General features: G+C 39.3%; 2 protein-coding genes and 1 non-coding gene across 9 annotated transcripts in view; all 3 read right to left on the reverse strand.

Annotated features, from left to right (window-relative positions):
* Window positions 1–12537: 12537 nt before the first annotated feature.
* On the reverse strand, window positions 12538–12644 carry LOC118008320. Its single transcript, XR_004678641.1, has one exon. It is a non-coding gene; the product is annotated as a U6 spliceosomal RNA (small nuclear RNA).
* A 2918-nt stretch (window positions 12645–15562) lies between these two features.
* CUNH2orf73 (chromosome unknown C2orf73 homolog) lies at window positions 15563–47439 on the reverse strand. Of its 2 annotated transcripts, XM_035001556.1 has the most exons (7): window positions 46928–47439; window positions 43917–43985; window positions 43722–43801; window positions 39535–39745; window positions 33072–33225; window positions 20421–20533; window positions 15563–19608 (listed from the first exon to the last, which is right to left on the reverse strand). In XM_035001556.1, exons 3-7 carry the CDS (start codon window positions 43724–43726, stop codon window positions 19240–19242), a joined length of 852 nt encoding a protein of 283 aa, XP_034857447.1. In that variant the 5' UTR covers window positions 43727–43801; window positions 43917–43985; window positions 46928–47439; the 3' UTR covers window positions 15563–19239. The 2 variants fall into 2 exon arrangements, with proteins under 2 accessions (XP_034857447.1, XP_034857446.1); XM_035001555.1 differs by lacking the exons at window positions 43722–43801; window positions 43917–43985; window positions 46928–47439 and adding an exon at window positions 42834–43564.
* Window positions 47440–58219: 10780 nt separating this feature from the next.
* Window positions 58220–72089, reverse strand: part of ACYP2 (acylphosphatase 2) — a 168390-nt gene continuing 154520 nt past the window's right edge. For 2 of the 6 annotated variants that reach the window (XM_035001560.1, XM_035001561.1), the window contains one exon: window positions 58220–58595. In XM_035001560.1, coding sequence (XP_034857451.1) covers window positions 58464–58595 — 132 coding nt within the window. In that variant the 3' untranslated portion in view covers window positions 58220–58463. The other 4 variants (XM_035001562.1, XM_035001563.1, XM_035001557.1 and 1 more) reach the window with 3 other exon arrangements.

Consider the following 72089-nt stretch of genomic DNA (forward strand, 5'->3'; position numbering starts at 1 on the left):
TAGTCCACCTGATCCTCCTCCCCGCCCCCATCCTGCTCAGGTCAGATCACTGCTGGATTCAAATTTGGGTCAGGGTTCTATTGGAGAGATCCCTCCCCAAATGTGGGTCTCCTTTTTATGGGTGAAGCATGACAGCATGAGGGCATGGTGCCTGACACCATATAGTCTGGATTAGGGATTTCAGCTGTTTTCAGGAGTTGTTTGGGAAGCACAACTGCCTAGAACTTGGAGATATCAGGAACTATGGAAAGTTGTAGTCTCTGCTATCAGAGAAAAGGAAGCTCCTAGTCCTGTAAGGAGCAAGGTGTAGGCTCAGTCCTCTCACTGGTAGAAGACAGAGAGCCCCTGATTGTCCATACAATCCAGGTCACTTTCAAATAATCCTGCTCCTTGCATCACACCTTTGTATGTATGTATTCACATCTCTACAATATATGCATTGTGACCACAATACATAGATTATCTTGAATTTAATACAATATTTATAAATGAATAAAAAAAATAACTGTAGAGCAAAGAGTGCTCAGCTAAAACTGTACCACCAGTTACTTTGGAGAGTCTGGAGTAGAAGAGAGAAAGCACTATTGCAGGAGGATGTCGCACAGTAAATGCTGGTGACTGTGATTGGAAAGGAGGCGAGACACTGTGTCTCTGATCTTCCATGTCTACCTTCCATTGCTTTGGCAATGGGCAAGAAAGAAAGCGAACTTGCTATCTAACACCCAGAAATGAATATGACCTCCTGCCTCCTGGTCATTCCTGAGACCTAATGTGGAGACTCAAAAGCAAAATCGAAGAATAAACTGTCCAAGAGAAAGAGACTATTAGGAAGATAAATATGAGTAGAAATTCAAAAACTGAAGACCGTGCCATGCTGGAGAGAGATGAAGAGACAGCACAGAGGTGGGCAATACGTTAATCCATCCAACTTACTGGTTGAACCTTACTCCAGGTCTCCTTCAGTCCAAAGGTATGGATCACAGATGTCGTGCAAAGTTCTGTCTTCATTCAGTGGGCAGACACCTACGTTTTTGAGGGGGGCGGGGGATGACCTGTGGGCGGCTATACTTTAAGAAGACAAATTATATTTGGGTGAAGATTATTCTCTGAATTAGGGTGGCAGTAGTGGAAATCCCAAAAGCATTGATAGAGTACATCTTGTCTGCCAGGCAGGCTACACAGTAGACACTAGAGATGCAGAGTGTAAAGACAGACAAGTAAGTGCTACAAAAGTGACATGCATCCTGGGGAACAACGGGATAATCAGCTAGGAACAGTTTGTTCTGCTTGGGGTTGGTGGAGGTAGAACTTCAGAGAGTGTGAAATGGGAGAGGTGTGAAGATGTGGGCAGTCCAGACAGAGGGAACAGCATGGATAAAGACACAGGAGCACGAATGTATCTGGAATGTTCTGGAAAGAATGAGTAGCTCCATGTGTGAGTACAGGGCGTCAGACTGGAGGCATGGCTGTCTGGAGGGAGGCTGTCATACCGAGGAGGCCTCGTAAGTCCTTCTGACGGCAAGGAGGAATCTTTGGAGAGTTTTCCATGAGGCCGAGACTGATGAGACTGAGGGGAACCTGCAGAGAGCAGTGAACGAACAGGGTATGAGAAGCTGAGGCTGACAGGCCAGTTAGGAGACTGTTGCCTGGAAATGAGTGGAGTGTAGGGGTAGTGAACCGTGGAAGGCAGAGGCAGAGGAACTAGGAAACAGGAAACAGATGGAAGAACTAGAATTCGGTGACTGATGGGAGATGGAACACGAAAGTTTCTGACCACCGGGGTGACCTATGATGCCATTAACTTGAAGGCAGAAATTTGCAAGGGGGGACACAGACACACTGGAGTCTCATTTGGGACATAATGAGTGTTCCAGTTATCTACTACAAGACAATAGACAAGCCCAAACTTAGTGGCCAACAACGATAACCGTTTTATGATGCAGGGGGTATGGCTCACCTCTACTCCCCAGTCCGGGGCCTCTGCTGGAGAGAAAGGTGAATGGCCAGAGCTGCAAGAGCTGCTTCCACGCTCTTCCACTCCTGTATCTAGCTCCTTGGTGGAGAAGACTCGCCCACTGGGCTCAGCCAGGACCCTGATTGGAATGTCTACACCTGGCCTGCCCTGCGGGGTAGCTTTCGGGAAGTCCTGCTTCTTCCATGCCGGCTAAGGGTACCAGTGAACTATGGCCTTTTATGACCAGGCCTCAGAAGCCTGTTGTCATCGCTTCTGCCTTGGTCTGTTGGTCCTAGCAGGAGGATTCAAGGAGGATGGGACATAGACTCCTCTCAATGGGAGAGAAAGTTTGAGGTCATGTTTCAAAACCACTACAATGAGTTAGAATAAAAACAAGAGGACAAATACAAGACACAAATAGATGATACAAATCTTAGCAACTGATTCAGTATCATGTCAGGGAGGAAGGAAGCCTCAAGGATGAACATGCATGCGAAAATTTCCCTCCTTGTAATGTATTTGCTAGGATCAGAGGGCAGCCTCCGAGTCAGACTCCGTGGGTTTAAATACCTCTTAACTGTTTGGTCGTAGGCAAATATTACTTAATATCTCTGCCCCGTTTTCTTTTTCTTTTTTTTTAAAGATTTATTTATTTATTTGAGAGAGTGAGAATGAGAGCGAGTACATGAGAGGGGGGAGGGTCAGAGGCAGAAGCAGGCTCCTCGCCGAGCAGGGAGCCCGATGCGGGACTCCATCCCGGGACTCCAGGATCATGACCTGAGCTGAAGGCAGTCGTCCAACCAACTGAGCCATCCAGGCACCCTCTGCCCCTTTTTCTTTACCCGTTATCCCATTTTAATGGCTGCAGTGACAGGGACCTCCTTGAAGGTGTCGGTGAGGGCTCTAGTTAAGAAACATGAAGTTCAGGGCGCCTGGGTGGCTTAGTTGGTTAAGCGACTGCCTTCGGCTCAGGTCATGATCCTGGAGTCCCGGGATCGAGTCCCGCATCGGGCTCCCTGCTCGGCGGGGAGTCTGCTTCTCCCTCTGACCCTCCCCCCTCTCATGTACTCGCTCTTACTCATTCTCTCTCTCTCAAATAAATAATATAATAAAAAAAATCTTTAAGAAACGTGAAGTTCAGGTAACAGTACCGGGCACCGGCCCGCTCAGCGCATGCTCGCGGCGCTATTGTTGGCAAAGCATTCCACGTGCAAGATCTCACGGACTCCCTAGGACGCTGTGATGTCGCTGTTTGCGTTCTCGTCCTGTCACAGAGGAAGGACCGTGACCCCGAGAGCTGAGGTAGCATTCTCACAACCACACAGCCGCGAAGTGGCAGGGGTGGGAAACCTGCCTTGCTGCTTCCTCAGGCTCGGCTCCTCCCAAGGCAGCTCTGCAGCTCCCAGGCCCCTCCGGCGCTCACCCACACTGTGCGATTAGCTTCCTGGCAAGCCGCTGCGTTTCTGGCGCTGATGTCGTCCTCCTGGGAGCCGCCTCTGAGGCGGCCTCGGCCCTCGCCCACTATCGGCATGTCTGAAATTTACTAGAAGCAAGATTCCTACAACTGTGACAGCAGGTGGGACTCCTGCAGGCACCCGCCTCGCCCCTTGAAATTTGCAGACTGTTGTATTTGCTCTGGGACGGGCGTGGGCTGGGGTGGGGTAGGGGTCTAGCCCCTTCCCCAAAGCCAATGGGAACCTGGGATGGGACACATTAGTGCCCCCTCTGCTCCCCCCGGACCCAGCGCCAGAGCGGATGCCGGGCGCAGATGCTCCTACCCCCTTTCCTGGCCAGAGGGAGAAGCCCAGACCGCTGTGTGTGTTGGGGCGGTGTTGAATAAGGACAGGCTGGCTTTCCCCCTCTAAATCCAAGGAGAGCCAGCACCCTGGGGAAGGCTGTCAGCCCCCAGGGTGGTACCTGCAGGCTGGCTCCTTTCAGTCCCTGGGCACCCTGGCCAAGCTCAGGACTTTTCCCAATCTCAACCTGCCTTCTACGTGGGGCGCTCAAAATCAAATGACAACATTCAGCACAGGGACGGGCTTCCTCTTCATCCTTGAGCAACCTAACACATTGGCACATCTGCGAGAAGATGAATCTATCCACTCATCAGAGACCCTGAAACTGGCTGGAAAGGCACACCAATGTCCGCTGCTTTCTGTTAAAGGGCACCCTCTAGGCCCTAAGGAATTTTTCCTGAATTACAAAGGAGGAACAGATCAAATGCCTGTCATAACACACTTCAGAAAACAAGGAGCAACCAGAAGTTCCCATTCATCTAAGGAATCTTTGGAAAATCCTGTCTTGGGTGGAGTGACATTTGGTAACAATAAAAGCAGTTCACTGGGCAGGCAGCCCGGGGATGGCCAAAGCCAACGGGCAGCCGGTCCTTCCACGGATTGTGGCTCACCTCTCAAGGCTTCTAAGAAGTTCGCAAGAATGTCAGGAACCCTGTCTGGCCTTGGTGGGTCCTAGGCCACCCCCACCCAGGCTTCCTCTCCACCCGAGTCACAAGACAAGGCACCTCCTACACAGAACTTTCTTCTTCTGAAGACCAGCGAGGCTTCTGCACCTTTCCCACAGCTCAGGCTGACCAGGGTCAGCGTCGGAGGAGTCACCAGGCGGAACTACCCACAGATTCGTGTGTGTCCCACAAGTTGTCTGGTTTCCTGCCCAAATCAGATGCTAGGGGTGGAATCCTGGATGGCAAAACCAAAAACCATCACATCTATTCTGCAGCAACAAGTCTGAGTTAATAAACTTGCTACTCTTCCTTAGAGGGTTTTTTTTTTTTTTAAAGCACCAGAATAACAGCTAATATTTGTACTGTTAAAGGAATATGTAAAGTACTTTTTATAATTAACATCTCATGATTTCCTTTACATTCTTACAGAGGTGGTAGGGAATTTTATTTCCTTTCCCTCTTCTTTCTCTGAAAATGTAATTTGCACTCTTTTTTTTTTCTTTTTGATAGCTGGCAGCACAGAAATCTAATATAGGACTAAAGTAGGATGGAATTACTCAGTGTTTTGTGCTGTGTGAATGTACTGACAACAATGTTGGAAGCAAGATGAAGAAGGGAACATCCCACTACCCTGCAGTGGGATGGCCTTCATTGCTATCAGTGGGTTCCTTTAACAACTCTGGCAACTTTGGTGTTGTTAAAAAACAAAATTCCTCCACATAAACTGAAAGATCAAATTGGGCTTATTCAATAATTCATGAATCGAGCATCATCCCATCCAGCAGATAGAAAGGAGCTCTTTTGAGCTGCAGAAAAGGTTTTTAAAGGCAGAGAGGGAACAGGAAAAAGGAAATTATTAGCAAAGAATGCATTGTTTCAGGCAAGGTCACCCTGGTAAAGGGAACAGAGAGGATCTCTCAGTGGGTTACCTCCTCATGCTGGCTACCTCCTTGTGCTGACCAGGAAACTCCAGGTTGGCTGGTTAAAGGTCGCATTCCGCAGGGGGTTGAAACTGCAGTTAGGTTAAGTATTGAGTCTTCATTTGCTGACATGGACCTTAACATAAAGTGACTCAATCTTGGGCCTGTGATTTTCTTTTTAGCAGTGTGATGAGAAATGTCAGTGTCACATTGATTGACAAACTACTCCTACTCTGTGGCCTAAAAAGAAAACCTTTTTTTTTTTTTTTTTTAAGTAGGCTCCATGCTCAGCATGGAGTCCAAGGCTGGGCTTGAACCCACGACCCTGAGATCAAGATCTGAGCTGAAATCAAGAGTTGGATGCTTAACCAACTGAGCCACCCAGGCACCTGTAATATATGTGTCATATATATACAGACATATGAAAATAAATGCACGCAGTAGTGTTCTTTTTCTTCCCTTCAGAACAGTGCTTCACTGTAACCAAGGAATTATCCTAGTTATTTAAACAACCATTTTTATTTGCCTATTAAAATTTTCACAGGATCAGGACTTCAAAAATAAGATAAAGAAACTGCACACCCGTCTGTTGTTTTACACATTTTAAAGCACTTTCAAATAAATTTTTGATTCCAATTTGATCCTTCAGGTCACCTGTGATTTAGGCAGAGTGAATGTAACTGCTCTTGGATCATGAAACTGATATTTCTGTGGATGAGATGACCTGTTCCAAGACCTGCCTTGGGGTTAGAAACCAGATTTTTAAGCATTTAGCTCAGGTTTGGTCCCAGGTGCCTCCTTAGAGATTTCCAGGATTTTTTTAGCCTCCTGAGAAGGGATTGCTGTTAGATGATAGGAGTCCAAATGTCCATAAATCTAGGATCATTTCACTTCAGATAGTCATACTGACACACACCCTACACCAATTTTTGGAAGTTTTGTCTATGTCAGTTTCATTTTACTTTTTGGTAAACTGAGGATCTAAGTTCTTATTCTGAGAGGAATATTGTGCCGTGACCCGGATGACTAAAGGTTCTCGTGGCCCGGTGTGTGTCCTCTACATAAGCTGCACGGCACGACCAGTCAGCAGGCCGGGAGAGCGAGTGCATAGCCCCTGGGGAAGCTGCGACTTGGGTCTGAGAGGATGCAAGATTTTCAGAAATGTTGGAAGGACAGTTGGGCTGGAGGTGATGGAACTGCCCTACTGGGGTGGAGTTTCAGTTAGATTGCCAGGTGAGGCAGGGTACACCAGAGAAGGGTGCCCTACACTAAGGGGACACCCGGGCTGGATCTTGGTGCTCTGCTGAGCAGGTCCTACGTGTGGGAGACAAAGAATGGGATAGCTAGGAAGTGATGACCCACTTCAGAGGGAAACCCCCTGACTCTGGTCCCCTTCCTGGTCTGGGTCTGGCAGCCCTACTGGTATTTTATTTGACCAGCTGTGTATTTAAAATGTTTCTGAATTATGATGTCTTTAGAAAGGGCCTTGACTCCTTAGTTTACTCTAGGTTCAAGCACTGCTTATTGCCTCATTTTTAACAACTTTATTGAGAAACACAGTTGACCCTTGAACAACATGGGTTTGAACTGAGTGGATCCACCTATACGTAGATTTTTGGATAAATATAGTACAGTACCATGATTCTTTTCCTTATGATTTTCTGAACATTTTCTTTTCTCTAGCTTTATTGTAAGAATACAATATATAATACATATACCATACAAAATATGTGTTAATCTATTATTAGTAAGCCTTCCATCAACAATAGGCTATCGGTTAAGATTTGGGGGCATCAAAAGTTATACGTGGATTTTAGACTGCATGGGGGGTTCGGCACCCCATTCCCCCGCATTGTTCAAAGGTCAATTGTAATCGACATGCAATAAAATGTACTGTTTTAAAGTGTAGAATTCAGTGGTTTTTATTACGAGGTTGTGCGTGGATCACCACTGTCTGATTGCAGAACATTTTCATCACCTGAGAAAGAAACCTTGTACCCATTAGCAGTCACTCCCCATTCCCCCTCTGCCATTCCCAGCCCCTGGCAACCACTGATCTTTTTTTCTATGGATGTGCCTATTTTGGACATCTTCTGTACATGGGATCATACAACTTGTGGCCTTTTGTGTCTGGTTTCTTTCCCTTGGCATAATGTATTTTCAATATTTGCTCTTACTGCTGCATAATCTTCCATACTATGGATACGCTTCATTTCATGGATTCGTCTATAAATTGGTGGACATTTGTCTTGTTTCTGCTTTCTACATATCATAAATAATGCTGATATGAGCATTTGTGTGTAACTTTTTGTGTGGACATATGTTTTCTGTTTTCTTGGGTATATTCCTACAAGTAGGATTACTGGGTTGTATGTTTAACTTTTTGAAGAGCTACCAAACTATTTTTACAGTGGCTGCAGCATTTTATAATCCTACCAGCAATGAATCAGGGTCCCAATTGCTCCACATCCTGGAAGACACTTGTTGTCTTTTTTATTTTGCCATCCTAAGGGGGATGAAACGGTTATTCATTGTGGTTTTCATTTGCATTTCCTAATGTCCCTTGATGTTGGGAATTTTTTCATGTGTTTATTGGTCATTTGTATAGCTTCCTTAGAGAAAAGTTTATTCAAATCCTTTCCCATCTTTAATTGGGTATTATTTTAATTGTTGAGTTTCTGAGTGGTTTATATGTTTTGGATGCAAGTCTCTTAAATGATTTGCAAATATTTTCTCCAGTGGGTTGACATTTATTTTTTTGACGGTGCTCTCTGGAGCACAAATTTTAAAGTCCATCTTACCTATGTTTTCTTCTGTTTCTTGTGGTTTTGACATCATACAAATCATTGCCTAATCCAAGGTGATAAATACTTATACCTATGTTTTATTTGTAAGAGTTTTTTTAGTTTTCACTCTGACATTTAGGTTGTTGATCCGTTTTGAGTTAATTTTTGTTAAATGTAAAGAAGGGGTCCACCTTTATCCTTCTGCATGTGGTTATCCAGTTGTCCAACACTGTTTGTTGAAAAGACTATTCTTTCCCCATTGAATGGTCTTGGCACCCTTGTTGAAAATCAATTGACCTTAGATGTATGAGTTTATTTCTGAACTGTCTAATCTCCACTGATCTTTACGTCTCTTTTTATGCCAGTACTATCCTATCTTGATTCACCATAATCTTGTAGTAAATTTTGAAACCAGGACGTTTGAGTCCTCCAACTTTGTTCTTTTTCAAGCTTGTTTGGCTGCTCTGGGCCCCTCGCATTTTCATATGAATTTTAGGATCAGCTTCAGTTTCTGCAAAAAAGGCACCTGGGATTTTGAAAGGTATTGTGTTGACTCTGTCAGCCAGTTTAGGGAGTGTTGCCAGTTTAAAATTATTTGTTTCAATCCATGAACATGCTCTGTCTTTTTATTTATTTAGATCTTCTTTAATTTCTTTCAACAACATTTTGTGGTTTTCAGTATAAAAGTCTTGCACTTTTTTTTGCTATACTTATTCCTAATTATTTTATCCTTTTTGGGAGTAGGATGGGAACAGGGCAAGTTAAAACACCACAAAGCTTACTGTTCTCACAGAGACTAAGTCATTTTTATTGAATAAATGCTCTTCCAATTGTTGTAAGCCTTTGGTTAATTTTCAGAGTTTTGAAACAGTTGATTTCAACAATTTTTGCCCAGTGTTCTCGTTTCTTTTATGGAGGAGTGGATTTTTAGAAATCTTTTCTCTGATGTGCCAGAAATCAGAACTGCCTATTGTTTATACCACTGTCTTTCTTAGACCATCTGCCTGGTCTCTGAGGATATTTGAGCTATAGAAGCAAGTGACTGGCAAATAAAGAGGTATGATACAGAAATTCATTGGGCCACAGGGCATCTTGGTGGATGTTATATATCAACAGGTATACTGGACCAAAATTCTCATCACTGAGGTCCCAGGGAGAGTGGTAAAATTGAGGTATTACAAGCTGTTCCTCAGTGACTTAGAAGTGAGAGAGCAATGAAGTGTCTGATAATAAGGAACATTTTTCATGTTTCTTGGTGGAAGCTCAAACCAGGAGGAATATTGTTGAATCTCAAATCTAGGAATGACAAATGCATTTCAAGTGTCAACTTGAATCAATTCATAATAATAATCTGGAGCTCAGTGTTAAGAAGATTCTGTGATCACATGTGGCCTTAGTGCCAATCACTGTATTGATCAAGTCTAGCCAGGAAATAGCGGCCAGTCAAATCGGGTGAGTGAGGAGAATTTAATAAAAGGATTATTTAGGAAGCTGTGGGCAGAGTTAAAGGAAGTCTATGAGGGAGTGATGCTGGATATAGGACAGAGATTGGGATTCCCACTTACAGGCCTAAAGGACCTTTAATAGGACTGATTGAAGAAATGAGAGTTTTAGTGATTGATCTAGAGTTCTTCTTTTGGCCATTTTTTAGTACCATCTGTGAGATTACTTGTAGTAAAATCAATACTTTGTCCTTCAAAATTTTAGGAGTTCGGGACACCTGGGTGGCTCAGTCGTTAAGCATCTGCCTTCAGCTCAGGTCATGATCCCAGGGTCCTGGGATCAAGCCCCACATCAGGCTCCCTGCTCGGCAGGAAGCCTGCTTCTCCCTTTCCCACTTCCCCTGCTTGTGTCCCTCTCTCGCTGTCTCTCTCTGTGTCGAATAAATAAAAATCTTAAAAAAAAAAAAATTTCAGAAGTTCTTAACTAAAAATGCTTTGGAACATTTTTAGAGCAAAACAAATACAATTTATTATCAACTTTTATCAAATATTTCAACTTTAATATGGTGAGAGATTCCACATTACCAAGGGTTTTCACTGTAGATGTCATCATCTTACTTAATTTTCACAAATAAATCTGTATTGCAAGGTTTGAGAATCCCCAAGTGCAGCCTGACTTCTGACATCAAATCTGGGGGTTGTCACGACCACCCTCACGTTTGTTAATTTGCTAGAAGGACCAAACTCATTAAAAGCTCTTATACTCACAGTTGTGGTTTATTACAATGAAAGGATACACATTGAAATCAGTGGAGAAAAGAGGCACATGGGGCAGAGTCCAGGAGAATTCCAAGCATGAACTTCCATTTGTCTTCTCTCAGTGAAGTTGTGAGCAGTGCTAACTTCTCTCAGTAACGTGTGATGAAACACATGGAATATTACCAACTAGGATGCCTTGCTGAGTTTTGGCGTCCAGAGTGTTTAATTGAGCTTGGTCCTATAGTCATGGTTGACTGCCAACCTGGCTGACCTTAATCTCCAGCCCCTCCAGAGGTCAAACTAATACTATGTGGCCCAAGACCTCTCCCCCCACCAAAAATTGCATTGTCAGCATAGACTTTCTGGCATGGCCCAGGGTCCCCAGATAAACAAAGACACTCTTATCAAGCAGGACATTCCAATGTCTTAGAAGTTACCTCACAGAAGTCAAGGGCAAAAGCCAGACCTCTCTTTGGGCAAGGTTAATCCTTCAATACACAAGCATGTACTACGGTTATAAAAGCCTAATATAAAAACAGGATGGAGGAAACCCTGCAGGTAGGCAGACATCTGATAGGGATTTTCCTTTTGTCCCATAGCTCAGTGATATTTTTTAGTGTATATAAGAATTACTGTATACAAAATTTTGTATACTGGACATCATGGACTATATAGGGGACTTTCAAGGGAATCTTTACTTTATAGGCTGACGCTTAAAAATACCTTCTCAAGGGGCGCCTGGGTGGCTCAGTCGTTAAGCATCTGCCTTCGGCTCAGGTCGAGCCCCGCGTTGGGCTCCCTGCTCCTTGAGAAGCCTGCTTCTCCATCTCCCACTCCCCCTGCTTGTGTTCCCTCTCTCACTGTGTCTCTCTCTGTCAAATTTTAAAAAAAAAGATTAAAAAACATACCTTCTCAATATTCTCAACTCCTTCCACAGTGAAACACACAGACTCATAAAACAACAAAAGCAAAGGAGTGCCTGAGTGGCTCAGTTGGTTAAGTCTTTGCCTTTGGCTCAGGTCATGATCCCTGGGTCCTGGGATCGAGTCCCGCATAGGGCTCCCTGCTCATTGGGGAGCCTGCTTCCTGTCCTCCCTGTTTGTGCTCTCTGTCTCTCTCTCTCAAATAAGTAAATAAAATCTTAACAACAACAACAAAAAAGCAAAGCAAGAAATAATAGCACCCTAAAAAATTAAATTGTTTTTACAGAGAACTTAATCTGGAAATTCGGTTTCTTTTACTGCCACAATTAAGATTCTAGCCATGGAAATTGTGCTAGGTCATACATTTTTTTCAAATCATTTGCCTATGATTGTGAAGCAAATTGCTGGGAACTCTGGGGACCATTTTTGGGGTATCTCTTTCTGATGCAAGGTAGACTAGAGAATGGGAAAATTGTGTGAGACCTATAAAATTACTTAAAAGTAAAACCTTTGGCTTTCTTAATCTACAGCACATAAAGTTTACAGAGTAATTTGAAGAAAATTTTATAATAGTTATTATTACAAGTAAAAAGTAACATATATTCTCTATTTCTCACAAAATTCACTCCTTCAGAAGTGTTCTGTGTGGTTACCCATCTTTGATTTTGGTGGGCATGTAACAGCACTGGGCTCTGCCTTCTGGGCTGAAATACTGTAGATCACCTTGATATAATTTATCAACAGAAAGCATTTTCTCCATAAACCTTAATAAGTTAGCAGTGAGTTTCTGTGGTGGAAAGGGTTTTTTTTCTCCTTTGTTACATTTTGATTTATAGCATGGCCTTCAAAGGAGCCGTGTTTGAGGAGCAGTGTTTGAGGAAAATAGCGATTCTCACTAATGGTTACATGCAGCCTGTCCTCACAGAATGAATACAAATAACAAAATATACTAATACCAATAAATATTTTTTGGTATGACACACCAGTAATTAACTTTGCAAATTTGCTTTAAAAAAACACAAAAAACAAAAAGCCTTTGTTGCACAATAGATCAATGGTTGCCAGACTATGATTTCACAGACTAGGAAAATTACCAAAATTTTGGGGGGAATTGACATAGAGTAGCCAAATATTTTCTTTTGCCAAATAAAGACACTACAAGAGGAAAAAGTCCCCTAGAATCTAATATCGGAATTATTTCATGAAATAACATTTTTGTAGTTAATACATAAATTGATCCATAGGATTCGCTGATTTAGTTTTCTTGTTTTTCTGCTTACATCCTACTTGTTCTGTCCAGGTTCCATACCAGTCTTTTGCATGTGATCCTCACACGGGGGCCCTGCTAATCTTCTCTGTATTGTTCCAGTTTTAGCAAATATGCTGCCAAAGCGAGCACCATACTAATATTTTAAATGATTTCAGTAGTGATCTCATTGAAGATCTGTGAGTAAAAAACTCTATTCTGTGAGTGATTAAAACCACAGAATCTGAAACAGGATGCCTGGGCCTGAATCCCAATTTGGCCACTTACCAGCTGTGTGACCTTGGTCAAGTTACTTAACCTCCCTGTATCTCAGTTACATCATCCTTAATATACTAATATTAATAGTATCTACCTCAGAGGCTTGTTGTGCAGATTACGAGTGAAAATATATAAAGCACTTAGAACCGTGCCTTATAAAGTTGTATTATATATGTACTTGCTATTATTGCTAAAATGTGTATGTCTGGCAATGTCCATATTTTGTCCTCATTCTTGACTTATAGTTTAGCTAAGCGTGGAATTCTATGTTGAGCATTACTGCCTTTCAACATTTTCAAGGTATTATTCCATTTTCTTCTTGTATCTCTCATTCTGGCTGAGAAGTTTGTCTTTCCTTATGGGCAACAATCTCTTTTCTCTCTGATTTGCTTTTAAAGTTTTTCTCTGTACATTTGATGTTCTGTGGTTTTATTATTCTGTGTCCATGTGTGGATTTAATTTCATTTTTTCTAGCTCAAAATTCATTTCGCTCCCTTAAATCGAAGACTCCCATCTTTCTTTAATTGTAGAAAATTCTCAATCAGAAGTTACAATTAGATTCTGCTGCAAGTGGTTTTAAAAACAACTCTAAATCAAAGTGGTTCCTACAAGATAGAAGTTTATTTCTTTTTCACATAGATGAGGCTCTCCAGGTGGTGTTTGATGGTGTCAGGGGCTCAGGGACCCTTTTATTTTATTGTTCCACCATTCACTCTCAGCAAGTAGATTCTCTAATCAAACTTAAATCATACCATCTGCATTTGAGCTACTAGGAAAGAAAAAGTAGAGAGAAAAATCCTACTTCTTTAAGGACATTTCTGGAAGTTGTACATGCTGTTTTGGTTACATTCTAGAACATAGTCATATAGCCAATCCAGGTATAAGGTAAACTGGGAAATATTGTCTTTATTCTGGGCAGCCTGGTTCTTAGCTAAAAATGGGTGATTCTGTGAAAAGGGCAGAGGGGGAGACTGGTTATTGGGAACAGGTAGCAGTCTCTATCATAGCCATTTTTATTGCAGATTTCTCTCATATTCCCTCTATTGTGTCCTTCTGGAACACTTAGTAATGTTCTATTTTCTCTGTGCCTCTTTCTTTTTAATATTTCTTTTTTATCTTTTTGTGTTTCATTCTGTGAGATTTCAACTTTGCCTTCCAACTTTCTTTTAAGCTATGTTTAGTCTACAAAGTTTTTAAATTTTTTTTAATCTACTAAATTTTGAAAAAATGATATATTTTTTATCTTTGGAATTTCTATAGCTTATTTCCCCCCCTGAAATATGCCTCTTATTTTTTATGCTGTTCTGGTTTTTCTGTATAGCTTTTATTCTTTTATGTCCAGAATCATTTAAGCTTACTTACTTTATAGTCTCTTTGCTCTGTTGTCTGTAAATCTCAGGGTATGAATTCTGCTAACTCCCTCCGCTGGAAGATAGGTATTTTCCATCTCATCTTTAGGTATTTCTTTCCACGGTGTCTCATGTCTCCAGGATTGTAGAGTGTGACTATGGGGCAGTAGTGTATTTGTCTTTTGTCTATACCAGGGTCCTTTGGGTTTCTCTGATTCTTCTGGATCTTTGATTCTCAGGGTTTTTTGGTTTGCGTTTTCTGTGCTACTTCTCAGGAATACACCTGTGGCTCCTACTTTGTGCACAACTTAGTTTGGGAAGTGTGTTGTCTGGGAGGTAATCAGTTTGCTTCACCCCCTAATTCTCAGGCTAATGGGAGAGAGATTCTAGAATCCTTTTCACAACAGCTGAGCTTCAGCTCCATTGCACGTGGGGCCTCAACTCCCATTGTAGCTCCTAAGCTCAACTTCTGATTCCACTTCTGCAGTTGCCTAGTTAACCTTACCTCTTGATCACTGCTTTTTAGTGTTCTCTTTTTTTCTGGCACCTGAGGATTTTGCTTTCTTGTTTTAGTGCTTAGTTGTGTATTTTGAATGTTTTTGTTTATCGAGCCTTTGTTGGTGTAGGTATGATAGGTGCTTCCCACATCAACTTAGTCCATCATAGTGATAAGAAGTCTAACAGAGAGCATTTTGAATCCCAAAAAGCAGTAAAGTGGCAATCTCTTAATAAAAGTTTTGAAATTGCTTTTATACTCCTTAACCTTGTTTTTTTGTTTGCAATGGGCCAGCATTGTCCTGTGCATTGACATTTGAGAATGAATGGACAGAGCACTGAGAAACTTAGGTTCTGTCCCTGGTTTTGTTGCTTGCTAACTGCCAACTTGGGGAAATTATTTAAGTTCTCTGAGTCTATTAATTAGCTGGAAGATTGACATACATAGTATTATTTTCCCTGCTCCATAGGATTATTGTAAAGATCCAATGAGATAATAGATTGGAAACTGCTTTAAACCTTAAAACACACAAAGATTTATGGTATTAATAGCAACGTTAAGGACTAAAAACCATTAGCTCATTCATTAAGGTATTTTTTAAAATATTAAATTTTATGAAGGACTTTTTTTTTTCCCTTTGTTAAGCAGAAAACAATCCTCATCCTGGTAAAAGCTATAATTCTAAGAAAATACTAATAAAGGGACAACTTGAAAATATTCAAATATTCTTGTGAAATTTAAGAGCACTATTTGTACCAATAGGCAGTTATAACTTTAATAGACTATGGAATTCATTGTGGAGAGACACACCCTTAGCAGTTAAAAAAACCAGATAATTGAACCTGGAAATCATCACTGCATTTTGTTATTATGTGTTTTCTCAAACAATGGATACTAAAAGTTTAATTACACTTTGTAAGGAACAATAAACTTTTTTTAAATGCAGAAAACATGTCCTTATACTTGGAAATGTTGAGAACCACCAATCTAGCCTATGGTAGTAGTCCACTAACTGGGCTGTTTGGCCCCAGACCCTCCATCTCTCACTAAAACACATTCCCTAAGACAGAAGGACTATGACAATTCTTACCTAATGCCTGCCAGTCAATTGTGAGGTCTATTGCAGAAAATCTGTGATTTACTAATGGCCACAGTACTAAGTTTGCAAATGATTTACTTAAAAGAAAATTAGAGAATGATTCACGATGGCAGACTGGTCATACACATCTACCACTTACTGCCCACTAAATCTCACAAAAATACATGTAAATAGATAATAATAAAATATAGTTTAATAGCATTGGAAACCAGGGAAACCTACTATCAGAAGAAATAGATTTTTATTAAGTTCTAAAAGATATTACCAGAGAACAAATGTTTGGAGGAACAAAACTAAATGAAAGAAAAACCGAGGGGTGCCTGGGTGACTCAATTCTTGGTCTCTGGTTGTGGTCTCAGGATGTTGTGGGACCAAGCCCTGCATGGGGTTCTGTGCTCAGTGTGGAGTCTGCTTGTGATTCTCTCATTTTTCCTCTCCCTTCCCCTCTGTTCCTCCCCCAACACATACACACTCTCTCTCTAAAGTAGATAGATGAAATCTTAAAAAAACAAAAAAAACCAACGCATGTCTAGAGATGACTGCTGTAGAGGGAGGTTGGATAGAACTACGAGCTTAGAGCTAATGGATATTTTATTTTTTATTTTTATTTTTTAGAGCTAATGGATATTAAGAAGTGGAAGGGGGTCTGGGGCATTTATCAATTTGAAAAATTAGGAAACTGCACGTGGAGCAGCAAATTAGTAACCCCTCCCTGTTCTGCATGTGCTAAGTGCTGGGCAGCTGTGGATGAATTGACTCATACACTAGGGCTAGAAAAACAGGCCAGTGCTCAAGTAGCTACTGACCTCCATGAACGTCAAAAATCCCATCACACAAATCATCTTCAGATCATGTCTGACTCATATCCTAACCCTGTCCCAAAGTCAGGTGCAGCAGACAGAAACAGTTTACACTGATAGGGATCTGAAAATCACATAATCAGAGAAGAGTATACAACCAAGAATCACCACACATTTGAGGGAAAAAAGTATAATACCAAGAAATTGAGGCATCATGCTCAACAAACAAAAATTAACAATTAAGATGTTAAGCTTTATTATGTTCTAAGAGTGATAAGAGAAACTATCATATCCATAATATAGGAAGAGTCTTATGTATTAAGGAAGCATTTATAGATCTTAGAAATTAAAAAATAAAATACTAATTAAAAAATGTTTTCCATAGATGGCCTGGTATAACAATTGACATGGCTGAAAAGCAAATTAGTAGAAAATTAGTGTCAAGGGATTCTTGCATTACTTAATGGTAAAGTACCATGAAAAAGATCATGAGAGAAAAGTTAGGACATATAGAAGATAAATCTGAGTGTTCCATCATTCAGCTGGTAGCTGTTCCAGAAGGAGGGAAGAGAGAGAATGGAGGGGATGGAAATAATAGAAAGGCTACAGAGTAAAATTTTCCAGAATGAAAGAAAGACAAGTACCTTCAAGTTGAAAGTATTTAAATTCTACTACCTCTAATTCTGAGGTTTAACCATTCTCTTTGTTATACTGCAGACTCCTACTCGGTTTGGTTTTCTTTTTTGTGATCTGTAATTTTTGTTTGTGACCTTACCTTTAGCAGGGACTCTTTTTTCTGTGGATTGTGGAAATCTCTCTCTAGGGGAGTTTTGCATTTGCATTTCACCAGCAGGACTAATTTTTATGTTAATTTTCTGTCCTATAAGATGTTCTGCATGTAAATTCATATTCCAAACTGGAATGTGGCACAAGCTTGAGGTGTTACTTTCTTACAAAGATTTTAACCACTATAAATAGCTGTAGGAAGAGGCAAACTTTTTTGCTGTCTGCCTGGTTATACAAGTGAAGTTCTTCTAGTCTGCCTTGTACCAAGATAGGCCAACTATTTGAGGGTTCTAGCTTTATGCAGGTTTCAATCTTAACTCTATTTTGGAGGCCATAAGATTCCATCAAGGGGTGCCTGGGTGTCTCAGTCAGTTGAACAGCTGCCTTCGGCTCAGGTCATGATCTTAGGGTCCTGGGATTGAGCCCCGCATCAGGCTCCCTGCTTAGCGGGGAGCCTGCTTCTCCTTCTCCTGCTCCCCCTGCTTGTGCTCTCTCTCTCTATTAAATAAATAAAAATCTTTAAAAAACTTCAAGTCCTTAGCCTTTAAGACCTCTTTCCATATTTGCTATCAAACTTCCCCCCACCCTTTCCCACACATACACTGAAGCTTGCATTCTTTGTGCTTCAATTCTATAGTATATCTATACTAAGGAAGACTATGCAGCTCTTAAAATAACGAGGTCCTCTACACAAAAGATCTTTAAGGTGTATATTGATAGACAAATAAGCAAGTTCTTATTTGAGGGTTTCTCTGTTTTGTGACCTTGGCTATATATTTATTTGTTGTTTTATTTTATTCAGCATTTCAAGGTGTGTGTAATGAAAGGGGCTCACTATTACCCTTAATCTGCTGTATTGTAAGAACTGAAAGTCCCCAATACACAAATTTATAATAATGGCATTCATTCATTTGCAGTCTATTAAAATTTCTTTAGTGGAAAAAAAGGGATAAAGATACACCTATTGTCTTATCAACACTACAGATAATAGTGTGCGACTGATATATTGCCATGGAAATTTGCTGAGCATATAAATACTCTTTTGGCAGCAGAGAGATATTCCACCTACTCCACTTGTGTGCAACAGAACACAGCCTCTGATAGATACATTTTGGCACACCAAATGTGCCAAATAGAAGAGCTGGTAGAATTAACCACGCCAAACTCTTGTAAAAAGCAAAGATGGAGTTAGTGCTAGAAGTGATCTAAGTAAAATAGAAAACAACTTAGGAAATATTTTTATATTCTAGGTATCCATATGTCCTTGAATTAAGAGTATGTGTGTGTGTGCGTGCGTGCATGCACATTTGTGTAACTAGTACCAGGAGAAATGTTTCCAGATTTTTCACACTCTTAATTGTATACAGAGGGACTAAAAGTTTTAGAATAAGGAGGAAAATTTAAGGTTATAGGAGAACATTATCTTTAAATTTAATTATAGTAATAGTGATAATGTAATCACATTGGTTACTTAACTGATCAATGTACATAATCTCATGCTCATTAACCTTGGGAAATCGCTATTATCCTGATTTTACAGATGAGGAAACTGAAGTCTAGAAAGGTTAAGTAATTTACCCAAGGTCACACAGCTCATAGATGTAGAGGCAAAATTCCAACCCTGCTTTGATTCCAGAGAATGACTATCCCATAGAGCCTCTCATAAAAGTTTTATATTTGCTAATTATGTTCATTTTTGTGAAAAACAAAATTGTTTGGTTATAAATAATATGACTTAGAAATATGTCTCATTATCCACCACTCATTAGAGACCACTCTTAAATTTTTGGTAAATTTTAATTGTCTTTTTTCATTTTCCCATTTATGTAAATTGAATTTTTTGAGGTTATTGATAACAGAAAAAGCAACTGTGATGGTTTGTGGGATTCTGCAATTTCTCTCCATTCCAAGGATTAGATTTTTATCTGAAGAAGGTAATTTATCCTGACTTATCCTGACTTTTTATTGGTGGATTGAAACGATCATGCCTGGGGAGAAGAGCGTTTACTGCAGTTACTTGGAAGATGTCTGCGACCTTCTCCCTTTTCTCAGGACTTCGGGGGCATGCCTTGGCTGCCTCTCTGACATCTGTTTCTGATAAGGGAGTTTCAGTCTCTGACAGCTCTGGGGAATTTTGTCGGCAGAGACCTGGTGAGATCATTTTGCTTTCCGCTGAGTTTCCTTTCTCTGTTTTTTTGGACACTTCTGATGAGCATGACCCCGGAGCATTCCATAATACCTCTGTTCCCGTAGGAACTATTGGCCTACTCCCTGGTTTTATCTCTGTCTGCACAAAAGCTCCATGTCGCTGGAAAGGAAAACAAAGTTGACATTAACCAGGGCACACAAGTTGCTGGAAGATGCAGCTGTGAACTCAGTTCATGTGTTAGCTCAAGTTCTGGTGAGGCAGGCCCTTATTTCTGCCTCTGCATTGGTTGTCACCTTAGTCTAAAACTGAAGACAGTGGCATAATAATTATTAGTGAAACTTTTAAATCAATGATAAAAACAGGGTGTGCCAGAAAAATAAAAGGGAAAGGCAGAAAGCCAAAGAGTCAGCATCTTGTTTCCCCTTCTCAACATTTCTATCAGTTGGCTTGTATAAGACTACACATATCAAATTTCATTTCTTGCTCTATAGTTTGCTGTGGATACAATAACAACTACAGTTCATAGACCTCAGGATTTGTGATTGCATCCCAAATATCAGTCAGTTTCAATGAAAGACTTAAAGTGAAATATGAAAACAAACATCTGCAGTTGGAAAAAAAATCCAGCATGTATTATAATATGTAATAACATTTACATTTGGCTTTGTAAATCTTAGATGCATTCTCCTGCCTCACCCACATGAGCATATCCAACAGTTTATCAAACTGCTTTACCTTAAGTGAATGATTGTAATAATTGAAACCAAACTCCAAAGACTGTGATCCAAAATTATGACATCATTCCTTAATTTTAACTATGACATGTTGTTGAGATTTTACCCCCCTAACAACCACGTTAGTTTGTTGAAATAGACTTTTAGAAAGATGGTTATGACTCGGAAAGGCTTAATGTTCTAACATAAATCTGTCCCATCCTAAAGTATTAAATAATTGATTCTGAATACTCTCACCTTTCCCCGGATGGGCTCATTGGGATTTTTCCTAGCATCATATTGATGTAAAAAAGAGATGTGCTGTATAAAATTCTTTTGAAGTTCTGATGCATCAGGAGAGGCAAGTGGAACTGAGAACAAAGATTTTGTGAAGTCAGGACAAAAATAAGATTTGTATATGGAAATATAATCAATATTCATAATCATGCTTTTTAAAAAATGTTAATAAAACTTAATTTTTTAAAGTATGGATAAATATAATGGATACATCATTCTTTCTCCATGAAAAGAACCAAATCCAAACAACTGAATTAGCCTCATATATGGAATTACTGGTACTTTCTAAAACTAATATTAATGCAATAATGGCTTTAAAAGTCTGTTAGATATGTCTTTTGCATATATACCAAACAAAATTTTAGAAAAGGTGTAAGTACAATTCATTTGTCAACTCATTTTTTACTACTAGAAAGGCTATGTGAACTTTATGCATACGTTGCTCCCAACTAGCACTAACAGAATAAGCTGAAAGACTCCAGGGTTGCTGTAGTTAACAGTTGAACATGTGATTCTTTTCATTTCCCATTGACAGACGTTCTGAAAATTTATAAGACTGTTAAACCCTTTAAAAATCACTTTTAAATAATTTTTCAAGCTAGGTGATGGGTATATAGGGATTCATTCTATTGGTCTCTCTCTGTTTCACATTTTTAATAACTTTTAAAACTCACTTTATTTTTACGTTTAGCATGCAAGGTTATATAAAGATCAGAGCAACTCCCAGTTTAGTGAGGTAAAATTATGGCAAGGAAAAAATTTAAAATTTCTCCCTTTTATAAAAAGTCATATATAAGAGGTTATGTCCACCTACCATATCTCTGGAGCAATATTCAAGAAATTGATAAAATGACTGCTGCAGGGGGAGAGAATTAGGTCACGGAGGACAGAGGTGGGTTCACTTTCACTGTGTATTCTTTTGTGCCATTTGAATTTTGCACTATATGCTTGTGTTAACTATGAAGAAATGAAATTTAATTTTTAAAAAATCTTGACTTTAAAGTTAGGGAGAATATATAAGAAGGAGAAATATGTTAGTAAATTCATACTTATTAAGCATTCATGAATTCAATTCAATATTCAGACATTGATATAAACTAATTTTGCTAGCAGGAATGATGAGTCTTTAAGTATTTATATATTATATGACTTGAAATGGCAATCTTTTCCCTGTTAGCAGGGAAAAAAATGTTAACTGATAACATTTTCTTGATTTCTAATTGAGATCAGTTACTCAAAACTCATTTTCTACATAATCATTACTTTTTTTTTTTTTTTTTTTTTAGGATTTGCTAGTGTACAAAAGAACAACAGGTGCCAAAGATTTACTAAAAATGTATGGGCAACTATGACACTGAGAAAATTCTAACCATAACATACACATTTTTTCTACCATTTTGGAAAAGACTGTTGGGTTTTGGGTAAATGCCATGGTCTAGCTCACAGAACATTAGTGTTTTTAGAAACATGGTTTGATAGATTCTTGAATAAAATAAAACAGCTCTAAATTCAGTCATTAATCAGTTGGGGTTAATGGAGTATCAAAAGCATGGGCTTTGGGATAAGATAGACATGTTTTCAAATTCTAGCCCTACCACATTTCCTAGTGGTGTGACTTTGGACAAATCACTTAACTTCATTGAGATTCAATTTCCTCCTCTCTAAAATGGGGATAATAATTTGCTTTGAGAATTGAAAGATGCTGGGATCAAATTAGAGAGGGTCTTTCAACCTAGGCAAGGGGCCAGTTCTTTTGTATCCTAATGAAAGGGAAAACTTTGGAAGGGAGAAGTATGAATCTGAGGAACTATTGGCTGTTAGAAACCCAAAGACTTTGGTGGACTGGGGTGAAGGGTTGGTGGCAGCTTGGGCTGGAGGGTAGGAAGGTCAGATATGGCTAAGAGAGAATAGGAGGCGGAGAGGTTTTAAAATCTTCTCTTGACACCCCCCCCCACACACACACACACAATGCCTGGGAAGATCATTGCTTGCCTCAGGGGGAAGAAACTAACAGCAACTGGCTAGCCATCTGTTGTCAACTTAGTAATTTGTGAACAGCACAGAAGTCCTTCTAGAGCTGATGAAATGGGTGCATGCTGCCCCTTTGGGTATTTGCTCTGCTACCATTCCCCCAGCAACCATCAGTGCTGGTGGACTGAAAACATCAAGAGATTGCCTCTTCTTGTGATGCCTCTTTTTAAGAGTTTAAAGTGGAGGGGAGGGGTGGTGTTCTAACTAGAGGACTGGCCTAGTACAGTGACAGCATATGGAAATGGTCAAGGTTGGTTTTATGGGGTCTGACACTCTCTAGCCTGACCCTCATTTTCTTTCCTTGAAATTCACTGGGAGGCACACAAGTCAGACCCTAGTCTTTACATTTTGCCTCCACAGGGCTGTTGGCTCCCCTTGGGGAACATGACCTAAGATAAACTAGACAGACACTATAAAGAAAGACAACAAAATTTAAAACATATACTGTGTGAGGCTTAATAATTAGAACCGGTACTCCAGGAATTTAAAATAAGCACAACAGGGTGCCTGGGTGGCTCAGTCGGTTAAGCGACTGCCTTCGGCTCAGGTCATGATCCTGGAGTCCCGGGATCGAGTCCCACATCGGGCTCCCTGCTCGGCAGGGAGTCTGCTTCTCCCTCTGACCCTCCTCCCTCTCGTGCTCTCTGTCTCTCATTCTCTCTCACAAATAAATAAATAAAATTAAAAAAAAAAAAGCACAACAAACATGCTCAAAGACACAGAAAGTATTATTAATATGAAGCAAGAAGAAGGGGTCATTAAAAAAGAATCACATATATATCAGAAATCAAACAAAATATAATAGCTGAATTTAAAAAGATGAGATAAACAAAAAGACTCATGAACTAGACAGACTGAGAAACTCTCTCAAAGGGCAGCAGTAAAGGATAAAGAAATTAAAATATAAAAGAAAAGCTAAAAGACATGGATGGTAGAATTCAGGAGACCTATATAAAGAAACAGAGGGAAGGAAGTAGTTGAAGAAATAATGATAGGGGTGCCTGACTGCTCAGGTGGTAGAGCACATGACTCTTGATCTCGTGGTCATGAGTTCAAGCCCTGCGTTTTGTGTGGAGCCTACTTAAAAAGAAAAAAGGAAAGAATGATGATAAATATCCAATTAGAGAAAGATCAAAGACCTCAGATTGAAAGGGCTCATAGATTACCAAGGAGGGTGGCAGGTCCAGGAGTAAGATGAGGCAAGTTGAGACCCATGTGCTGTAAAATTTAAGGGGGCATTTACATAGCCCTGGGAATGAGTGCCTCCTTAAGTTTTGCACCTTGGGTCCCTCACTTGCCTCACTCTCCTCCCTATCCTGAAGGATACATAAGGAAAAACTAACAACCAAGACACTTTATAGAGAAATTTATAGTCATTTAGGGCAAAGAAAATTCTAAATGCTTTCAAAAAGAGAAGGTAGGTTACTTACAAAGGAGGAAAAAGCAGATTTACATAAAAATTCACAGCAACAGCATTGGACACAAGATGATAATTGATTAATATTTTTTTAAATGTTAAAAAGAACTTTAAGCCTTGAATTTTTATACCCAACCAAACTGTCATTCAGCAGTGAAGCAAAAATAAAAAATATTGGGAGGCAAGGAAATCCTCAGAATATTTCCCCATAAAAAAAGCCTACTCCAAAATTCCAAGAGGAAAAATCCAAATAAGGATAGAAATAAATCAAGGAAGGTGTGTGCCTAAGATATATAGAAGAAAATAACAATTTTTTTTATTTCTTTAAAAAGTCAAGGACTAAAGAACAAAAAAATAAGTATTACACACATAACTCAGAACTAAAATTCTACTGTTATTAACATATTAATAGAGATACTGGTGAACTATATATATATGTAAAGTATATATATGAAAGAAGTAGTAAAATGATTTCAAAGGAAAAGAAAAAACTCTCATTATTTGTAGGTAACATGATTACCTGAATAGAAACACCACTGGAATCAACAAAGTATGAGAATAAGAGTGTAGCAAGGTAAACAGTTAAGTGTATAAAAATCAAAGCTATAATCTACTAGAAAACAAAACAAAAAATAAGATACACTCTCTGTGGGAACAACAACTGTACAATATCAAGTTTTTAGAAACTAACAACTAACAAGACCTCTCCTGAGAAAAAATTTAAACTCTCTTGACATAAAGGTAGAACTGAATAGACTTTCCATACTATTAGATAAGATGAAATAGTATGTTACTGTAAAGGTAACAATTTTTCCTAAATTAATCTATAATGCCAACAAACCCAATAAAAATTCTACCTGGATATTTTGAGGGATGTCATAAATTCCAGAGTTTAAATGGAAAAATAAAGGTCCATAAATAGAGAGGTCAACTCTGAAAAGTAAGAGCAAAGAATGGAGACTTTCCCTATCAGATATTAAGCTAAAAATCCAGAAAACTAAAACATGTTAGTACTGATCCAAGAACTAAAAATTAATAATAGAAAGCTCAGAGACAGACCCATTTATATAGGAAACTCTAACATACAAGTAAGGAGATTCCACAAGTCAACAAGGAAAGTATGGATTGTTTAGTATCCAGGAAACTTCTTCACCCCATGGAGAAAAATGAAATAGGTTCCCTATTTAATATTGCACATAAAGGCAGATGCTAGGATTAAGGCTAAATTATGGAAGGTAAAATTATAAAAACAAGGAAGAAAATGTAGGAGAATATTTTTGTGATGTTAAGGTAGAAAAACTCTTCATAAACACCCAATGCACAATCCATAGGTGAAAAGTTCATGCCTCTCTCCTGTACAGAATCCTTGCAAACCAACAGCCCTGCAATTACAGTGAAACAATATTTAAAAATTAAAGGCTTAAGGAAAGAAATATTTTTCATTTGTAATATTAAATCTGGGATATTAATATAAATCATAAGTAACTATAAATAACTCTATATATAAAGGCCCCCTTTGAACATTAAAAATCTTAACATCAAAACATATTACTCTCAAAAGATTAACAATTGGACTTCCTGCAGATTTGATGTAACAATAGGCTCCAGAAGACAATGGAATAATATCTTCCAAGTGTAAAAGGTAAATAACCATGAACCCAGAATTCTATATCCAGCTCTACTCTCACCCATTAGAGTGAGGACAATTTGAAGACATTTCAGACAAAAGTAAAGTGAAGAGTTAGCTACTCCTAAACTCACATGGGAAGAACAATTTAACGACATGTGGTAGTCCATTACATTGATGGCTCTAGTTTACTGGTCTCCCACTATTCACATCCTTGTACAGTCCCCTCCTTGTGAATGTGGGCTGGCCTTGTGATTAGATTTAACCGATAGGATGTAGCAAAAGTAACACTCTGCCAGTTGCAAGCATAAAAAATACCCTTGAGAAAGCCTTTCAGTTTCTGTTGCATTTTTGGGAGCCCTGAGCTGCTAGGTAAGAAGTTCAGCTACCCTACTGGAGAGCCCATATGGAGGGACCACATGTAGAAAGAGGGGCCTGGTCATTCCAGCCTCCCACCTGAGTCTAGTCCTCAGGTGACCTGCCAAGTGAATGCAGCCACAAGTGTCCACCACCAAGACCAGCCAAAGAACTGCCCAGCTGAGCCCAGCCCAGATTACAGAATCATGAGCAAATAAAATGATGGTTGTTTGAAGCAACTCAATTTTGAGGTGACCTGTTATGCAATTAAGAAACAGAAATACTTCAGAAGCAAGTCAGTTAAATCAATTAAAATGAATTATCTTTTAAATAGTGATCTAGGGGCACATGGGTGACTCGGTTAAGTGTCTGCCTTTGGCTCAGGTCATGATCTCGGGGTCCTGGGATCGAGTCCTGTGTCGGGCTCCCTGCTCACGGGGATCCTGCTTTTCCCCTCTCGTCCCCACTAGTGCTCTCTCTCGCTATCTCTCTCTCAAATAAATAAAATATAAATAAATAAATAGTGATCTAGAACCTCCCAGAATCTCAAAAATAATAACTTAAAAAAAAAAAAGGGCGCCTGGGTGGCTCAGATGGTTAAGCGTCTGCCTTCGGCTCAGGTCATGATCTCAGGGTCCTGGGATCGAGTCCTGCATCGGGCTCCCTGCTCCTTGGGAGCCTGCTTCTACCTCTGTCTCTCTCTCTCAGAGTCTCTCTGTCTCTCATGAATAAAAAAAAAAAAAAAAAAAAAAAAAAATCTTAAAAAACAAAACAAAACACTTCTTTATGGGAACTAATAGAAAATGAATCTGCGCTATTAGAGAAATTCCTTACTCAGACATTATATCTATTAAAATCAGACATAACTACCATATTAATTTATGCAAATATATGAGACTTTTAAAGAAGCCCACAATAGTGAAGAACATCTAAGTAGGAAAACATCAAAGAAGATATTCAAGTTCTTTGTGGTTATTCTACTTCAGAATTCAAACTGAACCCAAAGTAATTACTTTTAAAGAAGCCTTGTTACATGAGGATTACAAAACATAAGGCAAAGTCCATGAAGAATGTTTGAAATCCACTCTCTGTTTCTTGGAAACTTGATCTAATTAAAATAGAAATTTTCTAAACAAGGATACGCCAAACAAGTTGGTGTCAGGCCATCTATATTTTATCAACAAAGACAGAATTTATTCAAACACACAACTTGATTCTTTTATTGGTGGGAACTCAGCAACTTTTACTTTGGGAAATTTTCTTAACTTTTTGTGTGTGTCTACTTAAAAAACATTCATCAGTAATATTTTTCTATCAGAAACTCCATTCTTCTAAGTAGTATTTATTTTGATCTTATATAAAAGTATTATTAATGTAAAAAATAACGGTATAGATTTTCAAAATACAGTGAAAAAACTCGAACATAACTATTGCAAGAAATCATTATTAAGCTACACCTTGGTGCAAAAGAAGCAACACAAACTAAAGCCTACTTCAGAAAACTATTTTTAATGATAATAATAATCTGATTTTGCAATTCAAGAAAACATTAAAATATCAAGTCATTGAAAAAGACTCAAAGTTTTATTTAAGTAGGACTTTCCTCACAAATTAGATCAGCCTTTCCAATTTATAAAGTTTTATGATATAAAACCTAAAGTGAACACTTATTCTTATAGTGACTCAGATATGATGGAGCCCAGCCATTTGTTGAAGTGACCATGGATGGCAGCCAGGAAATTGTGTAGTGGTATAAGAATAAAGGGCACTTTCATTATCAGCACAAGATGACATTGCTGAAATGCCAAAGACCAGGCATAATTAAGTGGGCTGATGGAACAGAATGACCAGGAGATGACTTTTAATTGGTATGATGCATGTTTACATCCACAGTTTCTATGTCTGTATGCATATGCACATATATATATGTAAAATCTGGAATATACAAACTATATATATTTTAAAATGTCATGCCCAAATATTTCCTCTTAAAAACCCTTTTCACTAGTATCCAAACACCATCCAAAATATGAATAAATTGCAGGCCTATATTGTAGTGTGTATGTTTGTCTAAATTACATTATGTCTTTAATCTGTTGAATAATATGTAATTATCATTAAATTAATCAATAAATATTTGTTGAATCTGGGCATTGTATGAGGACCTGGGATACAATAATGAATTTGGCAATGAGAAACACCAATACAAGAACAGAGAGACAGAGACAGAGGAGGAGAGGCAGGAGGACGGGTTGGTAAGGAGGAGGGAGGGCGAGGAAGGAAAAAGTGGGACTTCCACACCTGGTTTCCAAAGCTAAATTCCAACCTAACGTAGTACAATGCAATAATTAATAAAAGAAATAACTTGCATTTGTTGTCTCCTATGTACCAAGCACTGTGGTAGGCACTTGACATATTTTTTATTTCTCCTAACAATCCTGCAAAGTAGGGATTATTATTCCCACTTCTTGAATTGAGGAAATAAAATGATGAAATTTAAGTAATGGGCCTAGGATCAAACCACTATAAGTGCTAAATCAGTATTAAATTCTACGGGGAGGGAGTATTGATGGTGATAAGATGACCATGATTTCCAGTTAAACATGACAAATTCAACATCTGCATTTCCCTCACCCCCTCCCAAAACACCAGTACAATGATAGTAAAGACCTTGAAAAGCTTAAATCCTTAGGAAAAAAGAGAACTAAATGAGAGCAAAAATAATAACAAATTTGGAAACTGGAAAGCAGATTGTTAAATGGCAATGAACTTGAGTAGACCACAAAAAAACTGGAAGCTAAGTGCTTATGGGGAGGGGGTGGGGTCCCAGTAAGGCTCCAAAAATGGAGGCATCTGACAGCTCTGGGGCAGGGAGCATGTGACAAGGTGAAGTTTCCAACAGAGGATTATTGGAGAAATTCCCAGAGTTTTTGTTCCTCACTCCAGCAGAGGTTTGGAGGATTCCACTCTGGGAAAATAGACTGGCACAACAGAACAGACCGATAGGCATTGATGTTGGGGGGTTGGGGGTCTCTTATGAAATGGCTGGGCCTTGCCTGGTCATCCTAGAACAAAACCTAGCTCTCTGCTCTCATCTTCTACCATGTCCCATACTGAACTAGAGTAGAAGCAACCCCACCTTATGAGAAAAAACTGGGATCTGACTGGTTACTTAACCAAAAAAGTTAAAACAAAGAATTGTGGAGTATTATATATACTAAACTTAGATACTTTATTCTAACCAGTTCAGTCTCCAAATTTTTACTGGAATGCCAATGCATTTCCTTTGCGGGAGTATCCATTGATTGGAATTGCACTGTGTGTTTCTTGTGTAAACCACACCCCTAATGTAACCTTTCTAGTTTGTTTCTTTAAAACAGAATGGAAACTTAAAGACACATCTGAAATAAAATGACTGCAGAATCCTTCAAGATTTAAAAAATTCATTCCAGCTCCTCTCTTGTAGTGATTTTGTCCACACCTAATTAGCACTTTTAAAAGTTAGTGACTTTGAGGGGCACCTGGGTCGCTCAGTTAAGCATCCAACTCTTGATTTTGGCTCAGGTCATGATCTCAGGATCGTGAGATCAAGCCCCACATCTACTTGTCCCTCTCCCTCTGCTCCTCCCCCTGCTCACGTTCTGTCTCCCCCCTGCCTCAAATAAATAAATAAAATCTTTTTTTAAAAAAGTTCATCACCTTTTGGCAAGCCTTTCCAAAGTATCCAACTTTGAATGTATTCTAGAAACTCTCTTAGTACTCAGATTTTAATTTATAAGAATAAATTAATTATGGAAATACAGTAACAAGTGCACAGGCATAAATCATTTTGGAAATAACCATGATTTTCAGAGAACATTCTCTGCCTCCTTGGCCTGAGTTAATTGCCCCTTCTTGAAATGTCCCTCTCATGATATCATGAGCAATAGGGGATAGATTCCATAGATTAAACAGGACCCTGTAGGCCATGAGGAGGAATTTGAAATCAACTTTACAAACAATGAGAAGTAACTCATCTAATGGAGGAAAGCAATATCATTTGTGTTTTTAAAAGATCCTTCTACAATGGTGTGGAAAACATATTTTGCAGGAGAGAGAGAAAGCAGGGTAACAGGAACTGTACAACATTAGTAAGAAGATTTGGAGTATTTTGGAGATAGAGGTGTCAAGATTTGCTGATAGATTGGCTATAGAGAGTAGGGAGTTTTGGAATGACTTCTAGGTTATCCAAACTTGAGGGGGAATAGAAGTGGCATTTATTGAAAAGAGGAAAACTGGCAGGGGACAGGTTTGAATGGGGGGAAAGGAACCGTTCTATCCGAGCCATGTTAAGTTTGAAAGGAGATTAGCTCTCCAAGAAAAGATGTTAGGTTGGTGGCTGGACGGGAGTTCAAGGTTCAGCAAAGAGGTCAGGGCTAGAGAGAGAAATTGGTTCTTATATTAGTTCCTTTGACTTCAACCTTAAACTTCTATTCCTTGTTTCATCTGCTTTGGGTAGTATCTCTTGGGTACTCATGTTAAATAAAGATATTAGTGGCCTTCTTTCTACTTCCCATTTTCTGTCAACTGTTGATGTGCTTTTCTTGTTAAGGCTAGTAACATAATTCTGTTCTGTACACACATTTAAAATTTCCATACTGTATCTATATAATGCTAAAAGTTGAAAACTACAAAATAGCATTTATAATATAACTATATGAATTTTGTTCACTTCAGGGCCAAATATTGTGCTGGGACTACGTTTTTTTCTCACTGTGTCCAAAGCCTAGTGCCACTTGAAAAAGAATGGTTCTAGTATTTGTGTTAAATAAACCCTCTTTTCCAACTAAAAAAAATTTTCCCCTGGAAACTTTGAAGACATAACTCCATTTCACTTTTGCATCAGTACTTCTTGATTCCATACTGATTCTTATTTCTTAGACAGTGACTAATTTTTCTTTCTCTTTATGGAAACTTACAGAATCTTCTTTTTGTAATTATTGCTTTGCAGTTTCATAATGATATATAGGTTGTATCTTTTGTCCCTTCATACTTAGAAGCACTCAGTAGACTCCTTTAATGCCTCACTCTCTTACATTGGGAAACTTTTTTATTATTCTAGAGGCTGTGTTATTCTATTATTCTAGAGTACTGGTTTTAATTGGAGGTAGACTGAGTTCAAATACCAGTTATTTGCTCTGTAGCCTTGGGCAAATTATTTAAACTCTGTGCTTGCTTTCTTATCTGAAAAATGAGAGTATTAATAATATTACCATACTAATATATTCCTTAGGGTTGGAATGAGAATTGAATGAGCAATATTTAGGAAGTTCCATAAAGTGCTTGGCAAATAGTATGTGCTCAATAAGTTTTATGTGTTGATAATTATCTCCAGTTTCAATTTTATTCCTTGCTTTTCTGGAGCTCCAGAAAAGTTGGACCTCCCAGACTGATTCTCCACTTTGCTTTTATTCTCTCATATTTTCTAGTTTTTTGTTGTTGCTGCTGTTGTTGTTTTATGTTCTGTGATGTTTCCTTGACTTTACCCTCCAAACATTAAAAAAAAATAATAATTTGGCATAATTGTAATCTTTGGCTGTCCATTCATAAACTAAGAATAGGATAAGAGATCAACTTGAATTACAAAAAAAAAAAGTAACTGGTGTAGTAATTGACTAGCTGGCTGAGACACTGGGCTCCACTAGTCTTAATGTTGGTGTAGAATAGAATGTTCATGACTGAAGTGATTATTTAAACGACAGACTTTCAGGTCACCCTTGGATTCTCTCCCTGGATTCATTCTTGCCTTCTGCTTTGCCTGCTGACTGAGCCTCCAGCTACTTTGAGGTTCTTTCGGGTAGATTGGCTCTTTGCTGCCTTTCCCTCTATCTTTTCTGGAATATTGCTTCTTTGCTTTCTTTAATACATCAACAAGTTTTCATTCCTTCCCACACTGCAGAAAGTTCTTCTTTCCATTCTCTTCATCTTTATGGGTTGATTGCTTTACTATCACTTAATAGAGTCTTGGGAGGTGGGGGATTTAGATGTCTATGTTCAGTCTAACATCCTGAATCAGAAGTGCAAACTTCATTACCTTTCTAAAGGAGAGATCACGTTACAGATTATCTAACAGTCCTCTCCATTAACTACCACCCTTGAAGTGGAAATCATGCTGAATATGACCATTTTGTAATGCTCTGATCTTCAATCTACCTGCCCTTTGTATCCTTAACTAAACTGGCCAGATCACAGAGGCCTGAAGGCTAAAATTAAGTAAGGGACAGCTGACCAATAAAAGTAACCCTTTGTTATCTACTGTCATGTTCAGAAAATTATTTGAAGTTTAGCTTATGAACTTTTATATGGAGTGACAACCAGAGTGGGTACTCACTAAATACATTTTTGTTTCGACTTGATCCTGCACTTCTTTAAGACCTGCTAAATTCTACTCCAGCAGTAGAGATGACTAGAAAATGTGGTAGGAAGCAGATAGAAACTGACTAAATATGAAAGACTTAGTTTATTATAATAACGTTGTCAGGTAAATAACTTTAAGATCGGACAATGTTTTAACAGTCCATGTAACAGTATTTCCTACGTTGTTTTATGGGATACCAGTCATCTGAAATAATCTCCTCAAAAAAGGGTGAGGTGGTCAATATTGGGGAAAACAAAACATTCTTTATTCCTCTTCTTGGAATACATTATGCTTGTGCTTACAGTAAGGGTTTTAAGAGTTCTATGGCTTAAAACATCTGTTTGGCTTTATAAATTCAGTTTTTACAAAACTTATTTGACCACTTCCCTCTTTTTTTGAGCAGCATCTACAAACATCATAAGGAACTAGCATCCCTCAGAGTGTGCTTAGAGAAATACTGCCTACAATTTTCCTTAGTTATACTTTTTAAAGTTTGGTGACAACAATAATGAGCAGAATGCTACTAAGTATGTGACTTGGAGGCTGGTGTTATCAATGATCAAGCCAATTTTTATTATGTGATAGTAAATATGTTTGGAGATAAGCTGTCCACCAAGAAGGGATAAAGAACAGACTTGTTAAGGGTTGCATTTGCTGTATGTGTATTTTCAACCCCTATAGAGAAGTGATTTTCTCAAGAGGTGCCAGTACATCTAACACACCTTAATTTGATAGCAGTAATGTGAGAGAATGGGAAAGAAGCTTTATCACAGCTAAACTTACCTATTCCACAAGAAGGCTTTTGCAACTTGCTGTGTTTGACTGGCAAAACCAATGGACATGCTGGTTTTTGAAAGTCACTCCTCTGGGTGCTCTTAGTGTCATAAGATGGTTGGAAGGGATGCTCCAGTCTTTTACCATGTGACCACCAGTCACCCTTTATGGGAAAAAAATTGGAAACACAAAATTGAATACCTTAGAACATTTTCATGTGCTGCTTGATGTCTGAATGTTCAGTGATTTGATTCAATAAGTTATTGGATATTCTAGTACTAAAATGGAATCCTGAGATCTAGGAATAAGTATATTTTTACAAAGACTGAATTTTTTAAAAGGTACTTAAAAGTGAATTATCACATATTTTTAGCTAAAAGATAGCTGCTAAATTCTTAAACTACTTCCTGTCAACAGAAGTGGAATGGTAAAAATCAAGTAGTTATATTTCTATATTTTGTACTACCATTTTATTATATATATGTACATACATGTATATATATGGCTTGATTTAATCTAAAAATTATGTTCTATACTTTTCATTATGAAAATACAAATAATGTATTATCATCTAAGATGGTGCTTTTCATAGTTTTCAGTCCATGATGCACACCGTGAAATAGACTCTGCCATGCAAGAACACACAATGCATACACAAACATAAAACTCAGTTTCACAATATTTATTCTTACTACATGCAGTACACTTGACTATTTTTCTATTTTATCATTTATCTCTTCCATTTCATTTCACAATGCTAGTTGCAAACCACAGTGCTTTATAACCCACCTAATGCCTCAGTTTGAAAAACTTTGTTCTAACGAAAAATATCTCCAATGTTACTGAATTTTTGATGGTAAAACCTGACTTAAGTACCCAGGAAAGGGAGAATTGATAGATTCTCCATGAGCACATATTAGAATCTGATCTCTTAGAAGTTGTGAAAACAGTGAGGGGAAACTTACTAAACTTAATTCTAAGTAAACATTTTTCTTTTAAATCTGGTTGATCAGGTAGACTTAAGACAACCTTGGGAAAGGGCAACTGTGACACCTGGGAGTTCTTGGATATTATTAGACAGTGAAAGAAACTTTAGGTATAATCGAACACCTACTTTGGGCTTTGAGGAGAGAGATCAGGCTTTTAAAAAATCAACCATGATTTTGTAGTCAGAGACTTGAAAAATATGATTCAAGGGGGATGAATATGAGATTCACATAAGTAAAATTCTGACAGTGCAATTGAAGCTACAGTGCTATGAAAAGAGGCATTTGAAGACATCTGACTCCACAGGGAGTCAGCTCCCAAAGTAGCTTAGTTTCTAAAAAGACAGGCATGTATAAAAGAGGTGTACAATATCAAATTAAAAAAAAATAATTTCATGGGGTCACCTTGTCAGGAGATTGTCAAGAAGCTTAGAAGAAATTCATGAAATATACCAAAGGCAGCAAAAATAGGGTTTTCTGGGAGAAAAAAAAATCTTATATCAAGAAATCACAGAAAGTCTAAGAATTTGAAGAAGAGTATGCAATTCAGAGCAAAAAAATCAGAGCTCCTCAACTTAGGTTCTTCGTTAAGGGAAATTATCTTCAAGCTGAAAAACACAGGATGAACGTGGACCTAAGAGGGAACTGAGCCCTGACTAATGTAAGAGAGAGTTAGACCTCACTTGGCAACTTTAAATGAGTGCTAGTTTTTAGGCCAATGACAAATTGTAACCCCTGGGTAATGAATACGTTTGCAGAGATCAAAGGAATTTAGGAACCAGGGAATTTTGGAGAACAGGAGAGATGGGCTGAAAGGTGAATTACAAAACTTAAGAGTACTTGATGTCGATCCTGGGAATTCTAGAACAGATTACTAAACAGATGGTGTCTTCTCACTATCTGGCTGAAAATAGTCACATCTAACTGTTGTCAGAATGCCTGCTTCTTGCAGGCCTCCTCCACTGCACGATTATGATAGTGCTTATTATGCCTCAGCGTCTCAGATTTATAGGCCTTTTCTCACTTACCCTCACCATGATTCTGCGAGTAGATATACCCACTTTATAGATGAGAAAACTGCTGGGAGATTAACTTCCCCAAAGTGTATCCCTAGCAGACAACAGAGCTGTCCAAGTCAGACCCTTGCCTCCATCCATGCATGCCTCTAATTTCCGTGCTACATTGCTTTATCAAATCTGCTGTAGAATGCAAAACCACAGAAGCACAAACCTACTTAAATTATTTCAGAAGTAACAATAGAGAGATTTTAAGTATCTTGAGAAAGATCTTCTATGAAAAGGTTTTAAGGAGTACACTGTATATTATCTTCTTTTGTTGATCAGAAACTTATTTTGCTAACACCCAAGTTACCATGTAAGTGACTCTGGGATGAGCAAACTGCTAGCAAATGCCTGGCAGCATTCAATTATTTTTTGAACAAGAATATATTGCAAAAGTTACCCCAAAAGCAGAGATAATCAATTCACCTCTCAAGATTTCTTATGAATTTAGAATTTTACCGAAATGGTCTCTTTAGTTTCATAAAATATAAAGGAAATAATGAACAATGTTTCCTCAAGTGTGACTGATGACTTGAAGACCTCAGAGCTGGGGAAGTATTCTGATGGGTGTTGTAAGTGGGATGAAGCTTCACTTCAGCAGAATGAAATCCTACAGTTCAAAAAATGCTGTTTTTCTGTTTTCTATTTCTGGATAGTCTGCCCTTTGCCTGAAGAGTCTGGTTTGTTCCTGGAAGAGTGAGAATGTATATGGGCCTGTGCACATGTACATGCCATGTTGGTACAAGCATTTGCTCATAAAAGATGATAAGATTAAAGAGATAGGTGAGAGCTTGTTTTTTTCCTTCACTCCATGTTGAAGGGAAAGGCTAAGTATAAAAATTTACTGCACCATCACTTGAAGTGGATTGTGAGGGTTGATATGAATTATTTATGATGAAATAAGCCAAACTGGGAAAAGTTTTCTACTGTGATTGCTTTGTCTAGGCTTCAGGGGTCAGTCCAACTCTTACAGATTGTGGAAGGGGTTTTGCCTAAAGAGGTAGTTGATCTCAGTTCAAAACTTTGGACCCAGAGAAAGCAGGATGCCTCCCCTTCTAGCCCAAGACCGGTCTTTCCTGCTTCAGGATAACAGTCATTGCAGCTCCATGGTATGGAGACATCTAGAGATTCCTGAGGCAGAGGCTCCCACTAACCCCCACCCGTGGAAGACCTGATGGCCATTATACTGTGAACTCCTTAGCCACCTTTGGAAACCACTGTGAGGCGGTCTTTGTTATACTTCTGCTATCTCTAAGCCTTCAGAAAGGCATTGAGACATTAATTAGTTTTCATTCTTTGGGAAATTAAGGGAGAGTCTTGGGCGGAGAAGTAGTAAAGGCAATTGGGGCAACCTGGAGAAGCCAGTTAAGAGAATGCAAGAGGTGGTAGGTAGAACTCCACGGCAGCCTGACAAAGACGGCTGTCGCCGGGGGCGGTCCTCTGTGGAACACAAAATCCTCCTTGGGGGATTCCTAGGGAAATACGGACTTTTGACAACACTTTACAGAGAATCACGTTTTATTAGGGGAGCTCAAAGACTTTAAAACATTGAAGTGTTATGGGAAACACTAGAGGTACATTTTATCTATGTTCATCTCTATTTTGCTGTGGATACTGGGAGTGCTGAAAATAGCTCTTTTTAAGCAACCCATAATGTCCCTGATAAGTTATTCCTAAATTGTGTTCTGTGGAATACTAGTTCTGTGGCATATTAAAAGGTGTTATATAAAAAAGGTTTCCAAAGTTAAATAAATTTGGGAAATACTGAGGTAAATAAAGTGAAATAAGTTTATCACAGGATTTCTTAGAACCTTTCTATACAAATGGGATTTGTGAAGCTTTAAGATCTAAATATATAGCTTTTCCAAAATGTATTGACTTTGGAATGTTATTTTATTGAGCACATAGGCAGGGCTAATGCTCTGAAACATATACTTTGGAACATAATGACCTAGTATAATCTCTTTTAAAAACACAAGACCACCAAACTCTTGTGATTGGCAGTGACCGAGCTACAGCTTTTTTACTTTTTCTGGCACCCCCAATTTTATGTCCCTATATAGAACTGTGTGGTTGTTTTATTTAAATATCTTGTAAATAAGTAAAACCAACCAATCTGGTGTTAGGTTCTTAAGCTGTTATCTTAGCAAAACACATAGGAGAGCAGATGTGTCACTTTAAATATTAGGCAACATTATTTTCTTTACTCTTGCATTAAAGCCAGCACTACCCTAAACCAGTTAATTTTTTAAAACAACCAAACTAACCTTTAAAAAGAAACTTGTCATCTTAAATAAAGGAACAAAGTGTACAGATACGTGAAACGAGCATTCTTTTATTACTCCTCCAGTCCATGGAAGTGAGTACACTTATATTGCTGTTTTTGTTTTTTAAATATGAACAGTGCCTTCACTCCACGCCCAAAACAAATACAGTCTTAACTCTGTGATGCATCTTCAGTCTTTCTTTATACCTCCTCACTCATGTCCACCAGCAGTCTCTCTGCCCTGTCCTCTTACTTCATCTCAAACTTCCTTTTACCATCTCTTAAAGGTCCCTGACTCAGTTAGCCTTTAGTACCCATAAACAAGGATCCTACTGCTATTATGTTGCCCCATAGGGACAGCAGCTCCTAATACTACCTTTCTCAAGACACCTATCAACTAAGAGTAAGAGAAAAGTAGTTGATTGATTTTTTTGAGATTTTTACATTTTATATCTCCATTCTAAAACCCATTTCTTTTCCTTAGTATCTCCAAGGTAAGGGTGGGTTCAGTTAACAGTTAGGTCTTAATTCAGCCCTGACTTAGAGCTCAGGAAGTCATTCATTAACTTTTGTAAGAAACATGGGAACTTCACTAACCTGGATTTCTGGACCAGACTTATTTCCCCATTTTAGGCCTGGACTATCAATATCTTTTAAATCCCCCAATAATTGCTTATTTATAAAACAAAATAGCCTTAAAATTGCCCACATGAAGTTTTATTACATGACATTAATGCATATATGACTACATTAATTCCTGCCCCAAGAAGATTTCCCATTCAAACACAGTGACCTGGTATGTTATCTATTTTAAGATAAGAACATTGGATGTTATTGATGTGAAGATAGGTCGCTAAAAGCAATCTCCATTTAAATGTTAAATCACAACTACACATAAACTCACATGGCAAAAGGAACTTTGCAGCTGAGATTAAGTTAAACATCTTGGGAAGAGGACATTATCCAGGATTATCTAGGTGGGCCCAATGTAATCACACCCATCCTTGGAAGAGGGAGGCAGGAGAGTCAGAGAAAGATTTGAAGATGCCATGCTGCTGGCTTTCAAGAGGAAGGGGCCACGAGCCATGGAGTGCAGGCAGCTTCTAAAAGCTGGAAAAGGCAAGGAACTGGATTTTCCCTTAAATCCTCCAGAAGGAAACCAGCCCTGCTAATAGCTAAGGAGACTGATTTTGGACTTCTGAGCTCAAGAAATGTTGAGAATAAATTTGTGTTGCTTTAAGCTAGTGTTTAAATTTGTGGTAATTTGTAACATTAGGAACAGGAAACTAACAATAAATTATACCTCAACAAACCTAAGTTTAAAGAAAGAAGATAATGAAATATATTTTGGTACGATAGAGAATAAAAGTGTGGTTTGACTAAACCAACAGTCCTGTGTCAGAAACACGACTGACATTTGCTCACCATGTCATCTCATCACGATACGTTATCATCTGTAAAATATTTCTAATACTAACCCCTAAAAACTGTTGCACAGATTAAAGGATATAACTTATATAAAACACTTAGCTCGGGGCGCCTGGGTGGCTCAGTTGGTTAAGCGACTGCCTTCAGCTCCGGTCATGGTCCCAGGGTCCTGGGATCGAGCCCCGCATCGGGCTCCCTGCTCGGTGGGAAGCCTGCTTCTCTCTTTCCTACTCCCCCTGCTTGTGTTCCCTCTCTCGCTGTGCCTCTACCTCTCTCTGTCAAATAAATAAATAAAATCTTAAAAAAAAAAATAAATAAAAATAAAATAAATAAAAAAAATAAAACACTTAGCTCATCCCTAGCACTTCACACACTTTAAATAAATGGTAGCTATTATTTTATAGAGAGTATCATGGGAATTTTTTATATTAGAATATGTGACACAAATACAATATTATAGATTTCTTCAGTACCTGCCAAGCACTACTAAGTGGCCATAATCTGACTCAATCTAGAAAAATGGTTATTTGGATTCTTTCCCTTTTTATATATTGTTTATATGCAATAGTTATTTGGGAGAATAGTCTCAGGTTACTGCTTTTAACTACTGGATTATAAAAAGTATTAGTCTGAAATATGTCACATCCTTTATGTAGTCTGTGACCAAATTATCCTGCAAAACAGCTTCTGAATCTAAATCTGTATTTGTATATAAGGAACATCCATCCAACCTGCTTTTCTGGCCCTTTTTTGGGATCTATGTAGGGAACTGGTTCATTGAATGTTCTTGCATTTGTATGAATGAATTTCGCATAATATACACGTCCTCTCCCGACACATGGTTTTGACTGTTGTATACTTCTTCCAGGTTTTTTGTCATGTTTGATTTCTTCTTTTTTTTCAGTTACATACACTATACCAGCATCTTCTATTTTATGCTCTCTGAAAAACAGAATTAAATAGTAAGTAATGTATCCCAATGAGCATTTTAGGACTGTGTCATAATTGTATAAAATAAAATTTAAATATATTTCAAGTATCAGTCAAGACAATTTAGGCTTTATTAATAGTTATAAGGGACTTGTGCAATTAAAATATGGAAGGGTATCTTGTCATTTTAAATCATATAAAAGATAAAGGGATTTGTGTTAATAATGATTATTCATAACAATACACCAGTGCATTGTACAGACTTTCACTTGCTTGGAATAAAAAAAGAGTAGTGATTTGATCATGGTTACAGATCCTGTTTGCAGCATTTATTCATGAAGGTGAGTTACATGCTAATCTTAACTCATCTTCTTTAGAAGTTAGTTACTTAAGGGGCGCCTGGGTGACTCAGTAGGTTGAGCGACTGACTCTTGATTTTGGCTCAGGTCATGATCTTGGGGTCCAGGATGGAGCTTGACTCTTGATTCTGGCTCAGGTCATGATCTTGGGATCCAGGGATCCAGCCCAGCGTCAGGCTCCATGCTCAGTGGAGAGTCTGCTTGAGATTCTCTATCTCCCTCTCTCCCTGTCCCTCCTTCCCTCACCCTACACACATTCTCTCTCTCTCTCAAATAAATGAATGAATCTTAAAAAGAAAAGTTACTTAGTAAATTCAGTCACCTGGACAAGGATAGCTATTTAATTTTAAAAGTTCACTTGGCAAAACTTATAAAAGCTACCAAATGACCACTATTATTTACCTTTTCAGGAAAAGACCACTGTGTAGGCCTGAGAAAAATCAATTCAATCTCATCACTTTTTGCTTTTAATAACTAGACTGGTACCAAAATGGACATTATTGAATTTTTTTAAATATTAAAAAATGTTTAGAAAGAATTTATAGAAAGTTTCTCTTTTAAATAAAGAGTGACAGAGATTATAAAAGGCAGTATTTTAAAATTTCACATTCTTGGAAAATAAAGAATGAAATAGAGGAATGTGAATCATCATTAAGTAGCTACCTGAGGAAGCATCCTGTTCATCACAGGTAAATGGACCGCCATTACAGTATTTGCATATTTCTGGTGAATCTGCTGGGATTGTTTTTTAGTCTGGCTTAGTGTAGCTGTATACTCCCAACCCCCACTCCAGTACACATACAAACAACATTCAGCTCCCTGCAGCCCCAACAAAAATTGCTCTCTGTAAAGGTTTTGGAAAAACTGATTACTGGTCAAGTGTGAATAACTTCTAAGGCTTTTTCTATTACCTTAAAAAAAAAAAAACCTTGTATCTCTGGAAAGGTCATGATCAATTTATTATATACATCTGATATCAATTTTTTCCATCTGCTTCTCATGGTTGTAATTCAGCAATACACTTGCACTAGCATCACATCCTTGAAGGAAGGTCCGACTGTGGCTATATGCTTGCTTACATATGCATTTGTTCAATTAAGTATTGTGGTGTGAGTAGTTAGAGATTAACACATAAATGTGAACTATATGATTCTGTAGTAATTTCTTACTAGAAGGAAATACAAAAACACTAATGGGCAGTGAAGAAAGTTAGACCTGGGTTGGAATCCCAACTCTGCCATTTAATATCTGAGTCTTGGTTTCCTCCTTTGCATGGTAAGGGCAAGAATGCCTATTCAGAGAGATGTGACAATAACATTGAATAATTCATTCTTTCAACAGATATTTATTGAATTTTGTGCCTGGTGCTGCTCGGCACTGAGGAGAGGGGAGTGACGAAACAAAAATTCCTGCCCTCACAGAACTTACATTCTAGTGAGGGAAGGCAGATGGAGAAATCAAATAATAAGTAAAACATACAGTCTTTTGGATGGTGTTAAGTGCTGAGGACAACAATAGAGCAGGGAATGGGGAAAAGAAGTGCATGTATGTGGGAGAGAGGCTGCATTTTTAGACAGGGTGGAGGCTGCATTATGAAGGTGGCAACTGAAAAAAGGAAAGAGGGGAGCGAGCTAAGAGGATATTTGAGGAAGGGTGTTCTAGCAGAGTGAACTGTAATTGTCAAAGCATTGCAACAGAAGCACCTGTCCTTAGGTGCTTCTCAAAGTATGGTCCCGGAAGTAGCTGCATTAACATCAATTTACCTTGTTAGAAGCACAAATTCACTGGCCCCATCCCAACCTGAGGCAGATCCTCAGGAAACTGTTTTAACCAGCTCTCCAGGTGATTCTTATGTATGTTGAGAACCACTGTTCAGTGACAAAAATACAGGCTTTGGAAGCAGATACCCCTGGCCATGTGGTATTAGCTGTAACACCTTGGTCAATAGTTCTTAAAATTTAGGGTACATCAGAATCACCTGGAGGCTTCTTAAAACCCAGATTATTGTTCTCAACTCCAAATTTCTGATTCAGTATATGTGTGGTGGGGAGCCTGCAAGAATATGCATTTCTAATCAGTTCTCAGGTGATGCTGGATGGGCGGGAGGGAAGCACACTTTGAGAATCACTGCTAGCACGGAGGCCTGCGTTGCTGGAGCCAAGTGGAGTGGGAGGGCAAGCGGTAAGACCCAATAAAGGAAAAGGGGCAGTTTGTGTAGGGCCCTCAGGCCACTGTAAGGACCCTAGCTCTTACTCTGCAAGGGCCAATGGAGAATAGTGATCTAACCTACGTTGTTAAAAAAAAAAAAGACCAGACTGCTATGTTGAGGACGCTGCAGAGAGGCAAGCGGAGCAGCCGAGACTGTTAACAACATCCAGGTAAGAGACGCTGGTAGCTGGGCGAGGGTGGGGATTATACTGGAATTCTGGATACATTTTAAAAGTAAAGGCTACAGAATTTTCTAATAATTTAGATGTAGGGTGTGAGAAGGAGTGGATGATTCCATGGGACTTGAAGAATGCTGGGCCAGATGCAATGCATGTAAAGTGCCCGACACACAGTGGGTGCCCAGTAAGTGTTTTAAAAATATATTCCGGTGAGCGCGCTCAACTACTAGGATGGAAGAGGAGAAGCTCTAATGATGGCCCGAGGACCCACCGCTCGGGTCTCACTTCACCCTCCCCGAAGGAAGGAAGGCAATATTTTCAGAAGGGGAAAGAAAACCAAACCCCAGCACTTACTGCTGCTTATCCTCCTTTACCTCCATGGGCTCCCACGGCCTGACACGAGGCAGCGAGGAGCCTCACGGGACGATCTGGGACTAAGCCCTGCGGGGAAAGGGGCGCGCGGGGGGCCGCGACTGTGACTCGCAAGTTGCCAAGCGACGGCGGGCTCCCGGCGCGCGGCCTCGGAAAGCGGCTTGGGGGCGGAGCCGGAGCGCGCAGGCGCAGTAATCCGGCTCGGCCCCGCAAGCTCGCGGGTGCGCCCGCAGGGCCACGCAGGGGCTGGTGGCCGGATCTCTGGGCGTCCTTCCCGGACCCGCCCCAGGCTGAACGATGTGTGTTTGAACTTGGCCTTTCTTATCGGGCCGGGCTGAGTGTTCATTAAGGCCCACTTTGGCCTTGGGGATCGGCAAGGGGCGGCTCCCAGGGCCTCCCCCGCGGCCCTCGGCTCTGGTGCTGGGGGCTGTACTGCCTGCGTCCCCGCAGAGCCTGGCAGGAGGCCTCCCGGCGTTGCCCACGTCCGCGGCGGCTGGCTCCGAAAGTGCGCGCAGGCAGGAGAGGAACTTGTTCACGTGAACCGTTAAATACTGTGCAAGTCATGATTCGCTCTTCCTGGGCTGACTAGTCTTTACTTGAAAAAGCTTGGCTGTCGCTGTTCTCCACGATTTCTGGCCAATCTTCCTTCCCCGGCCCGGCAGCGAGCATTAAAATAGAGCAAGGGAACACTCATCTCCTGCAAACGAGACTCCCCGCGGTGTGTGCATCTGCTCCAGCCTGAATGGGGTTCAGAATCGGGCGGAGGGGACGGTAGGCTTTGGCAGCAGGTTGGGGTTGGTATTAGTAGCACTCATCCAAAAAGAGCAAGTTGATGACTTGCGTCCACCTTCTGGCCCCGGATTTTCTTACCTCATTTCGCCATTGCTTCCCAGTTTCCACTACCAGAGCCAAATGTCTTTGGAATCAGCCATGGTAACTCTTGCACTTGCCTGGATAATGGGAAAAGAAAAATCCTTATTGAGTTGAATTCTGCTGCATAACCAAGCTATGCATGTGCGCATGTTTTGTGACCCAGAGCCAGTATTAGTATGTATTTACATTTACCTGGAGTAATGTGGAGAGAGTCGAGTTTGGTCGCCGGACTCATTGTACATACGTGAGCTTAAGTCCCTCCTATGAGGAAGAAGAATATATGAATAGAAGTTTGATATCTAGTTACCTACACAACTGAGCTGGTAAAAAGAGTGGAGTGTGTGTAAATACGTGTTTGGGGAATAAGGATTGGGTGGGTAAATACGTATGGGGAGAGCGGGTTGAAAACCCCCAAATGGGGGAACTAACAATTGAGCTCCTGCTTGAGAGCCAGGCCTTTGTTCAGCACTGTATTAAACACCACATACTTACCTGGTTTTATCCTAGTCATCAGTCTCTGGGAGCATAGGCCTTCGGCACAGTCGGTGTTTGAATCCTTGTTCCACCCCTTAGTAGCTGCTTCAGTTGGGCAAATGATCTATTATCTCTGAGCTTCGATGTCTTCATCCACAAAATGAAAATATTCTTAAGGTTGTCCTCAGGTGTGGATGATTTAATACAGGCAGAGTACTGATGGGGGGTTGGCATACTCATGGTCAGTCCTTGGTCATTATTAGCTCGGGTTTTGATTGAGCAGTTTGATGTGATATGCTACCCCATGTCTTTAAGACTTAGTCAACTCTCTCGTCAGTCCCTCTAATATTGATTCCATCCTTCACCAATCTCTTCAAGCTCCTAAAACCACTCACCTTCAGGGACATTCCCAACTGCTTGCTGTGAATAAATGAGGAATTTTTCAACTTTGTCCCTTTCAAAACAAATTCACCTGCATCCATACAAAATGAAAGTTGTTTGGTTCTATTTTGAGTCATGTAGTATAAGACTAAAATCTAAATAAATATATTTATGTCAATCTCTTTCCAATTGTTAAGCAGTTCATATATATGTAGATTTATTGAGGGATGTTAGAAGCATTTTAAAAAGATAATTATGCCTACCACAGAAAAGTCACAATCTAGTTAGGAATACAAGACATACATACTGAAAAAAAATGTGAACAATGATACACAATAGTAGTATGTAACTGATTGTCGTAAGTGTCAAATTTCAGTACTGAGGATAATACAGTATTATAAAAATGTGCCAATTATTTGAAAATGCCCATTACTTATGATTGGTACATCCTCTGTAGGGCACTGCAAAAGAATGTGGATTTTAATAGTGACTTTTTAATGTAGAAAAAGCACTGGAATGTTAGTTTTTTCTACTACTAACCAGCTACTCTGACCTAGGAGAAACACTTAAACCTGTCTGCTGTAGATTCTCATTTGTTTAAAAAAAAAAAAAAAAAAAGGTAGATTAGATCATCTTTGTGATCCCTTTCAGCGGTAAAATACAGTGATTCTGGGTAATCTATGTCTGAAAATCAGTGAACACACTAGTGTCAATAATACATGTAATTTTCTCATGTTAGGTAGTTTGGATTCTTATCAGCGAAGAATAATTCAAAGTGGCTTACTAATATTGTGCAAGTTAAAAATACTAGTGCTGTTTGAGCTAGAACACCATATGTGAGGAAACACAATAGGATAGAAATTGCTCATCCGAAATGTTATAGATGCAGAAAATTGTCAACACTTTTTTCAAACCATAGGAAAATGCCAAAAATAATGAAGGTACAGTTGTATAACCTGATAGGAAAAGAGAGTCCAGCTTCCTCTTAGTTCTTTATTCAGTGATGTGATACCAGTGAGGAGCTCAAGAGTATGGCATCAAGTCAAATCTATCTCTACTTTTATTTTTTTAAAGATAGTTTGTTTTCCTCAATGATCGGTATTGTAAAGTTAAATGAGAAAATACAGAGAATTTACCCTGGCACATAGTAAGCACTCATTAAAACTTAGCTGTTAGTATTCTTCCTGTTTTTATAATTAGTAGGGTAGACAGTCCATCAAGTACATGTATTATATTGTCATTTTTTTCATTGTCTTTACTTCATTACTTTAGACTAAGAAAATTTTTTAAAGAGTTAATTTATTTGAGAGAGAGAGAGAGAGGAGCAGAGGGAGAGGGAGCCCCAATGTGGGGCTCGATCCCACGACCCTGAGATCATGACCTGAGCCGAAATCAATAATCAGCCGCTTAACCGACTGAGCCCCCCAGGCAGTCCTTAGACTAAGAATTTTATCAAACCAAAATATACATTAATTTGAGGGCAATGGGAATGAAAAATGTTAGGTTTGCTTATCTTTGAAGATTAATAGTTTCAAATGAATTACAGATAGGAAAGGAACCCCGAGTTTTCCTCTAGTCTAAGTTCAAAACTAATTGATTTATATTGTACTTTTAAGAGAGAGAAAGATTATAAAACAATATGAGGTGTGACATCTCTTAAAAGTCTCTAGTATAAATCACGTAGATCTCTCTGATACAAGTAATCCTGGATATATGCATGAACATGTTTATATTTGTTTAATGTATACATAAAAATCTTAAAAATTTTATGAGATCTCTTGAGATCACTAAAGCAATCACAGGCGGCCTGGGCTACTCCCAAATCATTGTTAGAAATCATGAGTTTGGCAATTTACTCCATTGAAGAAAGAAACCTGTATTTTATGATTTTGGAGCATTCTAGTCACCTCTATAATTTCATGACTCAAGGTTTATTTTAAAATAATCCACCTATGGTATCTTACATAGAAGCTGCATAACCAAAGGATGAGCGAAGGTGGTCCTAGGCAGCTGTTAGTAAAGGACCATGTTGGTACTATAGTGATGTCCTCAATAGAGTGGTCATGTAGTAAAGATTTATTGAATGAATAGCTATGGACATACTACTTCTTGAGAAAGGAATACGAAATGAAACATGGTTGAGGTGGTTACCATTCCCCAAAAGTTAGGAATCCCTAGTCTAAGCTGTCTAGTTTTGAGGGTTTTCTGTCCTCTAGCATATTTGCTAGAAGGGGGGGACTGCTTTCCTTGTTTTCTATGAAGAATTCCAGAGATGTAGTAATGACTTGCAAGGAAGATGATCACGTCTTATTATCTAATTATTGAGCAATCCAACATATATTCCACACCTTTTGTGTTCTGGCCTCTTCTTGCTGGACCATGAGATTCATAGTTGATTCATTTAGGGTTCTCAGCACCCAGGAAAGTGCCTTGCAAACAACAGGTCCTATCAATGAAATTATCAATGAAATTAACCCAGAAAAAATACCCAGAAAATACAAAATATATTGTACTACTTTGAGCTTTTCGGTGTTTTTACTGGACATAGGTAGTAATTGTTCAACAACTCCTTAGAGAATCTCCGCATTTTAAAAAGGGTAATTAAAACTACCTTTTAAACTAAGCAACTTAAGTTCTTAAATTTCTGCCCAATAAAATCAACCTTTGATCCCTTCGATGATACAAATTACTATTCCCTGTACTTGCCCTAGCAGAGGAGAACTAATGTTTATTGAAATTCAGGGTTAGAGCTGAGCTTAAGTCCTAGCTCTGTTTTTAAAGCTCTGTGACTCTGCATAACTTAGTTAAATTCTTTGAGCTTTAGATTTGGACTATGTCTCTTATTAATCTTTAAAAAATAAATGAATAGTGCTCGCTTCAGCAGCACATATACTAAAAAATGAATGAATAAGATCCCAAAAGAGTAGGGATGAAAGAACTTACCTTGTAGGGTTATTGGATGAAATAAGGAAAGCGTAAAGCGCCTTACACAAAGTAGGCACCCAAAAAGTACCATTTCCCACCGCCCCGCCCTAGCCTTAACTGTGGTGGAAGCTCACCCAGCTGGAAAGAGAAACAGCAAGGATTTGTTTTTAGATCAGTCTTTTTTATACCTCAGTGCCTTTGCCTAATGTTTCTCTACCTCTTGTTTAAATCGTGCCAATAAAAATGGAACATAAAGTTCAAAATAGGGTCTTCCTAATGTCACTATGGTGTGAGAATGGGTAAAAATAACTAGAAAGAGTAAACCCAGCAGATGTTTCAGGAGTGGACTCCTTCAAAACAGGAAGGCTCCGATAGGGGAGGAGAACATAATAACCATCAGAGATTGGTGGTGGGGGGGGGGGGGTTGAAAAGCGAAAGTTTGCACCGTCTACTTGTAAACTGTCACCATACACAGTGCATCGTCACCAACGTGCAGCAGCTGGAACTGACGTTGAGGTGCCAGAGTTCGTGAAACAGAAGCGGCAATCTGAGAACAAGCACACAATCGCTAGTCGCCACAGCTCCTGGCGCCACAGTGTCAGCCTGGGGTGACGAGCTGCTGAGCCATGGTCATTGTTTTTATATGGATGGGTAGACCTTGATAAATTTAAAAATCCGTTTCCGCTTTAGTACAAGTGAAGCCTTAGGACAGAAGCTTCCACTTAAAGAAAAATGAGGGTTTTGACCTACAAGTTAGAATATCCCTTAAAAAAAAAAAGGTGAGATTTTAGTTTTTTTATTTATTTTTTTAAAGCAGAATTTTTTTTTTTGTATTTTATTTATTTATTTGAGAGAGAGAGAATGAGAGAGAGCACATGAGAGGGGGCAGGGTCAGAGGGAGAAGCAGACTCCCTGCGGAGCAGGGAGCCCGATGCGGGACTCGATCCAGGGACTCCAGAATCATGACCTGAGCCGAAGGCAGTCGCCCAACCAACTGAGCCACCCAGGCGCCCCACAGGTGAGATTTTAAACAGAAAAGTGCAACACTTTTAATTAATAAGGGGTAGTTTACCGCAAATACCTCCTAGGCCCATCTTTTCAATCTGACACGGCAAATCAACATTTCACAAGTCATTTCCTTTAAACTATTTTTCTAACCTATCCCCTTTCCCTTATGTAATTATAATGGTATTACGTGCTCCAAGTTATAGTTAATTATTTTGGTGTTTATAAGCTTTTCAAGAGTTTGGAAACTTAGCCATGTTTTTTTTTGTTTTTTTTGTTTTTTTGTTTTTTTTTTAATCATCCTAGGGTAAGCTGGGAGCAAACTTCCTGATTTAAATTTCCTTTTTTTTTTTTTGGCTTTCTCTGCCAACATTGCTCTAAGGCTTTAATAATGGGTTGTAAGATTCAGGAAAAGAAATCTTAAAGGACTTTCCTATATTTTAAGAGAAGGGAAACAGCATTAGGAAGAAAGCTGGTATTTCTGTAGTTTTCTGTCACGTAGAGGACAGAGCGGGAAATACCATAGTCCTAACTTTATCTTGGCTAGTCAGCATCGTGGGGACGCACGAAGCCTTGCAGGCCGTAAGGAGCTGCCACCATGAACAAAGACCTGAGCTCCCCTGACAGAAACCCAGAGGGCAAGTCTGACCTCTCGGGGTTTGTGTGCTTTAGTCCATACATTGGGATACCAACACCCACCCTATCTGCCCCGGCGAGGCCCTTGCACCCACGAGAGCTTTGTTAAACCCCCCTTTGTTAGATGCATTGGTTGGGCCAGGTTAGTGTCCTCACCTCACCTTCTTGGGGTGAGTTGCAAGAGAAAAAGCAACTGCTCACATGTTAAGGACAGTTTGCCTCAGTGTGCACTTTGGTAGCAGACTCTCCTGCAAAACTTGTATTTTCTTTTGCTTTTTGTTTCTATTTTAGCTTCTGTCCCCTTGTTGAGCCTTCTGTTAATCCTCATGTGAAGCTATATTTCATCTGTGTTAAGACTGTTACCTTATCCATAAGATAATCTGCTCCAAACTCTCTGTAGATGGGCCTGAATAGAGTAGAAGATGGGACCAAGTAATTAACGTTAGACTTTTGCTTTGAGTGGAATATAGTTTGATTAGATTGGATGAGAACAGAAAGCCTCACTAATGGGAAAATACAGTGATTTTAATTATGTTATTTCCCTAATGAATGTTTGAGATTACATAAAATAAAATCTGTAGAAGCCATATAATTTCATCTTGGCCATACTTCATGGGGTTATATCCCAACGTTACTATTTTCTTTTTATCATTTCCTATCCATATATGTAAGGGTCGTGGGTATTTCCCCTTAGAATTACTGCTCTTTAAACTTTTTACCTTATCTAAGAAAATTTTTTATATTTTTTAACAGATCCATTGTGGTTTTTGTTGTTGTTGTTGTTTAGAGAGGGAAAGGAGGGGCAGGGAGAAAGGGCAGAAGAAGGGGAAAGAGAGAATCTGAAGCAGGCTCAATCTCACAACCCTGAGATCATGAGCCGAAATCAAGAGTCAGAGAGTCAGACACTTAACTGACTGAGCCACCCAGGTGCCCCATCCATTATGAACTTTTCTTCTGAACTGAATGTAGATAGAACTGAAATTCTACTTGTTTTAATATTCTTTTTGCTTCTCATTCAGTATTTGCAGGAATATAGCATAATGGTCACAAACTGTGCTCTGAAGTTGGAACCACTTCCTAATGACATGACTTTGAGCAAGTTTTACCTTTCTGAACCTTAATTTCCTCATCAAAAAGTAGTAATAATTATTGTCCCTGCCTTCCTCATAGTGTTCTTGTGAGGCTGAAATAATATGGTCCATATGTACTGCCTGGCCCATGGTAGGTGCTAAGCCACTGATCAGTCAGGATTACCATTAAAAAACAAATGGTTTAAGAGTTGAGATTGTCTCATACTCCTCTCTTTGTGCCCAGCCCCATGCTTGGGATCCAGCAGATTCTTGGTAGATATTTCCTGAATAAATGGCAAAAATACCCAGTAAGTTTTATATAGTCCTCATTCTTTGTTTGCCAGGCCACCGGTTTATCCCTGCTTCTGGAATTTTCCACTGAGCGTTATGGGTACCAGAGATCGGATTCCTGGAGTGTCCTGAAACCTTGGTGTTTATGCAAGAAAGGTTGCATAAAGGTTGCATATTTTGGGGACGTATTTTTCAGCCCTCTTTTGGCTTTCGACTTGGCACTCTTACAAGGCATGGATCTCTGTCTTCACACGGCCCTACTGATCTCACAGCTCCACAGTTTGGATCCTCTAGTCCAAATGGTGTATTTTACCATAAACCATCCTCATTTCTGCGTTACTCTGTTTACAGATATAGTTAACTTACCTGGACTCTGTTCCCTCCTATTTGGAAGGAGGAACTTTGATCTTTGTTCATGGTTTAAAAGGAAACTGTTGCTGCACTTCTAGCATCCCTCTCTCCACCTACTTTCATTCCACCGTGGAACAAATTTGCTCAGCAGACTGTCAGGACTGGACATTGACTGGGACCATTTTACCAGCGGGTGGGATCACTGCATTAAAGGTCATTGCTCAGGAATGTTGTACTTCCTGTTCCCAGGAATTGGACAGACCAGAAAGAATCTTTCTCAGCTGGCCTGGCCATTTTAACACTCCGTTCTACCTGCAGCTGGATGGAGCTGATGGAGCAGTCATCCAGAATCATGCAGCTGTTTAGAGAGAGTCTAGAACTCAAGGGAAAACATGGAGGAAGTAAGAGGGCTTGCTTTGGCCTCCTACTCCAAATCAGTTTCTGTAATGTAGGCTTTAGTCATAGTCTACTTCTACTCCATTGTTGAACTGGGTCCTTGTCCAGTTAATGAAATCATGACTTTGTTTGCTATTGGGCTGTCATTTCTTGTCTATATACTTCTTTGGCAGAGAATCCCAGAGGTAAGACCAAGGCCATGTGCAAAACCAAACCCTTAATGTCCTTCTCCATCCAGTCCAACCTAGTTCACTAAAACCTTTTAGACAACCACTGTAAGGATCTTCTTCTAAAGCTAGACCTTTTACAGTATTAAGAGAGGTAGCCTATTCAAATCTTCTCCTATTTACCCTGTTGATGAGGGAGAGAGTCCTGCCCTACAGTAACGGGGATGGTTGAACACAGGACACCTGACCCTGGACAGATGACACCATCCACAGTTTCCTAGTCACACAGCCACGGAGATGGACACCATGCCCTGCAGGGCCACATGGGGGTTGCATCAAGAACAGAATGAACACCCAGAGGCGGTGGGAGGCAGGCTTTGTAGTGTCAGGAAGATGAGGTCACCCCTGGTTTCCACTGGGGAATGTGAATGGCTTGTTTGACTAATTTTGCAGGCTGGCAGGGAACTAAAACTTGCTACTCGGGGTTAAGCGGGAAGTGCATCTGGTCCCTTGGAAGGGAGGTTGTTAGGCCAGCGGAACTTTTCCCTGGTAGCAGATGGGGAAAGAGAATTTGCAGTTGGGCCATTTGAGCTCCTCCTGATGTCATCCAGTGTCAAGGCAGTGCATAATATTGGGCCTTAATTTTTTAGGATTTATACCACACAGACTATACTAACATAACGTCATTCATTCATTACCTTGGAATTTTACTCTAGATGTGTGTTTGTGAAGGTCCGTACTTCCCAGTAAGATTGTGAGCTATTCAGGGACAGCCAGCACTTAAAAAACTGTGCACATTATGGTTTGGAAAAACCTGATTTGCATTAAAATGACCTGTCCTATCTCAAAGTGGTATTGTCATTTGTAGTCCTATGAATACCACTTAATACACCCAAGTTCTGTCCTTGGATGTGGTTAATTTTTTAAATGTAGCAAAGCTTTGAGCACTAAAGGATGTGCTAGGTAGAACTTAAACTTGTATCGGTGAAGAGCTTGAACTCCTGGCTGGCAACGTTGCCCACATACAGCCCTCATACCGCTGACTTCCAGCCCTGTGATGTGCCCTGCATTGACAGCTCCACACATTGAGAGTTATCCCTGTTTGCTGACATTCGAGAAGAGCTAATGTGGTTTTTTCCCACTCTGTTTTCAAACAATGGGTAAAACAATAAAACGAATGGAACACTGGCATTCTTTTTAAAATCAGAGTTAAGCTAAGGCTTAAATACCAGAATGCTGATGTCTCAAATGTATTATTCCGGCTGCATATTTTAGGCACTAATGGGGCCCATTAAGAGGTCTTATTGTTGATAAATTGAAACAAATTGGTGTGAAGGAGGAAATGTGAGGAGGTCGCAGACAGATTGAAAGAATTTACAGTATATTCCCTCAATTTTCTAAAAATCTAATATAAAGTCTTTTATTCATCTCAATTTAAGTCCATTAAACTAATTTTATTTTCTACTTTATTAAAATATTTGTTAAATCCTACGCAACCATAAACAAAGCTCTTTCCCTTTTAACTGTGATATACTTAGACAAATGACTGAAAGTTTCAAAATTTCACTTATTTTTATATTGTCTGGGTAATCCATTATGTCTCTGAGATAAGAATGCCTTTCTTGTACTTCTTAAAAATAATCCTATCTAGATCCATCAACATACAGAGGAACTATTGTTGTAAAGAAACTATTCATTTCACTCGCACATGGAAACTTGAAACTAGTTACTTAAATTCAAATGAGATTTCCATTTTGCTCAACTCTGCATTGGCGTAGAAATTCCTATCCAGAGATGAACCCTGCTTTTAAGGATTAAGTGCTAACTCAGTTTCTCCACTATTAGAGTTTAATCCTAAAAACTTTCTGGTGAAGTCACCACTTAAAATTCCAAATTAGGTATTAGGAATTTGATGTACATATGTTTTCAATAGGTGTTTTTTTTTTTCATATTATAAAAGAATACCTGCTTATTATAGAAAAATTTGGTAAACATACATATAAATAAAGCTCAATTTGACCCGCTAGAGACAACCAGTGTTCAACTGCAGCGGATTTGTACCCATGTTGCCCTCATCAGTCTAGAGCTGTGCTAATATGGTAGCCACTCACCACCTGCAGCAGTGTCCCCCTAAACCCCATTCTGTCTCTTCTCTTCAGCAGGGCCTCCATGCACTGTGTGGATTCCCTCTTCCCGCTCCTATGGTCTAGAAATTGCCTGTAGGCAGAAAATAATGGCAACTGAAGGGCTCACCTCATTTGTTGCCCTTTCCTCGGGGATCACGGTCCTGCACGGCCTGTGGTCTGATGTCTGGAATCAGTTGTTCTATATATTTTGTGCAGTGTTCTAGTGTTTACCATGTGAGATTAAGTCTAGTGCTTGTCACTGTATCACGAATGATAGTGGAAGTTGTTGTCACCTTATTTTATGTGTCTCATAATCAACATGTGCTTGATTATGGGAGAAGTGTTTATAGGGGAATTGAAAGCGTCTCTCACATATTTTCATGGAGATAGAGTCTTCTGTCATCTTAGTTTAAGTCTTTGGGGAAATATTTCCTTTTCTATATTAGGTGTTACAGATATAGCAGGGTACAAACTTAGAAAAATTCCTGCCCTAAGGTGGCTTACACTGGGATAAAGACAATAAATAAGTAATATATAGAATATTAGATAGTGATAGGCACCATGGAGAAAGAGAGAAGTAGATAGAGAGTTAGGGGAATGATTGACAATTTAAGTAGCTGAGCAGGGAAGGACTGGTTGATAAAGTGACATTTACCCAGAGACCCGGAGTGGTATCTGTGGATGTCTGAGAGAAGAGCATTTAAGTCAGAGAAATTAGTAAGTGGAAGGGATGCAGAGGATGCCTGGAACTGGCCAGGAACAGCAAGAAGTTCCATGAGGCTGGAGCAGGTGAGCAAGGGGAAGAGCAGTAGGAGATGAGGTCAAAGACATGAGGGGAGCCCAGAATGGTATATGATTGTAATACATTGTAACCATTGTGGCTTTTACTTAAAGTAAAATCGATGGCAATCAGAAGATTGTGAGCCAAAGAGTTAGTGAGAAGTGGTTGGATTTGAGCATCTATGTTTTAGCTTTTTATTATGGAAAATATAAACAAAGGAAAAGATAGGGAATGGCCTAATGATCTCCTATGTGCCCACTTTCATAGTTGTCAACTCATGTTTAATCTTGTTTTATCTATACCTCCAGCCACTTTCTGCCCCTCCCTTCCTCCTACTGGATTATTTTTAAACAAATTAAGGACATTTGAAGAGACAACAGGGGAATGAATGAAAGAGAAAAGTCAAAGATGACTGTCTTTTTCCCCCTGAGTTTTTGCCCTTGAGCATCTCAAACTGTGGTGTTGCCACCATTGACAGAGATGGAGAAGTCTGTAGGAGGGACCATTGGTGAGGTGGAGAGTCTGTTGGGGGAGAAAATTTGGAACTGAGTTTGGGACATGAAAATTTGAGATGTCTAATAGAAGTCCAGTTGGCAATGTTGAGTAGGCTGTTGGTTATATGAACCTGAAGTCAAGAAAATAAGCCCGAGTAGGAAATGTAAATTTTGGAGTTGTCAACAAGCACATGATATATAAAGTTAGGAGATTGGAGGGGTGTCTGGGTGGCTCAGTTGGTTAAGCATCTGCCTTTGGCTCAGGTCATGATCTCAGGGTCCTGGGATTGAACCCCGTGTTGGGCTCCCTGCTCATTGGGAAGGCTGCTTCTCCCTTTGGCACTCCTTCTGCTTGTGCTTGCTCTCTCTGTCAAATAAATAAATAAAATCTTTAAAGTTACGAGTTTGGATAATATTGCCAAAGGGATGAGTACAGATTAAGGAGAAGAGATGTCCAGGACCTAAGCTCTTGGATCCCCCAATGGCACAAGGTTAGAGGAGGAGAAATCATCCAAGGAAGATTGAAAACGTGTAAATAAAGAGGTCAGAGGGAAATCAAAAAAGGATGATATCCAGGAAGCCAAATGGAAAAAAGGGCTGATGGCTTTAAGAGAAGACTAGAGAAAGGAGCAGTGGATTTAGCAACAATGAAACAAAATCATTCAGGATAAGAGGAGTGTTGGTAGAAGAGAGCTGGAGCAAAAGCATAATAGAAACAGCTTCCAAGAATGGAGATACTGGGTAACAGCCAGTATAGACCACTTTTTTGGAGGAGTTGATCTGTAAAAGGAAGAGCTATGTGGTGGTAGAGGGAGGGGTCAAGAGAAGGAGAAATAATAGCATGTTTGTAGACTGATGGCAAAGATTCATTCAGTAGAAGACACAAATTGGTGGTGAGGAGTGAGAATCGCAGGAGCGGCATCCTTGAGGGTATGGGATCCCGGCATTGCCTTTGCTGGGGTGAAACCCCAGATGGTTCGCCGGCGACAGTCATTGGCAGGAAGGTTGAGGAAGTTCTTGGGTACCAGTGTGGGAGATGGGTAAATGGAACAGTAGGAGCTTGTGGAAGTTCTCTTTTCTGATGGCAACAGGAAGCAAAGCCACGGCCGAATGAGGAGTAAGTATGAAATCATTGTTTAGGAGGGTGGGGATGAGAGAAACAGAACAGTTGCTGGGCAGCAATTAGGTTCTTTGTGAGGTGAATGCCAGTGGGCCTTGCCTTGTTTGTCTTAATAATTATTTTTTAACCAGACTTTATGTATGGGCTTCTTTACAGTAATTTTTGCTTAAAACTTAAGTCCTTTCTAGGTTTATAACTTTATACTGTATACTTTGTAGCTATATCGTTTCATTCAAGAACGTTTTCTTCTGTCATAACTGATTTTTTCCTTTCTGTGCCAATTATTCTGGCTTTTTTTTTTTACCCTGCACTTTTATTGATTTATGTGCTCTCTTTCCTCTAAACCACTCATTTCCACTCTCACATTTTCTTTTCATTGTTCTTTCTTTCACTTTCCTGATGACGTTTTCAGATTTAATTCTCTACACCAGTGTTTCCAAAGCCTGCCTGATTGTCAAAATCACCTGCGGGTATTTTTAAACATGCAGATTCAGGGACAAAAGCCATGGAAGATTCTGATTCAGTAGGTCTGGGTTGGGGCCTAGTAATCTGTGTGTTGAAAAGGCTTCCTGGGTAATTCTGATAATCAGCTGGGATTAGCGACCACAGCTCTCCATCACCAATGACACTGGCCAGGTCTGAATTCCAAAATGGATTGCAATTCCCCTGGTTCTTTCTGCATTCCCTATAGTCTGTCCACAGCTTAAATGTGTGTCTGTATCTGTGTATTTCCGGCTCTTCAGAATGATTTTTAGATCTCAGCTAATTTCCCTTAATCCATATATTTTATTTTAATCTGCACATCTCCCCCTCCCCCACAAGGGCTCCCTGCTCTTCTTTCAAAGATCAACTTTCATTACATGCTGTCAAGGATAAAAGCAGATGTTCCCTGAAAATTTTTTCCTACAATAAATAACTTTTTGAGGTGTATACTTTGCCTGACTCTAAAGGATAATGTTCCATTTACCTTAGCTGGAGTGCTTTTTTTTTTTTTATATAAATCTTAAGGCTAATTTTTACTGTTTATCTTTTAATGTGGAGAGTTTGGTTATATCCTGGTATTTGCCAATAGAGGGTGGGTATCCCTCCCAAGTCTAAAGCCCCAGAATGGTTGATCTCGCCCAATCCAGTATTTTGTTATTTTCCTATGAGATTTCTAGGAGACTTAATTTTTTTAATTATGAGATGCACATATGAAAGGATATATAAAATAATTTATAAAGTTCAAATCATTATCAAGGGAACACGGAAGAAGCTACCTGGCCTCATTTCCATGCTCTAAGTAAAGGGACCACCCAGGATGCCACTGCCTGTGTCCTTCCCTTTCCTGCGTGCTATGATTGAGAAGCGAGATGATCCCAGTTAATGGAGAAAGGATAGTAGTTGGGATCAGAGAACAGAGAGAAGGCTGGATTCTTGTTTTGCTACCTCAAAAAGTAGTACCCGAAAAGTAGGATTTCTATTCTATTTATTCTGGTTGTTGTAGATACTGCATCTCAAAACTAATGGTACATTGTGTCTACCTGTTTATGCCAATTTCTTGGTGAAGTATTGCAAGCATGTTGTTAATCCAGATTAATGTGCACTGAATTCAGTTAGAAATTTGGCTTTGATGCTTGCAAATGACCAAAGGACTGATGACAGTCCTTGCTTTTAATACTTGTTTTGAAACAGAAACTCTGTTTCCAATACAATCTCTTGCATCTTCTCTTTCCCTATGCATTTCTAGTATTTGAAAAAAATGAGAAGGGGGCGGGGAAGCAGCACTGCCATATTGGAGGCTTGTATTCACGGATACGTGCAGAGTTTACCATGCCACCATGGAAAATCAAGCTAATAAAAGAAAAACATAGTTTGAGGATAAAAGCAGCATCTTGGACATCCAACCAGTAATGTATACAGATCTTTTAGCAGCAGAGAGAGCATAAATCATGTCTCTAAAGGGGGGAGAACCCACTTTCTGTAGAAAAACCTGCTAATAAATTCACACAGTAACTAGACTTTTTAATTCTAAAGTTTAAAATTTTTGTCAGACTTTGGTTTTATTCCAAACAATTTGAATCCGTTAAGAAAAGGAAAATTACCTCTTACACATAATTCTAAATGTCAGGTTAAAATAAAGATCTCCAAGATATGCTTGTAAAATACATTTTAATTAAGCCACTAATTATGTATTTATATTTCCTCTTGCATGTTTTTCATTTTGGTAACATAGAAACAAAAGATCACAGAAATCAATTTCAGAACTATTTTAGCTACCATGGACCTTTATGGAGGCCACTGTGAAAACGAAGAATTTATTTCCAATAGTACTTGTCATAAATCATGCATGCTTCAGTGGAAGGGGCTGAAGGGAGACCATACATGCCACACTGGCTTGACGAGAGAACAGGACATGAGTTCGAGTTTAACATGTTTAGACACTTAGAACAGAAGACCCCAGATCCTAAATTCAGTGTTGTCTTGTTGTTTGTTTTTGTTTCTTTGAGGAAGAGTTCTTCTCAGATGTCTTAGGGAGAACCCTAATGCACGGAAGAGAGGAGAGCAGGGCCGCTCTGATTGGAGCAGATCTTGGGACCTTCAGCTGTCCATCTTCCAAATGGCCCTTCTGTAAGGGGCACCACCTCCTGGGAGGCCCCTGGCTTACTGGAATCCTGCAAAAAGTCTCAATTTAGTTGAAATTCATTATTTTGCAAATGTACCCAGGCATACAGCTAATTAATGGATGGGTTGGGCCCAGAATGCACATCTTCTGATTCCTACTTTCTACTGCACAAAGTTGCCTATTTGCAGTTCCTGAAATTAGTTCCAGATCTAGAAATCTCTTCCTTTGAACTAAATAGTGAACATTCTTCGATATTTAAATTAACAGACGCCAGAGAGAGCTACCATATGAAATATATTTGTGAACTATAGACCTTCCAAATACAGGCTAATTTTTGGAAGTAGATTCTGGTTTTCTGTTGTCTCTAATTAATGAGCTTAGAGATAGGTGGTGCTTCTCAAAAATTTCAGTAGACAACATTAAAAATATTTAGAAATAACAATAGTGACCAGTTTCCAGCACAAACTAGTGGGTGTGGCCGTGTCCCCACCCCCCACCCCTCACCCCACACCTGTCAATTGTCTTCCTTCAGTGCTTCTCTGCCCTACCTTTGAAGCACTAGGATCCTTCAGGCTGCAGGATATGCCCCTGAACTTAGAGATTCCCAGTGTCCGATGAAACCTCCATTGCTTCTTCTCAAGGTCAGAAGCCCATACCCCCCTAATGGGAAAAATCTCATGTTTCTCCCACACCCCAGTCGCTTCTATGTGCCCCAGCTGGTAAAGAGTCTCTCTTTTGCATATTCCCTCCAGCCAAGAAGATTGTACTGAGCTTTCCTTCCTGAGCTAGCTTTTTAAAAGATAGGCATTTTTATATGAATATAAAAAATAGTATTTGGTATGCTCTTACAAATCATACCCCCGATTCTGAGGGTGTAGGCATGTGGATTGTCGCAACACCTAGTTGATCGTCACTGAACTAGATACCCATCTTTTGCTTAATTTTCTTTTCTTGGCTTTTAAAATGTCTAATTCTGACAAAACTAAACCTGTCAAGGTTTATTATTATCTAAAATATGTAAATTCAAAATTCCCTGTGTGAGTTCACTGTGAAATCTGACATTATCAAGTTTACTGGTAAGATGTGTTATCTGGTCTCGATAACACATGTGTAAAATTGTTTCACCAGTTTTTTTTCTTTCTTTTTATTTTTTTTAATGTTTTTTATTTATTTATTCATGAGAGTCAGAGAGAGAGAGAGAGAGAGAGAGAGGCAGAGGCAGAGGGAGAAGCAGGCTCCCTGCCCAGCAGGGAGCCCGATGCGGGACTCGATCCCAGGACCCTGGGATCATGACCTGAGCCGAAGGCAGACGCCCAACCATCTGAGCCACACAGGCGCCCCAGTTTTTTTTCTTTCTTTCTACCCATTCATGAACACTGACTTTTAATCATTATTTACAACATTCTTCATCCAGTAATAGAATTTAGTTATGTGTTCATCACTAAGCAACCTTGACCAATGTGATTCACTTTGTGAGGTTAGAAGATTGTGCCAGCAAAGTATGATTTTCTTACAAAGAGAGCTGGGAAGGGAACTAGCAGAGGGTATTGAGGTAATAAAAAGTGACATATTGGTGTCACTTCTGAGGTGGTATTTTTCTAAAATCACTTAGCCTTTCTATGTGTAAAGAGATACATATTTTGTTTCAAACTTGAGTGTGCAAGAAATGTCTATTTTGTTTTCTGTAAATCAAATCAAGCCTGTTTCAAGTCCCATCCTGAGAGGTGGGAAATTAATTCTCAGTCATCCCTGGGGTTTTCTACCCTCTTCCAGAAGGACCACATAAAGGGTCTCATGCAGAGAGAATATTCAGGAAAGACTTCCCTGGTTTCCAGTCCATTCCAATTACCAGGATGACTGTCCAAGCCACCACGGTCCCTTGTGGCAGGATGCTTTGTAGAACTTTTGGGGACAGGAATCTTGCCTGGTGCCGGACTCCCTGGGCCTGGGATCCCGCTTCTCTGGATGCTCCTGCGGCTCCCTCCTCAGGTGCAGCCATCCTGCAGAGGGGCCACTGGGGAAAAAAGACACAGGTCTCCATCTCTTGGGAAACCCACAGCCTTTGGTCCCTTTCCAAAGTCTTGGATAATCTCCTTCTTCCCGTGGCTCTTGCCACTTCTGCTTCTCTTTTACCTGCTAAGGTCTAGAGTTTCTCTCTGTCCTCAACTCATAGCATCATGCCCTCTTTAAAATAAAACCTCGGAAGAGAAGTTGTCTTCAGGACACTAGCACCAAAGCCTTCCCTGAGCTTAGGGAACACAAAGGCTTTTCTCTCTTCCTTCAACCAGGAGTAGGGAAATAAAAGGAGACCAAAATTCCAAAGGAGTATCACGATAGAGTCTCCTGTATGATATCTAACACTTATAATGCTCAACATGATGACGTTAGAATAACAGGAAAGTTCTTTATTCCTTTAAGTGTTTTTGGAAAGCTTAAAAAATACCTTTGTCAGTCGCTGATGTTGTGTTGTCATACATATATTTGATACCAATATTACCATTATCCATAGAGTTAACCTTTCAAAGGAACAATGTCAGCCCCACTTCATTTCCTTTTCTCAGTTCTAATCTTGCAGCAGGTGAAGGAGAGAGGCCTGCAGTCTTTCTCTCTGCTGTGGAGAGGAGCAGTGGAGATTGGTTCCATAGGTAGAATGGTGGTTTGGGGATGTGAAATTGTGCAAGGCAGACAAGATGCAGGAGAGCAAGTGAGACCAAGTGTGCAGGGATCCAGGGACCTCCATGCCCATTTCAATCATACTAGTTGTGCTTTTTCACTTCATGTATTTAATGTAAAATTTTGTTTTCATGATGGATTCCATTGTTATAAAAATTGGAAATCCTTGAAGGATATATGCATGTATATACCTACAACATTTGAAACTCCCCAGTATTTGGAGTTAAAGATCTTCCTTTTTTGATAGTATAATTCTATGGTATAGAAATGAACCTTCCCCTTAAAATACTCTCTTGCTTAATTAATTACCACTTACATGTGAAAATCCCCAAATGATAGGTCAAGGTTAGGGGATAGTATGATTTATTTAGACTCTCAGTTCCTTTTCTGGTTAATAGGACAGCAATCGTAGATAGTTGTTGACATAAATCTTGCTGCTCGTTGTACTATAACTGTGAGTTCTTATCAGTTCCATCACCCACTTGCTCACTATACAGAACAGTACAGTTCATAGGAAGCATTAAGTACTAACCTAAATACTGAATCATGTCTCAACCAGGATTTTAAAAATTAATTCTTTATTGATATGATTTTATGGTTATACTAATCATACATTTATATCTAACTATTGGGTCTTTATATTAAACAAATTACTCAACTTCAATAACAAATTATTATGCAGAAGGTTTTAGAATTCATTTCAGACAACAATGATTTTTAATTTTTAAATGGTTAGCTTTATTTTATGCCTAGCCAAGTAACATGTTTGCTAGACCATTCATTAGACTTAAGGATTCCATTAGACAAGTTTAATATTCATATTAAATGTTTTGTAATGACATTTATTTTATAATGCTAAGTTTTTACTTTTTAAAAACATAGTTGAGTAAAACTATTTCAGTGTCAGACATTTTTAGTAACAGATATTCTGTTGTAGCTTTCAGAACAGGAAGTTCCTTTTTTAACTTACTCTGCTACTAATATTCTAAAACATAGACTTAAGATCTAGTATTTGTTGTGCAATATAAGCATTAAAATTTTTATTGCTCTTCTATTAGTATCGAATACTAAAATTTGAGTATTCAAGTTTAGAGATGGTTTTCTCATTAGAAAAGTTTGTGCGGTCAATGCGAGAACTAGGACTTCCAACTTTGCTCAGCCAGGACATCCTACAAAAAATAAACAAAAATTAGCATATAACGTGTATATCAGGACATCCTACAAAAAATAAATAAAAATTAGCCTATGATGTGTATATGGGCTAGCTAAAATGATCCTACCCCAGGTCCCAATGGGAGTTTACTGTAACTTTTGCATCTAATGTGAAATAAAATTTTGTTACATTGTATACATCATGTATATATCGGAGTTTAATACATAATTAAATATGGACAAAGAAAAGCTAATAGCAAATTAAGCACAATAAACTGATGATTTCATATTGGGGTTATTTCCCCCCTCTTAAAACATCCAAAGCCATTATAACCTAGCTCTCATATGTAAAAGGATTATATTTTTACAAAAAGATAAGTAATAATAATTCATCAGTTTTTTCTCATTATCCAGCACATGGTAGATCTCACACACACACACATTTGTGCAGACTAAAAGAAAAAAATGAAAAAAATGTGTAAAGAATGTGATTTTCCACAAACATTAAAATGCAATTAGATGAACATTTTCTTATCTATTCAAAAAAACCATTTCTTACTACATTTATTATCAAAGTGACTACGTTAAAGGGACAAGTTAAATGCTCTGAAACTATTTCTGCTTCTGTAGTGCATTGGTTTTTCTTTATTAGCAAAATATATGTGTCTAATTTATGCCTTTGGGTACTTCTCTGAGATGCTTCCTATACAATTCAGGCATATTTTAATATTGTTGACATTTGAGATATTAAAGATTTTTCCAGACTTTTTCTACCTATTAACAATTAGTTGCAACAGATGACAGATTAAGTGGGACAACAGATAAACAATATGAGGCAGTTTTATACAAGCGATGGCTGCTACCCAGCTGTTGCTGTAGAAATAGTCGGCAAGTTTGCTCATATCCCCAAAGTTCTTTTTTTTTTTTTTTTTTAGATTTTATCTATTTGACAGAGAGAGAGCACAAGTAGGCAGAGCGGCAGGCAGAGGGTGAGAGAGAAGCAGGCTTCTCGCTGAGCAGAGAGAATGTGGGGCTCTATCCCAGGACCCTGGGATCATGACCTGAGCCGAAGGCAGATGCTTAACGACTGAGCCACCCAGGCGCCCCTTTATCCCCAAAGTTCTTTCAATGTGAAGCTAGTTCCACACTCAACTGCGTAATATAGTAAGTAACAATCTTATATAACCTTGAATTACAAATATTTTCTAGGCTAAAGTCATCTGATTAGCTGAAAATTACTCTTACTCGGGCTAGAAAATTCCAATGACTCAAATTGCCATTGTAATATTTAACCCTTTCTTTGGCTCTTATGACAGTTTGGGGTAAGGTAAAATTTCATGTTTCTCCTCCTTAGAAGCTAAGCCCAGTAACACATCTTACTTTCTTCAATTCAGTTAAAATCTTAAAAGTTGAAATTGCATGTGTTGAACAAGAAAATTCAGTTATTATAAAACGGAGCCAATGGCTTCAATTTTACTAGTCCTATCTCCTTGAAATCTTCTCTGAAACAGAGACTAGAAATAATAAAAGCGAAAATGTATTGAGCACTGTTTGCTCAGCATTGTGCTGAGCTCTTTATAGACTCTTAACTCTGATCCACACATTAACCCTGTACATTATAGTCCATAGAGAGCAGAAGAGTTACGTAATTTGCTCAGGGTAGTAACAGTGGTGGGGGTGACAAATGGTCAGATTCTGGAGATGTGTTTTGAAGGTATAATCAGTAGATTTGCTGACAGATTGGACATGGTATGAGGAAAAGAGAACTGAAGGATGACACCAGAGTTATTGGTGAAAAACTACTTGGTCGTGGTCGTAATTGACTGAAGTGGAGAGACTGTGAGAAGAGCAGATTGGGGGTGGGGGAGAGATCAGAAGTTCAGTTTTGGAATGTTGACTGAGATAACTAGTAGACATCTACATGAGATGTTGTACAGGCAGTTGGATCTTTGGCTGGAGGAGATAAAGTCAGAATTTGTCTGCAGGTGGCCAGTACTGAAAGTCATAAGATTGGATGGCATCACCAAGAAAATGAATATACAAAAGGGAAGAGTTCTGAGGATTGTACTTTAGGTTAGAGCACCACAAAGTTCAGAGCCCAGGAAGCAGAGGAAGAACCAGCAAAGAAAAGCAGCAGCATCCAGAAAAGCTGCAAGGGCATCCTGTCCTAGGAGTCAGATGCAGCCCTCCAGGAGCAAGGAGGGATCAACAGGGTCCCTGCAGCTGGCAGTTCAAGTAAGGTGAGGACTGAGAACCATTGCATTGGTAACACGCTAGTCACTGATGACCTCGCTAAGAACAGTTTTGGTGGAGTGAAAGCTGTATTTAAATGGGCTCAAGAGAGAATGCAAGGAGAGCAATTGGAACCAGTGAATCTAGGACCAGTACTAATGGCTCCATGAGTTGGCAATGACTAATCCACCTAGGATGATAACTTAATGTATTAAGCTAGTTGAGAGCCTGACTACCTACTTGTAGCTGGTCTTCAACACCATTAAGAACTTCATCAGCCAGAAGTATGGCCAAGGAGAAATCTATGCCACTGGTAGGGGCAGAATGGTTGTGCTGTTAGGGAATTCAGCTGTCTTTACACTGTGTGTAAAGTGGAGGGCCACTTTGTTCCATGGCCCCAAGCATGGAACCCCTGTTGCTAGGAACCATCCTGCCTGACCTGCCTACTTACCTAGGAGTGTTCTAGTCACCTGTCACTTTGCAAGCCCCAAGACTTCACTCACGTGCTACTCCTGCAGTCAGCACTTTATAGGTGTGGCTCAGGTCTGGAGATGGCAGATCTAGGAGTTCTAGCTAAAGTGCTGTAATTTTACCTCTTTGTTTCACGAAGGGTATTAGTTAAGAACCACATAATCAAACAGTACCTGTTAATTCATTTCGATTTAATAAATATTTAAGTAGCACTGTATGCAAAGCATATCCTTGATACTGGAATGCACACATGGATATCTAAAAGGAGGCTTCGGGGCGCCTGGGTGGCTCAGTCGTTAAGCGCCTGCCTTCGGCTCAGGTTCAGATCCCAGCGTTCTGGGATCGAGCCCCGCATCGGGCTCCCCGCTCAGCGGGAGGCCTGCCTCTCCCTCTTCCACTCCCCCTGCTTGTGTTCCCTCTTTTGCTGTGTCTCTCTGTCAAATAAATAAATAAAATCTTTAAAAAAATAAAATAAAATAAAAATAAAAGGAGGCTTCTTCCCTCAGTAACTCACAATCTAATGGAAGAGTTTGGAGAATGATAAAAATAACTATAATTCAGAATGTGATGAGCAATGTGATTTTAATATAAAGGGAAAGGAATTGGATGGGGTTAATTTCTAGACAAGGTACTCAGGGACATCTTTGTGATAGCAGTGGCATTGAAGCTAAGTTTTAAATACTAGAGAAATTTCCAAATGTTAGAATAGGAATGCCAATTTAAGCATGGCAGGAAACCAAGAAGCATTAGGGAAAAAATTAATAATGTTAACTAATGAAAAATGTAAAACTTTTGAATGGTCAAAAAATGTCTTAAGCAAAGCCAAAACAAACAGCAAACTGGAAAACTTATTTGCAGGTTTCTTACTATACTAAGAACACTTAAAAATCAATACATAAAAGATAGCCATCTAATAAAAAAAATGGTCAAAGAACATAAACAACAGATGAAAGGGAAAGAAATATAAATGGCCAGTAAATATGTGCAAATATTCTCACTCTTACTCATTTTAAAAATACAAATCAAGCAAGAATGAGACACCATCTGTTACTTAGGGAATGGCAAATATTTGAAAAGTTGATAATATCTAATAATGACAGTTAAGGTGTGGGAAAAGAGGCACTTTTTGCAAATTTGTACAGCCTTTCAAAAGGGCAATTTGGTACCACTTATCAAATTTTTAAATGTCCATGACTTACAGTCTTGCTGTCATAGAGAGGGGAGTCTGGGATATAGACTCTGCGATGGAGACTAGTTCCTAGGGATGCTCTCAGGTTCAAGAACTGTGGGAGGCAAGGAAAGTAGACAGGATTGGAATGAAGGAGAAGTTGGGTGAGATGCAGTTTCATTGAAGACCTCAGCCGACACATGAGGAACTCTGAAGCTGGGAAGACCCTTCAGCATTGTCCCAATTTACAGTGAGAGGGAAGGGTCTTTATATCCCCCCACCATGAGCGAGTCATTAGAGAAGAGCTGCCCAGAGAAGGAGATGTGACAGTTAGTGTGGTGACTTCCTTCTGCTGAGGCAACTCCTAAAGTGGACTGATGCCTGGGGGCCACCTTCCACCAGCACTCCCAGCATCTGGAGAATAAGTCCTTCAGTCCTGAAAGGGAGTCTGAGTGGCACATCTCAGTACTACTGCACATATTCTCACAAGTGGGCAGAAGGAATGAATTGAAGATGCAAGACAAAGAAGTAGTAATTGGTGGGACAAGGCTCCAGGGCAGGTTGGAACAAACAGGATCATTAAATAGACTCATTAGGTTTAGAAATGAGGACACATCTCTGTACAGAAGAGAAGGAGTCAAAAAAATGAGAGCAACTTGGATGTGAAGAGGTATTGGCATAAGATAACCTCCATTTTCTTAGTAAAGTAAGAGGTACAGTAATTTATTAAGAATTAAGGGAGGTAAGGTAGGGTTGAGGAATTAGAGTGAAAAGATGTTAATTGCTATGGAAGTTCTTTTTTTTAATTTTTATTTTAAAGATTTTATTTATTTATTTGAGAGAGAGAGAGAGACAGCATGAGAGGGGAGCGGGTCAGAGGGAAAAGCAGGCTCCCCGCTGAGCTGGAAGCCTGATGTGGGACTTGATCCCAGGACTCTGGGATAATGACCTGAGCTGAAGGCAGTCGCTTAACCAACTGAGCCACCCAGGCACCCCGCTATGGAAGTTCTTGATGATGAGCAGGGAGAGCAGTTGAGGGTGACCAGATGGCCAGAAGCAGAATACACGCCTGCCTGCCTGCACTGCACTGTGCTTTCTTTCTTTCTTTCTTTCTTTTTTTTTTTTTAAAGATTTCATTTATTTTTTTGACAGAGAGAGACATAGCGAGAGCAGGAACACAAGCAGGGGGAGCGGGAGAGGGAGAAGCAGGCTTCCCGCAGAGCAGGGAGCCCGATGTGGGACTCGATCCCAGGACCCTGGGATCATGACCTGAGCCGAAGGCAGATGCTTAATGACTGAGCCACCCAGGCGCCCTGCACTGTGCTTTCTTAGACACCTGTCCTACAAGCATAGTGGGACCAGTGGGGCCAAGGATCAGTGCTTGGGCCAAAGGCTTCTCCATAGGGACATCCATCCCATCTTAGGGGCAGAGTTAACAATTCAATCAGATGTTTCTTAGAGTGAACAATGGAAGGCAGGACTCCCCATCCGCCAATCTGGAATGGACTTATCTTTAGCCAGAGGCAGAGCTGTGGTCTTAGGTTTACTAGAGGGAGGTGAATAAACCATTTCATGGGGCAGCCTCCAATTTTGGTATCTTTGTATTTCTTCTCTTGGACTGGGCAGATCCTCTAGGGAAGGTGTGTCCAATGTCCCACCTACAGTCTATCAATTTGGCTCTGTGTGTTTTGGGAAGAAGGGTAAGGCCTCAATATTCACTGTGTAACTAACTGGACACCTGTTTTCAGCTGTGCCTAGGAGACTATCTCTAGAGCATGAAACTCCGGCTTCCACCTAGGTGGGCAGGGAAGCTACTCCGAAGTGTAGGGGTGAGAGAATAGCTTATTAAACAAATCTTAAATCCTTGTATTTTTGACCCCACCTTTCTGCCCCCTTCCAGTGGCCTGAGCCTTGGGGGGTTTCCACTGTGTTAAAAGGGCCATTTCTCTGCTTCCCCCACTGGACCCTTACCATTCAGGTCAGCATGACCACTAGCTCTTCTTCTTTCTAATTTCCAAAGTTTTGTTGCCCTGTCTTTCAAAGCTTTGTTCTTGTTGGTGTTTAAACCTTTTTAAAAAAAATCAATTTTACTCATATTTAAGTGGGGTTTAGGTGGGAGCAGAAGTAAATGCATATGTTCCAAATGTAACCTCTTTAACTGAAAGTATGGCTTTATCCTTTATATTTAAATCTTTAATCCATCTGGAATTATGTGATTGCATGATATGAAAAAGAGGTCTTAATTTTGAATGCATAGACATTTTCCCCAGAACAACTATAATCATAGATTAAATCTGCGTGTATGCCTGAATATTTTTCTAGACATTCTTTTTAACTCCATTGATACCTTTGGTTAATCCCTAAACCAGCATCAAACTATATTAATTCTTATACCCTTAGAATATATATTAATGCTCAAGCAATCTCTACACTTTCCCACCCTGTAAACTAATAATTCTAATTGTCCTTGTCTATCTAGAGGTCTACTAGATTTTAGCATAATTTTGTCTAATCCCTTCAAATCCCCTTTTAAATCTTAAAATAATTCAGAAAGAACTGGCATTCTAACATTTAATCTTGTCATCAAGAGTAAAAATTTTCCCTGCTTTTGTTCAAGTCTTTATGTTCCTCATCAAAATTTTGTAGTTTACTTGATTCAGGTCCTATTTCCTGATAATACTTAAATATGTTCTATTTTTCTTGCTATTTTGAACAAGATGCTTTTTAATGGTCATGTTTCTAAACGGGTACCTAGGGAAACTAGTAATGTCTTCATTGTAATCAGATGTCTTACTGAAGTTCCTTAGAATAGTTTTCTTTCCTTTGGGGTTCCTAGGTAAACCACCCTATGTAGTTCTCCTGGATTTGTTCTGTTAATCCACTTTTATCACCTTGGTTGGATAATTGCAAATTACTCTTTACTGTAGGCTATCAAGCCACATTTCGGCTATTTCCGTGGCTTCGAGAGAATCGCCTTAGTATGTAAAGAAAGAATCATGAACAGTGTTCACCCAGCAAGGGGGCCAGCATACATGGCTCAGGCTCCAGCATATTTTATCTATTAGGTTAGTAGACTCAATAAATACTGAATGGATGGTTGGATGGATGAGTGAATTACATTTGCTTGAGTGACACTGAAGTCTAATTTTCTGCTGTAAATTTTAGTCTGCTTTGTATGTGTATATCTTTCAGATATTTTTAAGAAGTATCCACTGATAGGCTTAAAAAAAAAAACAAAAAATAAGAAGGCTCAATAAATAAAAATGGAAGGATAAGATGTAAAGTGGAAAATTCTATTAACAGGAGGCCTGTTACTTGATGATCGTGTTCTCCCTTCACTCTAATATATTTTAAATGTTGTATGTAGAGTTTTTGAAAATGAAACTAATTTCTATAGTGTTTCTTTTTACCAAAATCATGTTGTCCTTAACAATGAAGTAATATAAGAGGGAATTTTATTATAGATGCAGCTCTTACATGTTTGATGAGGATTATACATAGTTGTAAGAATAATTTTTGTGTGGAATGGCAAAAGACAATGATATTGCTTGTATGTTAAGTATTCTTCACGCCATCTTTGCATAAAAGAAAATGAATAAAACACGGTGCTGGTAAATGTTAGATGACGGAGGAAAAATCTATTCATTTAATCAATTAACTGCATTGTGTTTTTCCATTCCTGCTCAGGCAGGGACCAACTATGGGTCCCCTCAGGGTTTCCACGGCACGCTGATTCTTCGGTGCAGATGGCACACATTTAGCTCTCAAGTATAGTAAATGCCACACATTTATGGCCTCAGCAACCAGCAAAGAGGCCAGCTGTGGCCTTTTAAAATGCACTCAGGTTTCTACCCTCCTAGAGACCCTTTGCTGACTGCCCCTATCTAAAACGGACCCTGCCCCCACTATGGTGTGCATCATGGGAATGATCACATTCTGTAATTGCTATGTTTATGTAATGCTTGATGTGTTCACTACGTGGCTCCTCCACATTAGAATGCAAATTCTAAGAAGGCAGAGTAGGAGTCTGACTCACTATTGCCTCCCCAACATCTCGCATGATGCCTGATGACAATGGGCACTCAGTAAATACGATACATACTAAATGAATGCATCTTTGTCACCTGCCTGCCTTCCAGTCTATAGCTTCCATGCATGAGAAAAGCGGGCATTTCTAGGGTGCTCCACAGTCCACACACAGAAGGGAGCCCTGGGCACAACCTTTTAACTCTGATTTTATCTCACATGAAACAAAACACTCCCATTTTTTACACACTTTGAAAGGTAAACAAAGAGTTGCTCTTATTACAGAGAAATGAAAAAATTCATGGCAGTCCCTATGAAATAACATGAGTAATGACTATATTCATCCTCTTAGAGGAAGCTGGAGGTCTGTGAGTCTGACCTAATAACCTGGATGTAAGCATGTGAACCAAGTTTATTTGTGGAATCTGTTCACCTATTTTTGCCAGCCCCCGAATGTTATTACAATTCTTGTCATTTTAGGTTTACTCATTATATAAGAAAGCATGGTAACTGACTTCACCCAGAACACAGAGTGACTATTAGAACAGCCCCAGAGGGCCAAGTCCATCCTGCAAACTCAGTCACATTGACCTGCCGCCATTTAAGTTCAGGGCACAGTTGGTTGTATATCCTCAGATATACAAAAGTCTTTAGACATTGTTCTTAGTATTCCAAAGATGTACAAACAAACACCTGCTGTCATAGTTGTAGTCAGGATTTTTAAGCTTTTTAAAAAGAAGAGTCCTTTCTCCCAACATAATCTTGCATGAAAGCCTGATTCTTGTAGAAGTGAAGTGCTTCTCTGAAGCAAGGGAATGGTTGGGGGTGAGGTGCAGAACCTCCCCCTCAGGCCTCTCTGTTTCCCAACTCTACCTGGAGCACCTCTGGGGAAACCCAAGGGCTCTCAAGAGCCCAGTGTAAAAATTGCCCTATTAACCTATCACTGACAAGGATATAGGGAGTGGAATGGATGGAGAATCCATCATAAGTACAAGTAGAAATCAACATAGGACTGTCTCTTCTATTACTCAAGTCGTTTAGTGTTTCCTACAAAATGTAGTAAGCTCCTGGCATGATAAGAAAAATTCCATTTAACTAATATCCTTCTTGAAAAAAAGAGGTGGAATTAAAGCACTAGAAAGCCAACACTATTAATAATTCATACCAGTTCTATTTGCTGGGTCTGAAGTGGGGCAGAATAATCCTTTTGGATATCTCTGCAGCACTGGTGTAAAATGTAGACCATAGCAAGAAAGCAGACAGTAAGAAGAGACAGCTAATGAATCAAAAGCAAACGTGGTGCATGCTGGAAAATATTGAGTTGCCTGTCCATTTCAAGCTTTTAAACTAGCATTAATAATGGAAGGAGAGTACATAATATTTTTGTTATTCTCCTTTCTTAAGCATGTTTCTTATTCAGGTACATGTAAACAAATAATACCATAGACTTTTTCATTATTGATATAAGCTTTTTAATGGTATTTTACTATACAGTTGACCCTTAAACAACATGAATTTGAACTGCACAGGTCCACTTATATGAGGATTTTGTATAGCACAGTATTGTAAATGTATTTTAATAAAATTTCTAGCTTATTTTAAGAATATAGTATATAATCAAGGGCACCTGGGTGGCTCAGTCACTTAAGTGGTTGCCTTCAGCTGAGGTTATGATGGGGGGGGGCAGTGTCCTGGAATTGAGCCTGCATGGGGCTCCCTGCTCAGCAGGGGAGTCTGCTTCTCCCTCTCCCCCTCCCCCAGCTCATGCTCTCTCTCTCTCTCAAATAAAATCTTAAAAATATATAGTATATAATCTAACAT

The sequence above is a fragment of the Mirounga leonina genome, unplaced genomic scaffold (assembly GCF_011800145.1).
Source record: "Mirounga leonina isolate KUSES-001 unplaced genomic scaffold, KU_Mleo_1.0 Mir_125, whole genome shotgun sequence".
In the NCBI taxonomy this organism is placed as follows: domain Eukaryota; kingdom Metazoa; phylum Chordata; class Mammalia; order Carnivora; family Phocidae; genus Mirounga; species Mirounga leonina.

What these genes read in the sequence shown, in the direction of transcription:
- CUNH2orf73 (XM_035001555.1), bottom strand. Translation starts at nt 42,859, where the DNA reads ATGGAGGTAAAGGAGGATAAGCAGCA. An exon ending in GTAAAGGAGGATAAGCAGCA is followed by an intron (nt 39,746 to 42,833) that starts GTAAGTGCTGGG and finishes TCTGTTTTTCAG; the next exon opens with AGAGCATAAAATAGAAGATG. An exon ending in ATGAGCCCATCCGGGGAAAG is followed by an intron (nt 19,609 to 20,420) that starts GTGAGAGTATTC and finishes TTTCCTTTCCAG; the next exon opens with CGACATGGAGCTTTTGTGCA.